At 31.6% G+C, this 57843-nt stretch overlaps 5 protein-coding genes and 1 pseudogene across 6 annotated transcripts in view; 5 read left to right on the forward strand and 1 right to left on the reverse strand.

Annotated features, from left to right (window-relative positions):
- LOC113848984 (eukaryotic translation initiation factor 4G-like) overlaps nt 1-1594 on the forward strand; it is a 10341-nt gene extending 8747 nt beyond the window's left edge. For both annotated transcript variants that reach the window (XM_027478469.1, XM_027478470.1), the window contains 2 exons: nt 473-667; nt 763-1594. In XM_027478469.1, coding sequence (XP_027334270.1) covers nt 473-667; nt 763-1093 — 526 coding nt within the window. In that variant the 3' untranslated portion in view covers nt 1094-1594. The remainder of the gene's footprint in view (nt 1-472; nt 668-762) is intronic.
- A 15769-nt stretch (nt 1595-17363) lies between these two features.
- LOC113850791 (uncharacterized mitochondrial protein AtMg00810-like) lies at nt 17364-17861 on the reverse strand. Its single transcript, XM_027481333.1, has one exon. The coding sequence runs from the start codon at nt 17859-17861 to the stop codon at nt 17364-17366; it is 498 nt and encodes a 165-aa protein (XP_027337134.1).
- Nucleotides 17862-27857: 9996 nt separating this feature from the next.
- LOC113850828 (probable esterase PIR7A) lies at nt 27858-29894 on the forward strand. The gene is made up of 3 exons (XM_027481358.1): nt 27858-28280; nt 29015-29143; nt 29533-29894. The coding sequence occupies exons 1-3, from the start codon at nt 27858-27860 to the stop codon at nt 29872-29874; spliced, it is 894 nt and encodes a 297-aa protein (XP_027337159.1). The 3' UTR covers nt 29875-29894.
- Nucleotides 29895-36370: 6476 nt separating this feature from the next.
- On the forward strand, nt 36371-37843 carry LOC113850792 (salicylic acid-binding protein 2-like). The gene is made up of 3 exons (XM_027481334.1): nt 36371-36796; nt 37316-37447; nt 37556-37843. Exons 1-3 carry the CDS (start codon nt 36371-36373, stop codon nt 37841-37843), a joined length of 846 nt encoding a protein of 281 aa, XP_027337135.1.
- A 2309-nt stretch (nt 37844-40152) lies between these two features.
- On the forward strand, nt 40153-46601 carry LOC113851553 (annotated as a pseudogene).
- Nucleotides 46602-51626: 5025 nt separating this feature from the next.
- On the forward strand, nt 51627-53310 carry LOC113851507 (salicylic acid-binding protein 2-like). The gene is made up of 3 exons (XM_027482009.1): nt 51627-52052; nt 52736-52867; nt 53023-53310. Exons 1-3 carry the CDS (start codon nt 51627-51629, stop codon nt 53308-53310), a joined length of 846 nt encoding a protein of 281 aa, XP_027337810.1.
- The last annotated feature ends 4533 nt before the right edge of the window (nt 53311-57843 follow it).

The following is a 57843-nucleotide window of genomic DNA, read 5'->3' on the forward strand; positions in this document are numbered from 1 at the left end:
GTATTATTAAAATAAAATAAACAGAAGTCTCACAGTAGTCATAATTTTATCATAATTGGTTAAGGTAGTGGAATGACTCTTTTCTACCCTCCATGTTCAAAGTGAACATGGCCTAGTGAATGGCGTGGGAGTTTTCCCCATCTTTTTTTATTATTCATTGGAGGATTGAACTGTCTTAACTGGTTTGAGTTACTGAATTGTCCTCCTCTGTTTTTGTTGGTTTTAGAAAGGTGATTATGCACAAAACATATGCTGCTGCAATAGAGTGATTTTAGTTTTCTTGTGGATTTGTCATGATCTAGTTTTAAATGTTATGCTTATAGTGCTGGGTTGATGGTGGCCAAATTAAATTCTCAATGTATGCTCGTATGCAGGCGGATGTGTACTAATTTATTTTTGTTAGTGTTATGCAGTTGAATTTTTTTTCCCACTTATCATTTAATCATCTGACTGATGTTTATGCATATTTCAGTGCTAGAGATGAGAATGAACTTGCTTTATGTGTCAAAGATTTGAACTCTCCAAGCTTCCATCCTTCTATGGTTTCTCTCTGGGTCACAGACTCATTTGAGAGAAAGGATGCGGAAAGAGATCTTTTGGCCAAACTGCTTGTCAACCTTGTGAGGTCTCAGGATGGCACCTTGAGTCAAGCTCAGCTCATCAAAGGGTGAGATTTACTTAACAATGTAGTGAGTAGCAGAGAGAATTCATTTATTGTGAAGACACTTACCATGTTATTTATTCCACTTTTATGCTGGCTAGGTTTGAATCTGTTCTCAGTACACTGGAGGATGCAGTTAATGATGCCCCCAGAGCAGCAGAGTTTCTTGGCCGTGTTTTTGCAAAAGTTATTACCGAGAGTTTAGTAACTTTGAATGAGATTGGTCGATTAATACATGATGGTGGAGAGGAGCCAGGTAGTCTCTTAGAAGTTGGACTTGCAGCTGAGGTTCTTGGAAGCACTTTGGAGGTAATACAATATGAGAAAGGAGACACTGTTCTAAATGAGATTCGTTCAAGCTCTAACTTGCGTTTGGAGACTTTCCGGCCACCTAATCCAATCACATCAAGGAAGTTGGAAAAATTTATTTAGATGGTAGTGATGCTCATTGTATGCTTTTTGTGTAGAGGGGAAAAATTTATTTGGCTAATGCTTTTTTGAGGGTACTCTATTTGCTGAGAATGATTTTCTCCGTGAGATGGGTAGGTAGAATTTTATACATGGGATTTTGTCTTAATATTATTTTTCCGACATCTTCACTGCAATTGTAAAAGGTTCAATTGAGCATCACAAATTTTAGGCTGAGTTGTTATGTCTGCTTGATGACCTTCACATATTTCTTTGTAGATATAAAAGGTTCAATGAGCGTCAAGAATATTCGTATCTCGTTCTTATTTGTCTTAATGTCGGACAAATGAAAGCCTAAAATTTTACTTGGTTAATAACACTATAAGATGATTGAATTTCATCTTTTGAATGTGATGTTAATATTTGCATATAAGTTTTAGACTATAGTTATATTAGACGTATGTTAATTAGTCTTTTATTTGTCTTATTATTTGTATATTTGATTTATAAAAGAATGACTTTCATTACAATTTGATTGATAAAATTTAATATTTAGAGTTATTAAATGGAGTTGAAGAAGATTACTGCAAATTATATTAAATGGAGTTGGATAAGATTACTGTAAATTATAGTCTTTTTCTAATTTAAAATTAAAAGTTAAGTTGGAATAACTTACCCAAGTCGCATATGAAAAGCATAGAAATTTTCTTTGCTTGGAAGCTCTTTCACGTGGGATTCAACATTGATATGCAACAATAAATATGATATTTTTAAAATAAAAGTTCACTTTTGTACAGTTGTTGAGTTGCACAACATGGACTAAAGTAATCCCTATAATTAAAGAAAGGAAAGAAAATCAAAATAGGAGAGTGAAAAATAGATTATAGCTTTTATTAATTAATTACTAGATTATGCAAATAAGAGAAGAAGAAGATTTGGTGGCTTGGAGCACTAAAAAGGTTAAGACACACGAATCAAGGGGAAGAGAATGAGATGAAAGACATGGACATAAACTCCAATGTGGAGGAGCAGGGAAGATCGAATGATAAGGTGCGGCAACCAAGGACAGGTTTGTACAAGGAATCTCTTCTAAGCCATATAGGAGATGTTCAAGAAAACGATGAGGTATTAAAAGATATAGAGCACATGCCTAATCTTGAGCATAAGTGGTACGAGGTGGAGGAGGATGATGATGAGCTACCTAATGATTTTGATCCTTGCCCTATGATACCGATCACTAAGGAGGAATACAAGGAACGGTGCAAACCATGGCGGTCAGTCCTTATTGTCAAGGTGTTAGGCAAAAGGGTTAGCTTGCACATGAAGGAAAGCTCTATTGGAATCATCGATATGAGTTAAGACTATTTTCTTGTACATTTCTCTTGTGAAGAAGACTATAATCATGTTCTATTTGAAGGTCCTTGGATGATGGCAGATCATTATCTCGTAGTGCAAAGATGTAGACCATTTTTTCTGGCAGGGGACAAGGCAATCAGTAAATTGGCTGTTTCGATACGAATCCCAAATTTACCTATGGAACTCTACAGTCATAGGTTCCTCTGAAGGGTAGGTCCAAAGTTGGAAAAATGTTTAAGGTTGATCGGTTGACATCAATTCACTCTCGTGGAAGGTTTGGTAGAATTTGTATAGAAATTGACCTTACCAAAAGACTAGTGCCTAAGATTAAAGTCATGGGCCATGAGCTGCACCTAGAGTATGAAGGCCTACATCAGATATGCTTCAATTATAGATGTTATGGGCATCGGATAGACATATGTATAGATGGTCATATAACTAAAGAGAGCACTCAGTGGATGGTACATACTATTGCCATGAAAGAGAAGATTGATACTGACCCACGTACAGAGACGATGATCGTGAATAGGGCTAATGTCAGCGTATCCCCATCAGAATCCCATACTCTGTATTTAGGGGAGCATACTGCGCAAACTCATAATGTAACAGCCCCAGTTTTTGGTCCGCAGATGCTTGTTAAAGGCCGATTAGGCGATATCAAGATAAAAACAAGATATCTAAAAATAGGAAAAATCAATTAGGTGAGATCTTTGGGCAAGAAATTCGCGTGGGAAATTACGTATGAAAATAGAACAAGGATCTCGATTTGCTATTCTCGAGAAAGACAAGATTGATAATGATTGCGTTTATGATGCAATGAATCCTAGGTATATGGAATAATCAATTCTGGAAGCAACCTATTATGAAGTACCAAGGATAAAAAAAAATATGAATCCCAAAAGTGGCAAAAACACACAGACATCCAAACATAGGGGAAGCCCACAAAATAGCCCATCTAGTGCAACAAACCAAATAACAATTAGGGAAAAGGCCACTAAGCCCCTGCAAAAAAATAACATTGCTCCTGAAGCCTATAAAGATAAAATTCAGCATCCAAAAGAGAAATGTGATCTAGACCAGGAATTTATTCTCCAGAGCATGAATCATATAGTTCACAAGCAATGGAATCAATTCCAAGCAAGCAAGCAAAAAGAGGACGTTCCCCACGTTGCAGTGCATGATAGAACTTTCTGTTTTATGCTACTTGGCTAACTCACCCAGAATTTTCTAAGGTTGTAGCGGAGCATTGGAATCACGAGATGGATTGGAATACCAATGTTCTTAATTTTCAACTTTTGCTCAAAAGGTGGAATAAGAAAATCTTTGGTACCATCTTTCACAAGAAGAAAATTATTCTTAGAAGACTAAACAGGATTGCCCAAAAGTTAACTAAAGATCATAATCAATATCTTGAAAATCTTCAACAGGAGCTGTGGAAAGAATATGAGGACATTCTGTTTCAAGAAGAAGTTCTATGGTCTCAAAAATCACGTTGTAAATGGTTGCAATTTGGTGATAGGAATATGCGGTATTTTCATGGAACAACCATTGTTAGGCACAAGAGAAATAGAGTCGAGGCCCTCCAAAACCAGAACAGGGAATGGATAACAGACCCAAATATTTTGGAAAGCATGACCATATCATTTTTCCAAGATTTATACACTGATGACACTAACTATGAATCATACATTCTACAAAACAACTTTTCTGTTTTGGATAATGAGGACATTATAAGCCTCCAATATTTAATCTATAATCAAGAAATCAAGAAAGCTATCTTTGACATAGGCAGTTTCAAGGCACCGGGATGGTTTCCAAGCCATTTTTTACTAGAGCCAATGGGACTGGGTAGGAGAAGATCTATGTAGGTCAGTTAAAGACATATATAACCATTCAGATAAGATCTCTAGTATTAATGAGATCCTAATCACTCTTATTCTGAAAGTAGAGCAAGTTGTTAGCTTAAAAGAATACAGGCCCATAAGTCTTTGTAATGTATCTTATAAAGTGATCACCAAAGTCCTTGCATCTAGACTAAAGACTTGCACGGGGAAATTAGTTGCACCTACACAATGTAGTTTTGCTCATAGTCGCCATAGTTCAGATAACATAATTATTGTTCAAGAGGTTATCCACTTCATGTAGCTGAAGAAAGGGAAGAACGGGAAGAAAGGATGGATGGCCATCAAGATTGATCTTAAAAAAGCCTATGACAGAATCAAATGGAGTTTTGTTTGTGACACTTTGGTAGATATTGGGTTTTCAGATGAATTCGTGAGGCTTGTACGACATTGTATATCATCCTCAACTATAACAATTCTCTGGAATGGTGAAGCTCTAGACCCTTTTACTCCATCATGTGGGATTCGACAAGGTGATCCATTATCACCATACATTTTTGTGTTGTGCATTGAAAGACTCTCCCACCTCATTAATGCTGTAGTGGATCATAATTTTTGGAAACCTGTCCAACTAGCTAGAGATAGTCCAAAATTGTCTCACTTGAGTTTTCCAGATGACCTCATGCTTTTTGCGGAGGCTGATATGAGCCAGGTAGCTGTGATAAAGCAATGCCTTGATTCCTTTTGCAAAAGCTCGAAGGCAAAAAGTGAGCAATGAGAAGACTCGCATCTTCTTCTCTCAAAATGTTAATCACATGATAAGAGAAGATATTAGTAGAGAGTTTAATTTTTCAAGAACAGATAATCTAGAGAAATATCTGGTTGTCTTGCTATTGTATAATAAGACCACTAGATCCACTTATAAGGGAATCCTGGAGAAAGTAGTGTCACGGCTAAACTCTTGGAAAACTTCCTCCCTCTCATTTGCAGGTTGGTTGACCCTTGTTAACTTAATTATTTCAGCTTTGCCTAGCTATACCATGCAAACAACCATGCTTCCTCAGGCCAATTGTGAAGAACTTGATAAATATTGCAGGGGCTTCTTATGGGGAGACATCCAAGAGAAGAGAAATGTCCACTTGGTTGGTTGGAACTCAGTTTGTAAACCAAAAGTTGTGGGAGGTTTAGGTTAGCGACACTCTAAACATATGAATTCTGCATTTATGATAAAAGTTGGTTGGGGTCTAATACAGAACAAAGATGAGCTCTGGACTAAGGTAGTAGCATATTGCCTATTGTAAATAGAAAACAAAAAGAGTCCAACTTATAGCGTAGTGTGTGCTCAACCTAGAAGGTTGTGATTGACAACCTTGTATGCAGAATTGGCAATGGAAATAACATCAAATTCTGGTGCCATAATTGGGTATCAAATGTTGGGCCTTTGGAGAATGTAGCTTTGCATCTAATTTTGCATAGTGACAAGGAGGCTAATCTAAATGAGATCTTGTTAGTCTAAAGAGCATGGGACCTGCAAAAGTTACAGTTAAGTCTCCTCCAACATATTTGTGAGGTGATTATGGGGATAGCTCTACCATCTCCTTGGAATGGTCCAGATAAATGGTCATTTTTCTATCAAATTTGCTTACTTAGCCATTGTGGGGCAACAAGAGCAACAAGTAATTTTGTTTAAAAGCATATGAAATTGGCAGGGTCCTCAAAGAGTCAGAACTTTTCTTTGGTTAGTAGCGAAGAATGCCCTTCTCACTAATCAAAATAGGCTCAACGACATATGACAATAAATGCTTCTTACACTCAATGCTTTGAACAAGTTGAATCAATAATGCACGTAATACGGGACTATGAGAAGGCATTGGAAGTTTGGAAGAGCCTCATGCCTACAATTGCTTTGCAAACTTTTCTGTCTATGGATAGATTGCAGTGTATTAGTCATAATCTTATTCATGGTTGGGGGCAATATACAGCTCAGGAATGGGCGATTATTTTTGAAAGTACTATCTTGCTACTATGGCAGCATAGAAACAAATTTATATTTGAGGGAAAAATGGTTATCAAGCAAGGCATTGTTAGACAAGTTTGGGCTAAAGTTGCTAAGAATTTAAAATTTTTTTAGATCAATCGTTCACTGGATCCAAAGAGAGATATCTCCCAACCTTACGTCAATTAGTGCCCCCCCTCCTCATGGTTGGATGAAGTTGAATTCAGACGATTCAGTTATTACTCAGAATGAAAATGTTGTTTGTGGTGGTGTTTTGCGGGACAGTGAGAGAAAGTTTATTTCTGCTTATGCAGTGAACTTGGGGAACTATAGTATCATGCAAGCTGAGCTCTGAGAAATTTTACATAGTCTTTAATTAGCATGGTAGCTTGGTGTACAACAAGAACTTGTGGAATTTGATTCTATGTTAGCTATTAGATTTATCAAGTACGGATGGCCTGCTCTTCACCCCGCTTCATCATTGATAGCAGAAATAAGAAGATCTCTTTTTTTATTTACCAATAGCAGCTGTACTCACATCTGGAGAGAAGCAAACTTTGTGGTGAATCAACTCTCCAAATATGGGTACTACTTGCCTATGGGAGTTCATCATTTTGATACGCCTCCTCCTTGAATTTCTATTTCTCATTTTTCTGATTGCAACAGAACCTTGTTTGTGAGGGAGAGATAGTTTGTTTGTTTTGGGTTTTTGGACCCCTTCTATCCACCAAAAAAATAAAATTAAAAGGTTCACGGGCTCATCCAACAAGGAAAAGATTAACCCCCCAAAATTTAGAAGATGAAAAAGAGGGAGTCCCTTTGTGTTGGTTCATGGAGCAAGCAATGGTGCATAGTATTGGTATGAGGTGACAACTCTTGAAATCAAATGGTCATAATGTTACAACTCTGGACATATTTATTTTGATATATCATGTCATTCATTGATGTTAATATCATCACATTTCAAGCATTTCTTATGTAATTAATAGAATTGGGGGTATTCATAAATATTTTAGCCTTTTTATTTCACTTAACATGTAATTTTGAGCCTATAATAATTTTTTAATTGTTGTAGTCAAGTCATTTGTTAATATTCCTCTTCCTAGATGTCAAATTTTCATTTTTATCTTAAAATTTCAATGAAGTAAAATAATTCAAATTATTTTAAACTTTCCTCTGCTTAAAACTACTGATAAAAAGTTCATACTTCATTTACTCTCAATTTCTTCTTGAAACCTTAACTTTGAATGTTAATAAAATCTTTCATGTAATAAATTTTTTTAATAATTTTCTTTTATCTTAAATTTATAATAACCCCAAAATATTTGAATAGAAAATGAGAATTTAAGTACTTTTATAGCAAAATTGATGGAAAAACTTGATAGTAATGATTAAGAATTGAGAGATTAAATTTAAATAAAGCATTATTTAAGGACAAAAATCACATATTAGAGGGAAAAAATGCAATTAGCCCTAAACTGTATCTCTTCTTATATCGAGTGATTTCAAATAGAAACGACATTTTGTTCTTTGCTAGTCTAAAATATTTACCATTTTTACTTTCTGCTGCTACTCTAATTGTATTTGGGATGTTGAACAATTTGTTTGAAGCGACTTTCATGAGTTTTATATCATCTATCATTTTATTATCTGTCATGCATAAAAATAAAAATTATATTCAAACGAAATTGATAATTTGATGAAAAGAACAAACAAAAATTACAATTGGAAATATAATTGTACTAGATAAGACACTACTCGATCATTACAATAGAAAGAGGAATCTGAATACCTCTTCGGCCTAACTTAAGGACGAACATCCCTCAAATCATGCTAAAATAAATCAATAAGATGATTAAAGACTAAAATAGATAATCATTAAAGAAAAAGACTAATTACCTAAATAATCATAAGGTTAAAGATAGGTGTTGAGTCATGAAGCTCATTAGCCCAATACCTTGCCTATAAAGGGAAAGTAAGAGGTATAGGTAAAGAGTTAACTTTTGAATATTAAATAGCATTTATTACCTTATACTGGATACTGACTTCATCATCGAAGTGCCTTTGCAGGTACCCTCCCCCACGTCATAACACAGAGGAATCTGAAATATTCTACAAGGACGTCACATCAAAGGATAAGAGAAGAGACTGCAGAAGACTAGTGTATCCCCAACAGGAACATTTTGGCGCCTACCGTGGGGCTTTATTAGCCTTAATTTCAAAAAGATATGGTGCTAATTAGGAGTCAACAGGAAGGCCCCAGTCAGCCATAGGAAATGTAGCGTCAACATAAGGAACATGTGCAGAATCTGCCCATACAGGAAGTTCTCCTTAAGACGGGAAGGGAAGAGAATCTCTCAATAGTTGTAAGGCAATTGAAGGCAGAAACGATGAAGATACAACATCTCAGGAAAAGGGATGCCCTCGAGTTGTCGGTCCTGCGAAGAGAGAATGCAACTTGAGAAGCGAAATTAAGACTTACATCCCATCTCAAGTTACACCTCTCATTCAGGAGCATAAAAAGTCATCAGCCCTCCAGGAGAGACCAAAAACAGTTCAACAAATAAGGATCAGCCCCTCGGTCGAACGAGACAGAATCTCAGGATGTAGTCCTTTTTCCCCAACCAATTCTAGAAGCAAAGTTGCCAGATAACTGGAAGGGTATAACCCTAAAAAAATACGATGGAACTTCTGATCTGGAAGAACACATTGATATATTTATTGCCTAAGTTGGCCTTTACACTGACGATGATGCCTTGCTATGTTGGATATTCCTAACATCGCTTCAGGGGCCAGCCCTCAACTGGTTTAGCAAACTGCCGCCTATGTCCATTGACTTGTTTGACACACTGGTACAACGCTTCAATCTATAGTTCACTACCAATCGGCCTCATCAGTTAATCTCATTAGCTTTAGTCAACATCCATTAAGAGAAGAAGAAAACGCTTAGGGCATTTATGGAATGCTTTGAAAGAATAGCTCTGTCCATCTGGAACCTAAAGTCGGTAGTTGCAATGCATCATCTCACAACAGCCCTCAAACCGGGCCCATTTGTTAACAGTATCTGTAAAAAACCTCCAGCTAACTTAGACGAAGTGCGCAGCCGAGCAATCAAGTACATGCAGATGAAGGAGCTGGCTGAGTTTTGTAACCAAGCTAGAATGGAACAAGTATTTAGTAGAAAGAAACTTGAGGGAGAAGACCACCCAAAGCATAGGCAGGGAAATAAAAACCAAAAGATCGGAGCTGAACGACTCCTGAGGGGGCCAAGGTATGCAAATTATATAACGCTAAATACTAATCAGTCTAGATTATTGGAACAGGCCTTAGCAATGGAGATATTGACTATCCCCAAGCATGTGAACACCTCCTCTTAGGCAGACAAAACCAAAACATGTCAATATTACCAGAATCGAGGACATGCCACTGAAGAGTGCACAACCCTTAAGGACCGTATTAAAGATTTGATTAAAGCAGGACACCTTCAAAACTTTATAACACGACGCGTATAAAAAAGGAAAGGTCAATGGACCAAGCAACCAAGGTGGCATCATGACAGAAGAGAAGAATGACACCGTAGTTGGTTAAGAGACTCTGCCTAACAAGAACACCTTAATAAGCGAGACAACCAATCTCGTCGCATTATCAGTACCATAGCAAGAGGAGGTTCTACCAATTCAGCTCGAAAAAGGCACATACGACATGTCCGATCAATGAACAATGTATCTCTGGGAAGTGGAGTCTGAATACGACCTATAACATTCACAGATCGGGATTTCCAAGGTGTAGACCCGGTACAGGATGACCCTATCATAAGTGTTGATATCCACAACTGCACTATCAGAAAAACTCTAATCGACCAGGGGAGCTCGGCCGACATTCTTTACTAGAATACTTTTAAGCAGATGGGCATACCCAAAGAAGAGTTAAGAGAATATAATGAGCCGCTTGTTGGGTTCTCGGGAGAAAGAGTAGAAACCCGTGGATGTATTGGCCTATACACTCTTTTTGGTTCTGAACGAGACGGAAAACACATCAAGATAACATATTTGGTGGTTTATGTGAGTACCTCATGTAATATATTGCTGGGACGTCATTCCCTGAACAAGTTGAAAGCCATAGTCTCCACCCCTCACCTTGCCATGAAGTTCCCCTCAGACAGAGGTAGGATCATTACTATCCATGTAGATCAAAAGATTGCCAGGAAATGTTATTTTACAAACGTTGCTCAAATATGAAGTTTTTCAATTTTTTGCAATAAGTGCATGACTGTTGTGGAATTTTTAAAAATACTAGCTCTTGGTCATTTTGACTCAAAGGATTCTAATAAACTCCTCTCTGAACTAGGAGCACAATGAACCAAGAAACTGCAAATTCTAACATCGGAAAGTCCAAGAAAAAGAACCTGCAGACTACCTCACTCACCAAGGTAAGGGGGAGGAGATATTTTAATTAAATAGTACGAAAGAAAATAAATCAAAGAGGGTTATCCCTTAACCTTGAGGTCTAGAACACATGTATTAGGAGACATGTGGTGTTTGAATTACAAGTTGACATTTTTGAATATTTACTTGAGACTTTTGATGTTCTAAAATATAATTATGAGTATATTTTGATTTTGACGAATCTTGATCTTTGGTTAAGAATTATTTTACACTTGATGTTTGAGTAAATATTATTATGTGAAAATTGTGAATTATTTTAAATGAGATATTTACTCAAGGCGTGTTGAAAACCAAAGATCAATTAAATGGAATGCTTTATTGAAATGTCTAATATGAGTAATATGCCTGGTGTATTTGAACAAGTTATTTTATGTGGTGCACTTTGAAAACATATGGTTTGGCGCATGTGTTGATTGTGTAAAGCACTAAAAGTATGCATATAGGCATATGCAGGTTGAGTAGGCACCATTTGTGAACTTGAGCCCTTTGAGGGTGGGAAATTTGTGATGATATGCTAAGAGTAAATTGATATGTAAGTATATATGCTCTAAGCAGGCCCAGTTCTGAGGGTAGTTTAGAGGTACGATCGCCTAGGGCTTAAGCTTAAAAGAGCGCTCAAAGTAAAAATTGTGTCCTACTTTCACTTGAAAAAAATTTCAGCTCTTGCAGTTTGCAGTTGGAAATATAGAAAAACAAAAAAGACCTTTTAATTCACCACATTTCACTTACTATAAACGTAGTCGACTCCTTGACCTCTGTAGACTTAAAACTTCATTTAATTCCAAAATTTTACTATTCTTAGCATTAAAACTCATGGAGAATTTTAGTTTTCTCCAAAAAATTAAACAATTATTGAGTTTGTCAAATCCGTAGATTGTTATCTAAATGTTTTAATTACTTATAGAATTTTTTTACGGTCCCAGTGACTATATCATTAACTAAAAGAAGTTTTTTAAAGTTAAAGTTAATCAAAACCTACCTAAGGTCATCAATGTCACAAGAATTATTGAATGGTCTTGCAATTTTATCAATCGATAAAGAATTTTTATAAAACATTAATGTTAACGTTATTATTAATGATTTTGCATATTAGAATGCTTATAGAACCTATTTTTTATGTGTGCTTTTATAGTTAATTATAACATAAGAGTTGTTTGAATGAAATAATTTTTTTTATAATTTTATTAGAAAAACTTATAGCCACTTAAAAAAACCGTATTATTTTAATAAAATTATTAATATATGCTTTTATTTTGTTTATTACATTTTATAATTTTTTTAAAGGACCCTAATTTCCTATTTTGCCTAGGGTCCAAAAAGTTCAAGAACAGCCATGGCTCTAACGAGTTTGGCCATAGTTTCAGCTTCGACCCTGAGTTCAATAATTGAATCTAATAACTAAAAGTAAACCTTTGTGAAAACTTTATTTTCTTTCTTTTTTAAAATGAATGAGTAGTGTAACTCTAGTCGGGTAATGGTTGGAACTCAAGGAAATAGATGAAGCTAGTGAGCTTGGAACACTTAGAGAAAGTGCATTGAGGCACGAATATAAGTACTTGCCAATTCTCTACATATATATGATTCTGAATAGTTGATGAAATCATGTGAAATCTTAAATTTGGCCAGCATCTGTGTGCGTGATTAAGGGAGTGAAACTCCAAAAGTGTGTATGACTATTCAGAAGGAAAATGTATACGAAATCCTACTCCCCTATGAAGGAAGTCACGAGGTTATTTTATAACTACTGTTGGTGAAAGATAGGGAGGACCTCGATGTCTAGGAGGATTTAATATAGTTGGGTGACTTACTAATAGCCTTATGAGTGTCCTAGGCCCCAGAACTCTGGTCGGGAGTCTCCACGTGATGCTCCTTTACCTTGACCTTCTTTTGAGGCTTATCTTGTTGGTCGAGCTAGATCAGTCGGTGTAGGTTCGAGTCTCCACCATACATGCGAAATGTAGGCTAACTAGTGAAACTCCCAACAACTTTTGAACAATAGGATTGTTGTGGATCCAGAGTCGCATAAACATGAAAATGAGATATTTCCAAATCAAGAGTTATCATTTACATTAATCATGCATGATGTAATTAGACTTATATTTTGTTAGATTGTACAAGTTACAACTATATTAATGTGATGTATCCTCTCATTTACTTTGTTTTATTCTTTTTTGAAGGTTATTTACTTAGAAATATATCTCACTCCTTCTTTTCTTTGTTGAAATATGTTGTGGTGTTAGACATTTTCTTTTAGTTGTCACAGATCTTGAGGATGGCCTTTCTCCGTCTTATTCTCCACATTGAGCTCAATTTGAGGAGGATCCTTCGGATACCAAGGAGATAGTAGAAGAGGACCCTTGCAAGGAGTCTTGATTAATGTTTAGTTATTTTTTTTGTTGTCTATTGCTAGAAAAGGACTTCACTTGTTGTATGGTGGAGAATTTGATACTTTATATTTTATTTTGGTAGCTTGGGTATAATGTACTTTGTTTTGGTACTCTGATGGTCGCAAATTGTGTTTTAAGATTCTTAGATAATTTGCGGTTACTTTAGATAATTATGAGATTATTTATATGACTAAGTTTATGTTATCAGTTATCTTCTGATTTTTATTTGGATGAAATTAAATAGGTAGGAAATATGTTCTTCAATGCATACAGGTAATGAATGTGAACTCTGTGGGTTCGTCATATTATTAGTAATTAGCTTATGAGCAGGTGAAAAAGATTAGAGTCTACTTGTATAGTTATGTCAATATATGGTATGGCTATATTATTCAAGTGGTACTTACTAATATTATGATTTTCTAAAGGTTCTAACTATAGGTAAATGAAGAAAACAAAATCTCATGAGTAATTATTAGTAATAAGAGTATGACATGAATTTTTATAAATTGTTGTCTATCAGGTGCATGAAGAATCAAGATCCAAGCCGTGACTGTGTGTCACTTTAAAATATATTAAAAGCAAGTTCTCAATACTCAAGAATGATAGTGGTATCCATAAACCAGGTTGAATAATCCTATGCATTCATGTTTAAAAAAAATCTCATTTGGTCCAAGACTCTTAATAGCAATCTGTATACATTACATGTCAAGTTATCTAAATGTAGTAGGATTGTCGAGTCTCGGTCACGGTTGTCACCGTTACATTTTGAGATAATGGTTCATTTTCATTCAATATTTTTGTTGATTTTTTGGTTCATTTTTTATAGGGCTTGATGCAAGTTTTTGAAGAATTTTACTTTTCTGTTGAGTATAGATTTTGTTTAAGGCACTTATACAACAAGTTGAAGAAGAAGTTTGGAGGAGGACTGTAACTAAGAGATCTTATGATGGGTGCTGCTAAAGCAACATATGAACAGCTTTGGAGGGATTACGTGTAGCAGATCAGAGATTTGAATGAGGTTGCTTAATGATTTACCTTTACAGGCAAAAATGGTGCCAACAAGACCACATATGGGACCAACCACAAGATCTAGTGCAAGAGCACAGGGAACATCTACTACTGCAGAGATGAATCTAGTCCTTGTTGCAAATCTGAATGAAGGGCCAACTCTACCATCTTTATCAATTCCACCAAGTCAACCAACTAGATTTGAATAAAGACTGTGTTTTTTTTTTGAACCATTTTGGTAGAGGAATAGTACTTTATGTTATATCGTATTGAGAGTAATGTAACTTTATTTTAAATAATGTGCAACAACTTACTTTAATTTAGTATTCATGTGAATGAGAATCCTTTTATGGACCACTTTATGTACCTTTTGATTACATTAAACAATGTGCAGCATGCATATCTTTTGGGACCATTGTTCTATATGTTGATGTCTTATTTTCACACATTTTCTAATTTGTTACTTATTACAAAAATAGGATAGTTATTTACCAAATTGGGAAATTTAAGGTAGTAATATGAAAAAATTAAATTATGGAGGTAGTTAAGCAGAAATGGTTTATATTTATACGTATTGTTATGCAATACTCAATTTATGAAGGTAGTTAATAAGTAATCACAACAGTACATTGATTGTGAATTGTTGTCAAATCATGATCAGTTTTTACAGTGAATATAACTAAATTCAATAGGTTGAACAGAATAAAAAAACACAATGAGCAGAGTCATGAGCATAAATCTTATGTCATTGAATTCATTCAACCATATTCAAAACAACTTTTACTCTATTGAATTACAAACTGTCAACATTTAAAACTTTTCTACCAACAACATTCACTGCTGCTACAATGCTCACAATGGTAAAGAAAAACTAAAGCACAATCACTAAATATCCTAAAATTTTCACCCTACTCTTCTCAACAACAATCTTTTTGTTTTTATGGGATAATTTAAGCTTCATTAATTTAAGTTGTTAATGGAGATCATGACATTCTTGCTGAATTTGCACCATCTCTTCTTTGGTTTTTGCCATTTTCTCCTCTGTTGCTTTTTCAACCTCCGTTAAATTACCAATTTTTACCTTCAACTCTTGAATTGTATGGATTTCTTTCGACATAATAGACTCATTGTCCCCCATATACAGGATCTTTAACCCAACAAAAATAATTGCAAGAATTAGGTTCTTACAAACCAAATACAAACAAATTTGTAAATAGAATCACAAATCCAGAACAAATACAACCAGTTGAACTTACATTCCAACCAAAGCATCTCTAAAGCCTTCTTACATTTGTAAGTTACAGCTTGTGAAGAAGATGAGCACGATAAATAATCCACACTACTTATTTCGTCAAGACAAAGAATTGAAACAAAACCTGAGATGAATAACGACAACACACGATAAAGAACCCTAACCTTCTTTTTCCTTTTATGCTTCTTCTTCCTTCTAAGTTTGTCTTCGGCATCTTCGTTCTGTGCTTCTTCTTTAATTAGGGTTTTAGATTTGGCCCTTTTCCCCTCACATCACCCAAAACGTAACGTTTAGGTTAAAATTTAAAAATGTTGATGTGAAATCCTGACATAGTGGTTTAATGGTTGAGATAGATGAGAGAAATCGATGGTAACATGACAAACTGTTAGCCACATCACCATTTAACTGATAGAGGTTAACGTCATGTATAAAATTGGAAAAAGAAATTAGTTAGGCATTAAAATGAAAAAAAAATTGAGGTAGTTTTTTGAAATAAGCCCTATTTGGAGGTAATTAAAAGGTATTTAAACCTTAAGTCATCTAATTAAAAGGTATTTATCAATGGACAATCAAAATTTTACGATAACATGCAATAGGATTTTTATCATGATCGATCACCACGCAAGCAAGTCAAGGCATATTTCATTAAGCAAATGATTCAAAAATATAGACAGATTAAGGGGAATATCGTGCATGTAATTAGTCAAATTTATTATGGTGTGCAGGAAGTAAAAGAAAACACACACAGACATTATTTCACATGCAAACAGTCAAAGGAACTAGGACTCCCCTCTTACCTTAGCTTAGTTGCAAGAGAGAAGAAAGAGAAGGGTAAAGGTTCTCTTTTCTTAGGGTAGAATTTTGGGTGAGCAGCCTTGTAGTTATTATCGTGGAGAATTGGAAGTGAAGAACTTGAAAGAGCAAGGTTGTGAAGCGAGTGCAATTTGAAGAATAGTGTTCACATTTTTCATCTTCTCAATCTTTCTCTCAAATGGTGTTTCTCTTGAGGGAAAAATGAGGTAAAGATGATTTAATTCTCTTTTATATTTGGGCTTGTATGCAAGGGAGGTTAATAGCCACCTAATTTGTCATTAACTTGCTCATACTCTCTCTTTTCACTATAAGATTTCTACGTGACTTCTCACCTTCCTCCATTAAGTTCTAAAGTCTTCCACATCTTACTAAGGTCACTTAAGTTGCGCAAGGATTATTATAATTATTAGGACGTCTCTCGAGTATTTATTGCATGGAAAATTTTAAGAAAGACTAAAAAGTAGAACACAAAGATTCAGACGTGGTTTATGTGAAAGGGCGTGTGAACTCTGAAAGGTTAGCATGAGTGATGTATTTATTGGAATATTTATGCGCAAATGGCTAACCATGATGACTTTAGTAAGCCATTATAACTATACCCAAATACACACACAGCGAGAAAATGAGAGGAAGAACACTGAATATCTCAATTCTCAAATCAATTCAAAACTCTCGTACAGAAGGATGCCTTTTATAGGCTTTAACATGCAATATTAAAATATTTTAGTAAACCATCTTGTGAAGAAACGTAATAGTTAGTTTTTGCATATTGATAACCACTGCCTCATCTTATCCCTTTGACTTCATGCCATACTCTAACTCCTACCAAAGTAATTTGGTGCCTGCAATGCCTTCTAGCAAACCAATAAAATTTGTTGCCTTTTCATAAAAAAATATTTGGTTCAAACTTGATTTAACAAAGCTTCTGACAGTGCTCCCTTAAATCAAGCTTTTATTATATTAAGCATTTTCTTCAATTTGTAAAATAATTCAACCTTCAATGGCTTAGTGAAAATATCTGCAATTTGATCTTCAGTGTGACAATAATTAATCTCCACTTCCTTCTCAGCTACTAGCTCTCGAATCTTGTGAAATCTAATATCAATGTACTTGGAGCGCCCATGAAAGACTAGATTTTTGCAAAGTGCAATTGTGGACTTGTTGTCACAAAATATCTCTATGGGAGTATCTTGCTTCTAGTGCATTACTTCAAGAATTCTTCTTAACCATATAGCCTGAGTGGCATAACTAGCTTCTGATATATATTCTGCTTCTGCTATTGAAAATGCAACGATTGGTTGTTTCTTTGAGGACCACGATATTGCACCTGAACCCAAATGAAACGTGTACCCTGATGTGCTTTTTCTTGTTTCTATATCTCCTGTCCAATCATTATCTGTATAGTCAACAAGCTTCACATTAACATTATTGGCATAAAAATTTCCATCAGTCAGAGTACCTTTGATATATCTGAAAATTCTTTTTGCTCCCTGTACATGACATGCACGTGGCTCTTCCATCAATCTACTGAGCAATCCTACTCCAAAGACAATATCTGGTGTAGTAGCAGTCAAATATCTGAGGCTTCCAATCAAGCTCTTATAGTAGGTTGGTTCAATTCTCTTGCCTTCAGCTTCTATTGTCAGCTTCAATTTTTCTTCAACTGGTGTGGAAACTGGTTTTGAATTCTCCATCTTGAACTTCTTCAGGATATCATCGGCATATTTCCTTTAAGAAATGAAAATTCCTCCTTCTTGCTAAATGACCTCAATGCCTAGAAAATAAGACATTAGGCCTAAATCTGTCATTTCAAAATGTCTTGTCATAGCCTCCCTGAATTCTGCCATCATCTTGAAATTATTGCTAGTAAAAATTAAATCATCAACATACAAGCATACAATAAGGATATCTCCAAGTTCAACATTTTTTATATACAAAGTATGCTTATACGGGCATCTTTGGAAACCATTCTGCACAAAGTAAAAATCAATCTTTTTATACCACGCCTTGGGTGCCTGCTTCAAGCCATACAATGTTTTTTCAATCTGTAGACATTATCTTCTTTTCCTTCAACTTCATATCTTGCAAGGTGCTCAACATATACTTCTTCTTCCAAAGTGCCATTCAGAAAAGTAGACTTAACATCCATTTGATGAGTTTTCCAATTAGTTTGAGCTGATAGAGAGATAAGCATACAAATTGTATCTAATCTTGCTACAGGAACAAATACCTCAAAATAATCAACACCTGGCTTTTGTTTGTACCTTTCTACTACTAACCTTGCTTTGAAGCGGTCAATTTCTCCACTAGGTTTGTACTTATTTTTGTATACCCACTTTACTCCAATTGGCCTTTTGTCTGTTGGTATGTCTGTCAGCTCCCATATTTGATTCTTCTCAATAGCATGGATTTCTTCATCCATTGCTTTTCTCCAATGTTGATTATTTGAAGCTTCTTCAAATGTTACAGGCTCACAATATGTAAATAAGGCAAAATTGATAATTTCTTCATGAGATGGGTCATTATCATTACCCACAGTGTAATCCTTCAATCTGACTGGTAGTCTCCGATGCCTTTGTGGCTGTTTGATGGTTCTAGCTCATCAAGTGTTGGACCTACATGTCTGTTCTCCTCTTCATAATTTTTTGGAATTATTGCAGTCTCCTTTTGGGCTTTGAAAGACCAATCCCATATTCCTTCTTCATCAAATGTCACATCTCTGCTGATAATTATCTTTTTTGTCATTGGATTGCAAAGCGTGTATGCCTTTGAGTTGGTGCTGTAACCAATAAAGATGTACTTCTCTCCTTTTTCATCGAGCTTCTTTCTGAGTTGATCTGGTACATGAGCATATGCTATATACCCAAAAACTCTAAGATGCCAGATTGAGGGCTTCCTTCCACTCCAAGCTTCTTCTGGTGTTTTATCACAAACACTCTTTGTTGGACACCAATTCAAAATATACAGAGCAGTAGAAACTGCTTCTGCCCAAAATTCTCTAGGCAGTTGTTTTGCTCTCAACATGCATCTTACCATGTCCATGATTGTTCTGTTCTTCCTTTCTGCTACTCAATTTTGTTGGGGAGTGTATCTGGTTGTCAATTGATGCTGAATTCTGTGTTGATCAAAGAGATCAGCACAGGCGAGATATTCTTAGCCTCTATTTGTCCTTAATGCTTTAATTCTATAGTCACTTTGTTTCTTCACAAATGCCTTAAATGACTTAAAAGCATCACAAGCTTTTGATTTTTTGTTCAAAAAATACACCCAAGCTTTTCTGCTAAAGTCATCAATAAAAGTAATAAAATATCTGCTACTGTCATGAGTTGGTATCTCAACCATGCATAAATCTGAATGGACAATTTCCAATAGCTTTCTTGCTCTCTAGGACTTTCCAGTTGGAAAGGATTCTCTGTGTTTCTTTCCAATTTCACAAGTCTCACATATTCTTTTCTAGATAAAAAATTTAATCCAAAAAAGTGATAATGTTCAAAGTGCATGTGCCATAACTAATCATCATTTTGTATATTGGAACTCAGGCAAGGAATTTTATTATGTTGAACCTTCAAAGGGAATAGGCGATTTGGAGTCATTTTTACCTTGGCAATGAATCTTTCATTTTATCAATCAACGTACAGTAGCCATCACGAATCTGCATGTTGTAGCCTTTCTCTAATAATTGTCCCATGCTCAATAAATTGTGATGAAAACTAGGGGCATAGAAGACATTAAAGATGAAATTTTGAGAACTATCCTTCAAATCTGATAGCAATTTGGCCTTTCCCCAAAATAGGAATATTTGAATTATTTTTTAATTTTATGGTAGATTTTACCATTTCATTTAGTGAGGAAAATAACTCTTTTTTCCCACACATGTGGTTACTGCAGCCTGTATCTAAGTACCAGATATTTCTATTGCCTACAAAATTATTTGCTGCTAGAAGTAAAGTTTGGGGATTATCAGAACTCTCACCAGCATATTGATATTGATTTTCTGCCATATTTGCTTGTTGTTTGTATCTACAATCTACAGCTTTGTATCCAAACTTTCACAGTGGTAGTAGTTAAAGTTTGTCCTCTTTTGGTGGTTTAAGCCTCCTCTTCCACGATTGGCAGATCTGAAATTGTGTTCACCTCTCCCTTTATTAGATGTCCTGAAATTGTTCTCTCCATTGTTGATTAAAATTATAACGACCTTTTCTTCTGAAGTTACCACGACTTCTATCTTCACTTTGGCTGGATTCTGTTACGTTGGTAAAATTCACCTGATTCTTCAAAGCTTCTTCATTTACCTTTTCTATTTTCTCCAAGATTCTGCTTACATGGCTTTCAATACTACCTTGCAACTTTACAACTGTCATGGTGTCAGTGTCGTGGGACTCAATTATTGTAGTCACCACATGATCGAACTTTATTGGCATGGTGCGTAGAATTTTCTCCACCACCTTGCTCTTAGGGATGTCTTCTCTATACACCCTCATCTTATTGACAAGATCTATTACCCATGAAAAATATTGTTCCATAGTTTCTGAACTGGACATCTCATATCTTTCATATTCTCAACGCATGGATTGCAGTTTGGATTTCTGAGCTTTCTCTACTCCTTTGTATGATAACTCCAAAATGTCCCACACTTCTTTGGCTGTTTTGACATTTGCTATTTTGCTAAAAATTGAATAATCTACACCTTGGTGAATTTTTTATAGTGCCAACTGGTCCTTTCTTTGAGTAGCATCCTTAGCTCCTTGTTGTAAGCCTAGTTCAATAAAGCTCCAAATATTGTGAGCTTTCAAATGGGTGGACATCAACAATGCCCAATAATTATAATCTAGTTTCCCATCTAATTTGGGACTGGACCAAACAATATTGTAGTTTGTGCCCATCTTTCTCTTTCAAATAGATTTTAAAAATTTTGATAAAGTGGGGACTCTTTTGTTCCTTACACACTCAAACCTTTTGACAGAAACTCTCTCACAAACTCACAAAATCAATGCTGGATCTAACCAGCTCTGATACCAATTTGATATCAGTAAGCCATTATAAGTATACCCAAATACACGCACATCAAGAAAATGAGAGGAAGAACACTGAATATCTCAATTCTCAAATCAATTCAAAACTGTCGTACAGAAGGATGTCTTTTATAGGCTTTAACATGCAATATTAAAATATTTTAGTAACCCATCTTGTGAAGAAATGTAATAGTTAGTTTCTGCAGATTGATAACCACTGCCTCATCTTATCCCTTTGACTTCGTGCCATACTCAGACACCTACCAAAGTAATTCGGTGCCTGCAATGCCTCCTAGCAAACCCATAAAATTTGATTGCCTTTTCATAAAGAAATATTTAGTCCAAACTTTATTTAATAAAGCTTCTGACACAGTTTTCGGAGAGCAAGTCACGCTCCCCACCTTTAAGGGATTTCTACGTAATTAGAATAACCACAGATGGTGGTCTAGTAAGGTAATAAATGGAGCATGCAAGGAAAATAATTTTTTTTTTGAAAGAACGTGCATAAGAACACAAAGAGCTCACGTCAGAAAAGCCATGCAAAACTTAAAGGGGCAAATTGTGGGGCATTGTTTTCGTAAAAGCATCCAAAGGATACCAATCATGCGTAATTAAAATAGATAGGGTAGAGCAGATCTTTGTCCTTTAGAATTCCCACACAATTTTAATACAGGGACAAGGGAGAAACTCACAGGAACATGACAACATAAGAAGGGGAAAAACCTCACATATAATTATAAGAGAATTGTTATTAAGAGGAAAAATGGGGTCCAGTGCTTGCATACATATTACAGCCCATATGTTAGGGCCTGATGTTAAGTTGTCCCTATGTAACATGCAACAACTAACTCAAACAAGAACAATAGGAATAATTATAAATCAATATACTCAAATAGAATTAATAATAAGGAAGTAATCAAGAAAAAAAAAGAAAATAATGGCAATTGCTTAAGATAATAAAAATGAAAATAATAAAATATAAAAGAGGAAAGAAGAAAAAAAGGGGAAAAGAAAAAAAGAAAAAGAAAATTCTCCTCAAAATATACTAATAGGCATTGATTAAGGTTTAGGAATTAGTCTAAATTTTTTAGGATGTTACACCATGCTTCCTTACCACATCTATAAGGAAATTGCTAAAATCAATCATCTTACTCTCTCTGATACTAAATTTAGTTTCTTGGGTCTTGTCTAACAATGATATTTTTTAAATCAAAATAGCCTATCAGTTAATTTCTTAAGCACATCATCCTCCCCCTATCCTAATGTCTTTAAGCCTATTTAGAAATGGGATGGCCCTCCTGAAGTGCCTTTTTTCCTTCAAAAAATTTTCCATAATAGATTATTTATCAAAGAAAAAGAGCTAAAAGGGATTGATTGATATAGCTTTTGTCCTAGGTGTGGTGTTGGTGATGAATCTATAATGCATGTTTTGCATAATTGTTTCTAGGCTAAAAAGGTTTGGGATCATTTTTTTTTTTATCAGTGGACCTGGTTCATTTTTGCTAGCCTGTCAACTTGGCTTTATGGAAACTTGTCTAACTCTTGCTTTAGCAAGTTTACTAATTGACAAAGACTGTTTGGATTTATTATTTGGTACCTATAGAAGAATAGGAATGCTTTTGTTTTAAATAATTATTCTGTTCAAGCCTTTATTTTAATTCAAAAAATTATCTGTGATGTTGACTATTTTGAGTTTATTGTAGGAATTGACAGTTCTCACTCCCTAAGATTGATATGGACCAACCTAGGACCATATGGGTTCCTTCTCCAAGGGGTCAACTGTTGTTACAATTCTAAACACTAGCAAGTACACTAGGAATTGTAGCAAGTAATGAGTAAATTTAAGATCAAAGTATCGTCTCTACAAGGAATTAGGAGTTTAATTACCAATTCATAGAGCAAAAACTAGTTGAGTCATACAAATTTGGAAATGATGTAACATATGAAGGCAATGAACCAGAACAATACAAAGAATTAAATTTGCAGTAAAAACAGAATATGAAAGTTGTGATGAAATGAGATAAGAATGAAGAATAGTTAGAAATTTACTTCACAAGAATGTCAATATTGATTCAACTATACTTCTGAATATTCAAGCAATTGGTTAATTGACAATCAGTTTCACATATAACTAGTCAAAGATTAATCCCTTAACTCATTGACCCTAACAATCCACTAATTCTCCCTAATCCCTTAGGTGGAGTTCAATTTCATGTTGCATTGAGAGTTAGAACCGTAGGATTGCAGAATTAAGTGTACTTATCCCTAAGAAACCCTAATTCTGGTTGTTAATTTATATCAGAGAATCAAATCCAATTCCCATTGGCAAATGTTTCTCTTTGATTAACCAAATGAATTTCCATTCAAAGATTACGTAAAGTGCAGAATTGACAACTCAATTAATCGAAAAACTCAAATTTCAGAAGCAAGAATCAAATCAATACATCAATTCGAGTTCCATAAACTCCTAACTACAAAGAATTACACAGACATTGTGACAGAGAAATCTAACAGAAAAAACAGAAAATGAACAAAAGACCTCAAGTTCTGAGCTTAAGACATGTATTTATAGAAATCCTGATTCTGTGCGTTGTCACTCTTGTTGGTAAGAGTGGCCATGCAGAAGCTCATGTGGTTTCTGGAAGACTGGAATATTTACTTTCGTTGATAAGAGTAGCAACGCAGGAGGTCGAGGAGTGTGCGTGATTACTTTCAAGAGCAAGAGTGACCACGCATAACTTGCCTTGATACACTCCTCTCTGGAACATCCACTTTAGCTGGCAAGAGTGGTAACGCAGAGCTTATTGAAATTCTTCCTTCTCTGGAATGCGCACTTTCGTTGGCGAGAGTGGTAACGCACAACTCTACTGATATTGAACTTCTTTGGAATGTTCACTTTCAGTGATAATAGCGATTACGCCCATACTCAACTTTTCATTTAAGCTATGAATCACTCACTTTCGCTGACAAGAGTAACCACGCCCAGCATAAACTTTATAAGTCATGTTCTTTGAGTCCAGACTTGCTACTTTTTTGCTATTTCTCCATTGATCTATCAGCTTCATGGATTTTGCTTAGAATTTTCTACAAAAACACACTTCAATTATTAATTTCTACACAGAAAATTCATAAATGCCAAACTAACTATGTATTTAAAGAATTTCTTCAATCATTCTGTTTTTATGATTTTTTTTTTTTGCTTTTTCCAACACATTTTCCTTATCAAATGGATTAAAACTATAATAAAATACTAGTAAAAATATGGATTTATCATCAACTAAATTTGAATATTGATGGGACTATGTGTGGCAATCTGAAAGTGGATACCTGTGAAGACATCATCAGAGATTGGAAAGGTAATTTTGTGTCTAGTTTTTACTGCTCTCCCCAGAAGCTGGCTGTGGGGCATCTATCATGGAATTCAGCTTTTCTTGTAGTTCCCTAATCAGTCCACTTATTGGGTTGAATTTGATTCCTATGAGGCTATTACTTGTATTCAATATTTTTAAAATAATTCACATTCTTTTTATCACGTAATTTGTAAGATTAAAGTCAATACTAAACTTGTAAGTCTGTTAGATTAAGCCACATATTCAAGAAACCAAATCAATGTGCTTATATGATCTCTAAAACTAGCCTAGAATTTCTTTCTCCCTTAATTAGTTTAGATCAGGCTCCTTATGACTTGCTTCCTTCCTCAGTTTTGGACCTATGTCTTAGATTCTTCTCTTAGCTTGATTTGTTTGTTGGGCTTTTAGCTCCCATTATTAGTAAAAATAAAAATAAAGATAACATAAGCACAAATTACTTTTAAACCAAATAATTATAAAAAAATTAAAACTTATCACTAGTTTTAAGAATTTTTTTTTATCTCTCTTTCTTATTAAATTATGATTTTTTATTAATAATTCAATAAAAACACACAATTTAATAAAAAAAATATTTTTTTTTCTATAATATAAAAAGCTCCTTTTAAAATCTCCTATATATATATATATATATATATATATATATATATATATATTATAATAATTTTTACATAATTTTTTCATTATCTTTAACTATCCAGTCAAAATTAAATTATAAAGCAAAACTAATGAGTCTCAACCAGTGTCTATAATATATAGCCTGTAGTATGTGGATGACAAATCATGATATAATTTGTGAGAATTCTAACCTTTCTTCTCTGCTATACTATATTATAAAAAATCAAGAATATCTTTGAAAATTACAAAGATATTATTGAAGAAATAAACATGACTCTGATAATTTTTAGAATGTATTGACTCTAAGGTTTTCGCAATGCACAGTAAACAAATATATCTCTACAATAAACTATATTTCGTATGCCTTCATGTTTCTAACACATGCTTATTTTATGAGTTTAATTTATGAAATATGTTTTAAAAATATTTTATACAATTAATAAACATAAAAGCTAGTACTTTTTTAAGATATAATAATTTATTATTGACTGCTAATAAAAAAAAATTACATTATCAATATACTTCAATTAAATTCTTATTTTATTTGTAAATGAATGTTTTATATTTTTTGTAAAAGATTTATGAGAGACTATTAAATATTTTAAATTTAATGTATTTTACGTTATTCAATAATTTATTTATTTCAATGTATTTTTGTATTTATTCAATAATTTTTTAAATTGAATTAATTCCATCACGGCCTCATTATATTTTATTTACATTTTATCATTTCCTCTTAAATTTTCTCTTACATTTTATCTATTCTAACCGACAGAACGAGTGGGAGCACACCTGCTATCCTTCGCGCTTTAAAATTTAAGAGCACACCTACTACCCTTCGTGCTTTAAAATTTAATATTTTAACATAATAAAAATGTTATTTTATTATTTTAAAAGTTAGTTTAGGAGTGTATTTTGAGGATGGTTATATTTTAAAATAATAAAAATATTATACACAATATTATATGGAGTGTTAATTTTTTATACTTTTGTTTCATTTATCAGAGACAAAATGTATAAAAATTACAAAATTAAAATACTAAAATATTCTTAATTATATCTTGTCTCACAAAATACAATATAAAACCCTAAGTTATACCTAAATATTTTTAATTTACATACTTCTTATAACCAAAGAATCCTCTATCCCTGTTCATCTGTCACACAATCTTGGTTCTGCTTTTTTTTTTGTTCTCCTCTAATAATACGATTGATTAAGAAGTTATCATATATTAATTTTTTTAATCATATTCTGATAATAAGAGAAATGAAATGTGCTGAACAAAAAATATAAAATAAAAAATAAAAAATTTACAAAATTATAGAAATTTAAAATATATTTAAATCTTTAATTTATTGTAAAGTCAGTGTTTCTTTGGAAAGACTTATTTAGATTCCAAACCTCATTTTAGTAAGACTCCTTGATTTGAGGGTTTTGAATTTTGACATTTAGTTTCCAAGTATTCTAAATATTTCGTGTGACATTTAGTATGAAATGTTGGGTGGAAATCAAGTTATTAACGTTGTTTTACAGAATAACTTTTAATAAATATTAAATTTTATTAATCTAATCATGAAATTAAAACATCTTATTGAACAGATTAAGTCTAAAAAATTCGTTTAAATCAAAAAATATTTAATACTGCATCGATCAATTTTATTTTAATGTATAATATATTTTTAAAATATAAATAAATTTAAAATTATATATTTACAAATGTTTAATTCATCTAATATTTAATATGTATGATTAATATATTAATGTCGTATTATTCAACTTAGAGCTATTAAAATGAGTTGTAAATCATGAATTAACCTATTTGAAAATCAGCTTTTGATAAATTGATTATAAAAAAAGTCTTACAAGGCACTCAAGTTTTTTTTCGTTTTTTTTCTTTATTTAACTCACCTAACCCACCAAACTATACGATCTAAATTAAGTTGACTTTATTTTGAATTACTATTTTATCATTAATATTATTTATTTGATTTTACTATTGTTATTTCTTTTAATAATCTTAAAATACTAAGACATTTATGCTATTAAATTTAGATACCTACCATTTTTAATAACTTTTTATAAAATATAAAATTAATTAATTTAATTATTAAATTTTATATTAAATTTATGATTATGTATATCAAATTTTGCACAATTTAAATATTCAAAAACATATTATCTAAAATTTGATATTTATTTATATTTTTAAAAAATATAATACTCATAAAATAAAGTAATTCGATAAAGTATATATTATTTTTATTTTATATAAAGTTTATAAAATTATTTTATTCGATAACAACTTTCAAAACATAATTAAAGTGGTCAACCGAAAAAGTGAGTCTTTTTTTAAAAATTTTATTATATTGATTAATAGTTTTTATTAAAACTGCAACTATTTTTTATCGGAGAGAATTTTGTTCAAGTTAGATAAGATTGTTTACTTTAAAAAATAATATTATATTAAAAGTTTTAAGGTTTTTATTATTCTAAAAACATTCTTTATGTAATTTATTTCTTTTACTCATTCACATATTTTACTCATATTCCTTTTTTAATTAATATTAATTCTATTTATATCTCGTGGGTACAAATAAAGCTAGCTCAAGTCTCGATGTATGTACGTATATAAAGGATTTTGATCATCTACAAGTCTACAAGGCATACAATTGAAACGCCAAATTTGAGAAGATGTGTAAGAGAGAAACGCACGTTGTGCTAATAGTGTTATTTTTTCTCTCTTTCTCTGCTTGTGTTAATGGGAAGCACTTTGTGCTGGTTCATGGAGCTGGGCATGGTGCATGGTGTTGGTATAAAGTGGCAACTATGCTGAAAAGCGGTGGTCACAATGTTACAACGTTGGATCTAGTTGCTTCTGGCATCAATCCAAAGCAAGTGCAAGACATTGATTCAATTTCACAGTACTATGAACCTTTGATGACATTCATGGGTTCTATTCCTCCCAAAGAGAAAGTGATTTTGGTGGGTCATAGTCTTGGTGGCATATCCATTTCTGTGGCAATGGAGAGGTTTCATGAGAAAATATCCCTTGCAATCTTTGTCACTGCCTTTGTTACAAGTCAAAACCTCACTTACCCTGCTATTCTTCGAGAGGTATTTTGCTTTCTTCTCCCTCATTCTCACGTATATTTCACTTATTTCTTGATTATGACATTTAACTACTGTGCTTAAATATATGCACATTTACAACTCATTATAGTGTTTAAAGATTCTCATCACACATATTTGACTTTTTTTAACATATGATTAAAATAATAACCACTAGCTATGATAAAATATATGCACGTTTTACAACTCACTATAAAGTTAAGGGATGGTTAAGCACTCGTGAAAGTGATAAATAAATAAAGTTATAATTTTCAAATTTTGAGGAGAACATATAAATTTTGAGGCTTTTAAGTTCTGCTTTAGTAATTTACATCTTTATCTATTAGTTTAAATTTATTAATTATTTTAACTTTTAATTTTATCAAACATTTTTTATTCAATCATTTAATTTTCTGATTAATTTTACCAAACACGCCTATATACTGGATCGAGATTTTTTTTATTTTTTGGCGCGAATATGATCATCATGTTTTGCTATTTTTTTATTTTTGCTTAAACAAAAAATAATTCATTTAAACAAAAATAAAAAAATATAAAACATGAGGATCACGAGAGAGGACCCTGATTCCTATATACTCCACCGTTAAAGTATATATTTAAATTTTTTTTTTAAATATTTAGACTTTTTATCATACTCCCTTTGTTTGCACGATACATATCATTGCTGTGTCATATCCATGAACCCAATCAACACTTAACTCATATGAGGGTTCTTACAGGCGAAAAGACTGGGTATCTTTACGGGCGCAAAACTTCTTCCTTTGGATGCTCCCAACAAAACCGTAACTGTGGCAGTGTCTGACCCCGAAATGTTGAGATCTAGGTTGTATCAATTATCACCACCTCAGGTAAAACTATTCAGTTGAATTAATCTATGCCATGGTTGATAAGAAAAACAACCAAAACCAAAACATAAACTATGCTTTTATAGCTACCAAGAGTTAAGTGATTTTACTTTTTGGTGGAAAAATTAAGTGAATTGAAATTGGGTTTGAAAAACTAGTTTTTTAATTTGCCTTTAAAGACATAAAAAATCGCAGAATTTAATACATTAATAATATAAAATATATTATCTTTAGTTTCGCTAAACGATAAACAATAATGCAATCAAATCACAGTCATTTAAGAACTTTCTTTTGTAATGATTGTCAAATTCGATGCAAAAGTTAGGGATACGCATTGTAACAAGTGGGTCACATATTAAATAATTCAACCCTTCTAATATATTCATATGCAGGATTTGACACTAGCATTATCACTAGTGAGACCCTCACCTTTCTTTAATGATAATGATGAACTATTGCTGAAAGAAACCACTGTTACAAAGAACAAGAATGGAAGGGTATCCAAGGTCTTCATCATCAGCACAGGAGATAATTTGATAACAAAAGATTTTCAATTATGGATGATTGAGAGAACTGGTCCATTTGCCGAGGTGAAAGAAATCAAAGGTTCAGATCACATGGTCATGTTCTCCAAACCAGAAAAACTTACCTCTCAGCTTCTTGATTTTGCAAATAAAAATGAACAGTGTCCATATGTTTCACATAAGTTTAATTTAGATTTTGTTCAGGAATAAATGAAAAAAAAACACAAAGAAAGGGGTATTTAATCTTCAATATTACTGTGTTCACACTATATATCTTGTTCGGTGATTTCATGTGATACTAGTGATTTTACACTTGTGACAAATATATTTCTAACGCATTATTTGATACATATGATGTTTGTTTATATGGAACTGTAACGTTTGTACAATATGTGCTCATTTTATGCATGTATATAAATTACAACAATTATACAATGTAAAATATAGGCAACAGGTATGTCTAAATTAATTATTTAGGGAAGCAACAAAAGAATATATAGGTAGAAAATAAAGTAAACAACTACTAATTAGATGACAGTGAGATGATATTTTTATTTAGAAGTTGTGTTGAATTTTAAATATAAACTTTTCAGTTAAAATAAACAAATATTGTCTGTAATTTTCATGTAATTTTCTGTAACATACATTGTTTTGATTTTGATTACAAGGCTCTAAACATTAACTTTTTAATTGATAGACTGGTCCGTTTCATGTACATTACTAAATTTAAAACATTTTAAATAAAAAATTATATTAACATTCTTACATTTAATAAATTTTTTAAATAAAAATATTTTTATCATTATAAAAAAGTATTTTATTTTATTAAATAGGAATAAATTAAAAAATAAATTTTAAACTTTTAAAAATAAATTATGAAAAATACAAAAAAATATAGGCAATTGTAAACCTGATATACGATTCACATATATAAACCAAGATGCAGAAGATCTGGCTGCATATCAGTGTGGCAAATAACAAGCTCCTCAAAAAGCTCTGGGTCTACTACGGTTTTGGTCATCACCTTTGCAATTCAAATGCCATTCCAAAATATTCAACTAGAAAAAAATGATTTAGCAATCGATAAATTTAGTATCTAAAAGTCAAAATTCTGTAACTAAATAAATTAGCGATCGAAACATCACCCAACTCATATTTAGTTCTTATAATTTCATATTGCCTTAATCTTAATACATATTTTAATGATGTTAGTTTTGACCATACTCGTCGAAAAGCTAATAGAGCTACACATCACCTACGTAAGTCCTCTTTAACCCAGCCAAACACAGTGTTTAGCTTGAAGAAACTCTAGACTTACTTTACGGCTCTTTTGACATAAATAAACGAATTTAAAATATATATTATGTATATGTCTTTTTTTTTATATCCGTTTATATTTATGTCTTGATTTTATTATATTAGAAGTCAATATTAATCAAATTTTTTTCAAATTTTTACATAGAACTTAAATAGAAGTGAATTTGAATCGACTTTTTATCATTTTTTAAAATTTGTGTTCATTTATACTTATTCTAAAATCGATTGTAATAGTTAGACTTCTGATGATTTTTTTAATGCTTTATATATATAAGTTGATTTTAATCGACTTTAATATAGTTGCTCTCACAACTTATGTTAATTTTAATAGAATTTTATTTAAAACAGAAATTAGTTTCAATAATTTTAATTTAAAGTAGAAGTTTATTAAAGTAAATCTTAGTACAGATTAACTTGCTTGTTCATTATAGATAGACAAAGATAACTCTCGACTTTGCACGATTATGTTCAAAAAAATTTGAGATTAAGTGTGAAAATCCTAGTGAAATGACAGAGAGTTATGTTCATGTGTTTATATGTTATAATGGTGATGTTGTAAACACAATGGAGGAGAGACATTTTGTAGTAACAATCAAGCTTAGTTAGTTGTCTGTCCACTAATTACTCTACTACAATTAGAAAGTCCATTATTAGAGAAGTGTAAGGGAAACAACATACAAGTTTTAAAAATATTCTATAGGATGCTTGTTGATATTGGGCCAAATGATATCCGATATAAAAGGTGACAAATTTAGAAAGATTAGCACATTGATTTCATATTTAGTTATTTTAACTCGTTTGCTGAAGTTTGTAGAATATAGCTATTTGTCGAACTATAAGGCAATCATTTTAGCTCTAGCGGTTCAGCTCTAAATCCTTCACTTTCTCTATCAAACCTAGCCCTATTAATCAAAGTATCCCACTATGAAGTGCACAATTCACGTGGTGAGATAGATTCTCCAAGTTTCAAACGCTTTGTTAGACAAATTGAAAAGTCATTATCACTGAATTCATAGGAAATGACACAAGGTACTTGGTTAGAGATTATGATTTTATTGTGGCACAATAGGATGATGGAAATGATGAAGAGAAGGATCTTGATGGTGAAGAAAGTGAACGAATGTTTGATGTACATAGCATCATCACCATGTGCCTCATCTGGGTATTAGAATATGCTAGCACATGTACCAGCATGTAAACAATGCCTAAAAGAGCATCTATCTGGTACTTTAGCAGGGTGTGTGATGTTTGGTGCTGAGGGCATGGGGCTACACCATCAGGCAAATCATGCTAGCACGTGTACTTAATAAAGGGGCAATCATCATCAGCTAACCAATACTGAACTTGTCGCTCCCTACGTGCCTTCCATGCAACATGACATGTCACACTACAATATATCTAGATCACCCATTCCATCCTTGATGTGCAACCAATCAATGCTTATCGAGATGATTGGTATGCGTTATTCTCCACCAAATTGTTAAACCACGCAATTAATAGGGTGCCACTCAATCACATCAAACTATATAAAGCAGTCACATATGTCTATACATTGAACGTTCCTCAACTCATAATTGTTGTAGGGTGTCTGCCTAAACTAAACCAATTAATAAGAAATATTAGACTAATAAATAAAATAATTCAATACAAGAGTTAGTAGCATACACTTTATTTTGACTTACCTTAGTAATGCTAATTGAACTAATGATCCTCATGTATCTCAATAGTCTATCCGTGACTGATCTCGTTGATGACCTAAAACTTTTCTACCTAAAATGAAAATAATTGGTTTTCATCTTTGCAAATTTAACATTTAAAAATAAAAAAAAATTCACTAATGTATGTACCTCAATGCTCGTGGAAATGTAGGTTGATAACGATTTCTAGGGGCCAATTGATATATTATGTACCATGTTCAAGACTATATAAGAAGTATGATTTGCCTGCAATCTTAATGACATTGTATTTCATTGCATGACAAAGCTCACGATAAAGAGATCTTAAAACAATTGACCCCCAATTATAGTTTGAAGTCCTAATAAAATTAGTTAAAAGAGGTAACCACTTCATATGAACCCTAAATCCCGATTTATCTGAAAATAATACTCTACCGAATAGAATCATTATGTATGCTCTGGTGCAGTGGATAATAGTCTGTTCATCAGCATTGTGGGGTACTACTCCAAATGTATCTGTTAACCACTATAGATTTATGAAGAATCTTTTTATGTTTCTCTCATCCGGAACTGCTCCAAGTAAATCTCCACACAATGCTCATATATCTCGATCATAAAATTTCTCACATGCTCCAATGTAGCCACTCAGAAGGAGCTCATTTACACGCAAGCCTAGCTGGAACATAACATTCTCCAAAGTAATCATACATTCTTCATAGGAAAGATGAAATATGTGTAACTTAGGCCTCCAACATTCCACAAGTGCACTTATGAGCGCCTATCAAAATCAAATACTAGGATCATATTTGCAACATGCCAAAAACCAATCTGCCTAAGAAATGGTTCCATTCTCAGATCTAAAGCTACCATTATATTACAGTGCTTACTTTTTAAAATTTGAGAACCTTGTACAATAAGAAAATATTATAGACAATTTTGCAAATTAAACATAAAATAAATAAAAATTGCACAAAATTTTTTATTAATATTTTCTTCATATATAATATGAAATTTAAATAAAGACATTACAACAAAAATAAACTTAAATTAACTATGTCACAAAGTAAATTTAGCAAAAAAATAAATTTTAATTTATTATAATTTATAAATTACTACAATACAAAATTAAATTATCATAATAATTAAAATATGTGGCAAATAATTAATTAAATTTACAAATATAATAATGAATGTTTACACATCTTTCAAAACATACAATTGCAGAATTAATGACACATTAAATAAATAAATAAATAAAATCTAATTATAAAAATTTTAAAAATTAAAATTACCTGCATTGAGAGCTTACTTGTAATATGATAAAAAAAAAATTAAGCCGATATAAATTATTATTTATTTTCATAGTAAGTATATGAACCACCTTTTTTCTTAACTCAAATTGTTTGTAGTCTCTTCTCCTCTCCTCTCCCACTTTCTCCTTTCTTCCTTCATGCAGGATATTTAAATGATTGCAAAAGTCTATTAAACTGTCTCTACTATAGTACTAAAGTCGATTATAATTGACTTCCTTATTTATTGTACTAAGTTAATTATAATCAACTTCTTTAGGAGCAATAAAAGGAAACTAAAGTCGACTTCAACAATAGTGGAATTGAAGCACAACTAGGCATAAGGAAGTCGATTCTAATCGTTTTCCTTTGATAAAAAGTCATTTTTAGTTGACTTAATTGCAGCAAAGACAAGACATTCATGTAAATTAAAACTATTGGAGCACATGCGTAGTATTTCAAATTTTTTATTTTATTTATGTCAAAAGCCTATAAAGTTAGTATTTTTTAATTTCAAATGGTAGTTTACTATATTAGATTATAGTAAAAATAACCTTTTATATTGTCAGGACATTCCAATTAATTTTTTAATTTTATATTTATTTTTAAAAAATTGATTTCAAAGTAAATATAAAATAAATTTAAGAATGATTTTTAAAATGTAATTTAATTTATTACATTATTATAATTATATAGTTTACTTTAAGATTCTCCCTCACGATTAGAACTGTCAAAAAAATCCATTTGATCTAACCCTAACTCATGTGAATCGAGGCCAAAAAGCTATGTGGACCAGGGTTAGGATCAGTGCTTTATGAGAAAAAAAAATTATCTATTCTTAGAGAATTTAGATTTTAAGAAATTTGATATGTATTTCAATAATTATTAAAGCATTTATTAAAAATATTTATTTCATATGATATTTTTATTATAAACTTGTAGACTAATAAAATTGCTTAAAACAAGATAAAAAAAATGAAATTGCTATAATATTAAATATTTATAATGATTATTGTTATTGAATAATATTAATAAAAATATAATTATTTATTATTAAATTAGTTTACATATTTTTCTAATTTTTATCTGTATTATTGATAATTATTAAATAATTATAACAATTTTTATATAATTTTATAAATAATTTTTAAAATATTATTTGAACATTAACTATAAATATTTTTATATTATAAAATTTTATTTTTTTCTTGATTTATTTTTATAAAATTCTTAAAGTATTATAGATTTTAATTTTTTTTTGTGAATGTCATATTTTGTTTGTTTAGAGACATCTTATATTTAATAAGTAAAGTCATAGTAAACATATAAAATTGATAATAAAAAATAATATTTACATAATTTGTTAAATCAACGAAATATAAATTATTATATTAAGAAAAAGTAAATAAATATCGTCATTATGAAAATTATAAAAATAAAATACTTTATATCATAAAATTTATGGAAGTAGAAAAATAACATATAAGCATATTAAAAATTAATAAATATTTACAAATTTAACTTTTGCTTCATTTTAATTTAATATAATTTATGTTTAAATTAAAATAACTTATATTTCTAAACTTTTATCTTAATAAATATTATAAATAAATAATATAATAATTATTAATTACTTTTAGAAATAAGTAGGCTAACTTATTCTGATCCTAATCCTAGGCCTAGCTCACCATTTCTTTTAGATTGGAATTTAGAGACAAAACTAATCCACTAACTATAAAATTTTAAAAAAATAGGGCTACTTAGGGGGTTAAGCTGCAAATGCATTAAGAGTGCTGTGCATGTAGATTTAATTTCAACTTTTTCCTTTATATAATTTACTCCAACATCTACCTTGATTTCTTTGCAGATTGATTTACCTAAGTTTCATAACATTTTATAATATTTTACCAAAACTTATTTTCTGGGTCAGTATTATAACGTGTTTGGCACTTCATACAAGCTGTTATTGTTTAATTTCAACGTTAGTGACAGTACGTATATGAACTGTCTCAGATATTATTATACATACAGATCGGTAGATTACTAATCATCATAACTAAAAATTAAAAATAAAAATAAAAATTAACCTATCCTTTTCGATGTACAATATTCAAATAAATCAAAGTATACCTTCCAAAGTCCTAAGAATAGTTTTTGCGTAAACAAACAGACATGCACTATGTGATAAATCTTAATAGCATAGACTCTGTAAGGATATTGCAGTTGACAATAAATCAATTCCTAGAATACCAAATAGCATTTTACATGTGGCTTCTTATGAAAACAAATCAATGATATGAATATAAAATAAGCCCATAGAATAATTACATGGAAAAATTAATGCATATAAAGGAACATATTGCTCCAATTCTTATATGAATAACCCTTAAGTAAGCAAATATAGAAAGGCCAAAATTTGGAAGGATGTTGAAAAGGGAGAGCCATTTTGGTAAAATTCTTTTCTTCTTTTTCCTTTCTATCTTCAATTGTGTTAATGGTGCCCACTTTGTGCTCATTCATGGTGGCAGCCACGGTGCATGGTGCTGGTATAAGGTGGCAACTATGCTAAAATCTGCAGGTCATAATGTTACAGCCCATGACTTGGGTGCTTCAGGTATCAACCCAAAACAAGTGCAAGAGATTCATTCAATTTCAGAATACTATGAACCTTTGATGACATTTATGGGATCTCTTCCCCCAAAAGAGAAGGTGATTCTTGTGGGTCATAGTCTTGGTGGGATTCCAATGTCTGTTGCTATGGAGAAGTTCCCTGAGAAAATTACAGTAGCAGTTTTTGTTACTGCATTTGTCATTAGTGAAAACCTCACATACCCTGCTCTACTTCAAGAGGTACTTCCCTTTCTCTCTCAATCTCTTTTCTTTTTTGTCTGTGAAAAACGTGTTTGAAGGGAATGAGTATATTTTCATGCAATAGTTGAAGAAGGACATCAATGTCTATAATTTTACGTGGACTAAATTGAACTACTATGTTACAATTTATCACTTTGAAGTTTTCTTTCTTAAAGTCAGTTGAAATCCAAATCAACCTGATCTAACCGTTAACAAGTTAGTTCAAATTGAATAGTCGAGTCTATGTTAAATATATATATATATATATATATATATATATATATATATATATATATATATATATATCTTTACAAACACATCGTAATTCAAACTCTAATAGTAAATCATTCATAAAAAAATATCATTTAAAAATATAACAAGATTTAAAACACAAATGTTACCTATATATATTATTATGCATTAATTACAAAAGAGGGACATGGATTATCGTTTTGTTTAGTTAACGCTGTATCAAATCGAAACACACAACACACGTTAATATTTAGTACTGTGTAACAGCTAGCTAAAACGGCAGGTTCCTCAATGGATACCCAATTTTTCTTCTTTGATGGGCCTAAGAAACCTGCAACTGCTAGATTGGTTGGACCCAAATTCATGGCATCGAAGATGTATCAATTATCGCCACCTGAGGTAAATATTTTCAAATGAACTCAATCTGATCTTTGCTACCCATTTTTTTATTTTTGCTATCAAGTGATTTCCACATTAATGAAACTAACTCCTAATTAAAATATATAGGATTTGACCCTTGCATTGTCCTTGGTGAGACCTGTACCTATTTATAATGATGTTGAACTGTTGTCGAAAGAAACAAAGGTTACCAACAAAAGAAATGGTAGGGTTCCTAAAGTTTATATCATCAGCAAAAGAGACAATTTGTTGACAGAAGACATACAAATGTGGATGATTGAGAGAACTGGTCCATTTGCTGAGCTGAAAGTGATAAAAGATTCTGATCACATGGTCGTGTTTTCCCAGCCCAAGAAACTTAGCTCTCATCTTCTAAATATTGCACACAAATATTAATTTCTTATGGTTATGTGAAACTAAATAAATGAGAAAGGTTTTTTATTTGAGAGTGAAAAAAAGAAATTTAATTGTTAAATTTTATTATGAAAGGCATGATTAAAATATAAAATTTATGTGCCAATTTTTAAAGGTTGTGCAACTTTTGAAATTGAACACATAATTTTAATTAATTTTTAATTATGACTATTTATATATAATTATATAAGACAATTTTACCTTGTTTTTTTTTTCTATTCTCAGATAAAATAACTTTCTCAGGGATACATGCATCCCATTAGTTACTGTCAGATTTCAATCTTGTTTTTTTTTTTTTTTCTTTTTTTGTGATTTCCTTTTTGGACATGTTCCTAGCTATCATGTTTAAAAAAGAAAAAAAGAAGAAGTAAAAGATCAGCCAAAATGATGACATTTTAATTGTGATTGTAATTTCCATTTAGAATGTGTTTGAAATGTAAGCTTTTTAGTTAATTAAAATTTTATTTTATTTGCTAAAAAATTGTTTAATAAAACAAAATTTATTGGTAAAGTAGTGAAATATATGATTTATTACCTGAAAGTAATTTTTTTAATTTTTTTTAGTAAAAATATTTTTTAAAAAAAGTATGAAGAACAAAATATAATATTTGTATTATCTTATTTTATTTAATAAAATATTTACAAACAAGAGTAAATTAAAAATGTCATCCCAATTTTAAATATAATAAATATTATGTCAATTTTGATTTTTTTTTTTTGTGTTATACACTTTAACATTAATGGTCTTGATTTATTTTTAAATTTAAAGATATTGAGTGAAAAGACAATAAAAAACTAATACTCTAATAAAAATATTGAACTACATTAGAAAAATATACTATTATTTAAATGTTTGTATTTTTTATATAATATTATTAACAATACTTATAAAAGTTGGTATTGATGAGAGAAGTTTTTTAAAATTTTAATTACTCAAATCTTATCTTAGATTAACAATATTACAAAAAATATATATTAAATGATTAGCTATACTCTTAAGAGTGAAATATTATAATTACTTGTTATAAAATTTTGATAAATAATTTTGTAACAAAAAGTTTAAATAATAGTGTGAAAATAATCATCAACATTATATCAAGTCCATTTAATCAATAATTTTGTCTATAGTCATAGCCTTAGGTGTCAAATGTATAGCCACATACCATTGAACACATGGATGAATTAGTAAGAAATTGTTCTAATTTAAGAAGACAAAACTGACATAGTATTAAATATACAACTACAACTGAGGTTACTTTTGATTCTATACCATTTCTTAATTTATACTTAACTTGCCCAATTGTCACGAACAGCTGGTAATAAAGTGTACAATTATTAAAATACATGTTTTAGGTCTTCTTTACCAGCTGTTTTTTAACTTCAACGTTAGTGACAGTACTATATGAACTGTCTCACAAATTTTTATAAAAAAATTCTAGCCATTTCTTTTTGGTGTACAATATATAAATAAATCAAAGCATACCTTCTAAAGTCTTATGCATCATTTTTGCATAAACAAATAGACATGCACTCAATGTGATAAATTTTAAAAGCATATACTTTGTAAGGATATTATATTTTGAGCTTCATTATATTTGCAAGTCTATAATCAATTTATTTAGTCGAAGGTAAATTCTAAAAGCATAGACTTTGTAAGGATATTATTATACTTTGAGTTTCTTTATATTTGCATGTCTAGTTAGTCAAAGGTATTTTGTTTGAATCTCACTGTGTCAAATTCTCTTGGCTTAGTGATAGTCACCAACAGCAAATAGGGACTACTTAATAACAACTTGTGGTCTTTGACTTTTGAAAAGTATGGACTTTAAAACTTTCTATAGAGTTGGAACGAAGAAGGAATAAGGAAAGTGTTTAGAAAATAAAAGAGAAGAAGAGGAAGGATAATTAATTAAAAAAATTGTTTAAATTAGACAAACTTAAAATACAGAGTTAAGAGAGTTTTAAAGTGTTTATAAAACATTTTTTTCTTATTAAAAACTCTTAAATAAAAATTGTCATTGTATAAGTCTTTATCTACCTTTTATTTATTTCAAAAATTGCTCTCAAACAAAATTTAAGAATATTGTAATTAACAACAAATTAATTCCTAGAATAGCACATTTCATTTTACAATTGACTTCTTAAAATAAATTAATGATAAGAATGTAAAAAGCCCATAAAATGATTACACGGAAAAATAACCTGTGTAGAACTGTTTATAAAGGAACAGATTGGTCCAATTCTAACAGGAACAATCATTAAGCAAATATAGAAGGCCAAAATTTAGAAAGATGTTAAAAAGGGAGGTGCATTTTGTGCAAATTCTTTTCCTATTTTTCCTTTCAATATTCAATGGCGTTAATGGTGCGCACTTTGTGCTCATTCATTGTGCCAGCCATGGTGCATGGTGCTGGTGTAAGGTGGCAACTATGTTAAAATCTGCAGGTCATAATGTTACAGCCCATGACTTGAGTGCTTCACGTATCAACCCAAAACAAGTGCAAGAGATAAAGCGGAAAAAAAAGAGATAATAGAAAAAGATGACTGAATAATACTTCAATTAATTTTCTCATAATAATTACAAGAACAAGCCTCTTATTTATACTAAGAGAGAAGGCACAGCTAGAAAATAAAGAAACAGAAAACAAACTAATTAAATAGAACAAAATTAACTAAACAGACTTAATAGAATGCAACCAACAAAACAGATTAGCTAGTTGTCACCTATTAGTAACATATTGTTAGTTTTATTCTCCAATACCCCCAACTAGAGAGTATAACACTCCTAGCTTGGAAAGAAGAAAAGAAAAGGGAGGGTCAAGTGGCTTGGAGAAGAGATCTACACGTTGCTCTCTGCTACTAATAGGTAAAAGGTGAAAGTTTAGCCTGAAGTTTCTCCTTGACCAAGTGGCAATCAATGTCTAGGTATTTGGTTCTTTCATGAAAAACAACATTAGCAACAATGTGTTTGGCTAAGGCACTATCACAATAGAGAAATGTTGGTTGAATGTAGGAAACTCCAAGATCATCCAATAGGTAAGTCAGCCATTGCAACTCACAAACAATAGTTCCTAAGGCACGATATTCAACCTCTAAAGAAGATCTGGAAATGGTAGGTTGCTTCTTGGATTTTCATGAAACTAAAGAATTGCCAAGATAGATACAATAACCTGTGATTGATTTTCGAGAGTCTAGATAAGTGCCCCAATCTGAGTCAGTAAAGCCTTTCGGTCATAATGTGGAATTGCTGGGATAAAAGATTCCTTGTCCTGGGGAACCTTTCAAATATCTAAGGACTTGAATGCAAGCCTTGTAATGCAATTCAGTTGGACTGCTCATGAACTGGCTATGCTGTTAAACAGCAAAGCTGATGTCTGGTCTGGTATTGGTAAGATAGAGTAATCTCCCAACATGTTTTCTGTATCCAGTAGCATCTGAGTAATTAAGGGAACTGTCATCATGAGCAAGTCTAGTAGTCTTGATCATCAGTGTAGGGACAGGTTTAGCTGCAAGCAAACCAAAGTCAAAAATTAGATCTAAAGTGTATTTTCTTTGAGATATAGTAAGAACTAAATGTGATCTTGCCACTTCAAGACCAAGGAAGTATTTAAGATTGTCAAAGTCCTTGATTTTAAAGGTGTTGTCAAGATCTTGTTTTATAGAAGCAATTTCTGTTGCATCATCTCCTTCCAATATAAGATCATCAACATAAACTAAAATGATGGTTAGCTTAGAATTGACTTTCTTAATAAAAAGAGAATGATCATAACCAGATTGTCTATATCCAAGGTTTAAGAGAAAAATAGAGAGTTTGGCAAACCATTGTCTACTAACTTGTTTCAAGCCATAGATAGATTTGTGTAGTTTATAAACCAATGTAGGATCTAAAACAGAAAATTCTTGAGGAGTTTCCATATAAACTTCTTCAGTTAAATCACCATATAAAAATGCATTGTTGATGTCAAGTTGGTGAAGAAACCAATTCTTAGTAGAAGCAAGAGCAAGTAAAAGTCTAACAGTAGTCAATTTAACTACAGGGGCAAAAGTGTCAAAGTAATCTAAACCTTCAGTTTAGTTGTATCCTTTGGCCACTAATCTAACCTTATATCTTTGTAGAGTCCCATCTGAATTATATTTGATTTTATAAATCCATTTGGATCCAATAATAGACTTTTCTATGGGTAAATGGGTTACAGACCAAGTTTTATTTATCTTGAGTGCATCAAGTTCATCTTGCATTGCCTTAATCCAATGAGAAAATTTAGCAGCTTGTTGATAGGTTTTAGGCTCAAATTTTGTAGTAATAGATAAAGTGAATTTTAAAAAATTAGGATTTAGAGAATGATAAAATAAAACATAAGACAATGGGTACCTTATATTCTTAGAATCACGAGTTCCCATATTTTGTAAAAGATGACAATGATAAATAGTCAGGTAAGTGGGTGCTTGTCTATGCCTAGTGGATCTTCAAAGGTCAGCATTTGGAGGAGCAGAAGAACTAAGCTCACCTTGAGTGTTTTGTGGTTCAACAGAGAGGAGCTGAGTATCCATGCTGTTAGAAACTTCACCTTCCATAGGATAATTGTTGGATAGATTAACATCACTTAAAAGGAAATCAAAAGTCTCACTTACGTAAGGATCAATCTAGTTATTAATAGGAGAAACCTTGTGAAAAGGAAATATATTTTCATAAAAGATCACATTCCTAGAAATAAGAATTTCTTTAGTGGATAAATCAAGGGCAATGTAACCTTTTGTACCAAACTTAATTCCTAGCTCTAGAATCTAATTTGTTTCTATATTGAGTAAGCATAGAAACAAAACACAAACTGCCCAAGACTTTTAGACCAAGGTAAGTAGGGAGTTTTTCATTAAGAATTTCAAAGGGAGATTTACCTTTCAGTATAGAGTAGGCAATTTATTTATGAGATGTATAGCATAAAGAACAACATATAACCAGTAAACATTAGGCAAATTAGAATGAAACAATAAAGACCTGGCCACATTTAGGACGTGCCTATGTTTCCTTTCAACCACAGCATTTTGCTGTGGTGTTTCCACACAAGATGTTTTATGTATAATCCCTTGACTATTATAAAATTCTAACATACAAAATTCAATGTTATTATCAGATCTTATAATTTTAACTTTCTTATTATACTGAGTAGATATCAAAAAAATAAAATTATGCATAAGTGTTTTGGTTTCAAATTTAGTTTTCATAAGGAAAACTCAAGTATTTCTACTAAAATCATCCACTATAGTTAGAAAATATCTATAACCATGGATGGAACTAAGAGAAAAAGGACCACAAATGTCCAAAATGTATCAAATTAAAACAGGAAGTAGATGATTCAACACTATTAAGAAACGGTAACTTGCATTGTTTTGCCAAATGGCAATAGTCACATACATGTTTGTGATCATGCTTAACATATGGAAATTGTCCTTTTATTTGGTGTAAAATAGAATCTGATGGGTGACCTAATCTATAGTGCCACAAATCAAAGGTGAAATTATTCACATTGTTGTCAATAGGAGCTCTAGTAGAATTAACTATTTTAATCCTTGAAAATTTGTGCCTTTGAAGAATATACAGATTGCATTAAAGATCAGCAGGACCAATCATCAGTTGGTTGTTATGATCCTAGATACAACAAGATAAATTCAAAAACAACTTTCCAATGAAGAGATTTAACAATTTTACTAACAGATACAATGTTGAAATTAAATTCATGGATGTATAGAACATCTTGTAAAGAAAGTTTATTAGAAAAGGTGACTGTTCCTAAAATTTGTGTTTGAGTAATAAATCCATTTGGTAATTTAATTCTTATAAGTTCAATGGTGTTATAAAAATCATAACAAGAAAGGGAGTTGGTTACATGATCAGTGGCACCAGTGTCCAATATCTAAACATCATTAGACAACTTTTGGACCTTTTAAGTAGATGAGATATTACCTGGATGTTGTTGGAGATTGACTATGGCATGTACTTCTCCATTGGCATTTGATCTTTTGAGCATCTCCATGAGTTGGTTATATTGCTCAGTTGTAATGGTACTGCTTACCTCAGGCTGTTCCTTTTCAACATTCTTATGAATACTGCTCTCAACAGTGTTAGATGTGATAGAGGAATTTGAGATATAGGAGTTTATAGTGGATGTTTGTCCTTTATTTTTGAACATGAAATTTGGAGGAAATCTATGTTTGAAATAGCAAGTCTCTACTGTGTGCTTTTCTTTGTCACAAAAGGTGCAGATTCTGAGGTTAGTTGCTAGAATTTCTTTGATTATATCTTCCTCTACCTCTCCCAAATGAGGATTCACTTCTACCTCCAAAGGATGGCTTGTTGTCTGATATACTGGCCACCAAATTGGTCTCTTGAAACAAGGTTCCTGAGACTTGCCTTTCTTGTTGCAAAACAAGAGAGAAAACTTAATTTGTTAATGTCAGGTAAAAGGTCCATCATCAATACTTGGGATCTGACAGTGTTGTAAGAATCATTGAGACCCTTAAGAAAACAGATGACATATTTTGTATCCTTGTAATTTCTCACAGTTTTCACTAGATCATAGGTGCACTTTGTAATGTAGGAACAAGCTAGAATAGGTCTGAGAATTTCTAACTCTTCCTATAGAATCTTTAAGTTCGTGTGATAGGGTGGAGATGGTTCTTTCTCCTTGTTTGATAGAGTGAATTTCTTGCAAGAGATCGGACATTCTGAAATAGTCTCCTTTTAAGAATTTATCCCTTAAATCCTTCCATAAATCTTCTGCATTGTCAATATACACAATGCTTTGCACAATCTGCAAAGAAACAGATCGAGTTATCCAAGAAATAACCATAGTGTTGCACCTTATCCAAGCATTATGCAAGAAGTCATCGCCTGGTGGTTCCTTGATTGTTCCATCTACAAATTTGTATTTGTTCTAGATTGAAGCCCTCTCTTCATTGACCTACCCTAAGCATGGTAATTTGGACCATCAAGGACAGGAGAAACAGTAAGGGTGTTGGTATTTTCACCCGGATATAGATAATAGGGGCTGCTGGGATTTTGTGACTCATCTCCTTTCTTGGTGTTGTCTTGTTTTTTAGAACCTTCTTTTTCAGCCATGTTGGATCAAAGTATGGCACAGCAAAGCTCTCCTTGTGAGTGCTCTGATACCATAAAGCGGAAAAAAAGAGATAATGGAAGAAGATGACTGAATAATACTTCAATTAATTTTCTCATAATGATTACAAAGACAAGCCTCCTATATATACTAAGAGAGGAGGCACAACTGGAAAATAAAGAAACAGAAAACAAACTAATTAAATAGAACAAAATCAACTAAATAGACTTAACAGAATGTAGCCAACAAAATAGATTAGCTAGTTGTCACCTATTAGTAACATATTGTTAGTTTTATTCTCCAATAAGAGATTCATTTAATTTCAGAATACTATGAACCTTTGATGACATTTATGGGATCTCTTCCATCGAAGGAGAAAGTGATTCTTATGGGTCATAGTGTTGGTGGGATACCAATGTCTATTGCTATAGAAAGGTTCCCTAAGAAAATTTCAGTAGTAGTTTTTGTTACTGCATCTGTAATTAGTGAAAACCTCACATACCCTGCTTTACTTCAGGAGGTACTTCTCTTTCTCTCTCAATCTCAATTTCTTTTTATAGTTGAAGCGAATTGAGTGTATTTTCAAGTAATAATTTTAGAGTGCAAACAGCTCGGTATTGCTTAAGTAATATCTCGAGTTCAAGTTCGAGTTTTTGTATATGCAAAAAATCTTTACTAGTAGACTAACCCATCACATTCAGATGTGCATCTAATTAACCTGAATAAGATCTAGATTCAGCCGAATGAGAACTTGCATTTTACTTCATCATTTTTAAGTTTTCTTCCCATTTAAAGTAGAGATTCTTTCAATTAGGGGTAATTATTAGGATGATTACAAGGGAAAGTTCATTAAAATAACTTGCTTTTCTCTTTTAGAATTTCTTTCTCTAAATTTGAGTTGTATCAAACGTTAGCTGAATGTATTATTATGCATTAAATACAAAAGAGGGATAAATTTTAGGATGTATGATTTATCATTTTGTTCTTCTTCCTTTTTCTTTGTAGTTTAAAGTTATCATTTTATTTAAGTAATACCATATCATATTACAAATTAATTTTTACTATTTTTTTATTTTTATTTTGATCAACAATTTTTATTGTGTTCCAGCAAGCTAAAAGGGTGGGCTCCTTAATGGACACACAATTTTTCTTCTTTGATGGGCCCAAAAAGCCTCTAACTGCCAGATTGGCTGGACTCAAATTTTTGCATCCACGATATACCAAATATCGCCACCTGAAGTAATTAGTTTCAAATTAATTCAATCTAATCTTTTGTACCCATTTGTGTTTTTTTGGTAACAAGTGATTTACAAAACCCATAATTAAAATGTGTAGGATTTGACCCTTGCACTGTCCCTGGTGTGAGACCTGCACCTATTTTTAATGATGTTGAACTATTATTGAAAGAAACAAAGGTTACCAACAACAAAAATGGAAGGGTACCCAAAGTTTATATCATCAGCAAAAGAGACAATTTGTGGAGAGAGGACGTACAAATGTGGATGATTGAGAGAACTGGTTCATATTCTGAGCTGAAAGTGAATAAAGATTCTGATCATATGGTCATGTTCTCAAAGCCTAAGAAGCTTAGCTCTCACCTTCTAAATATTCCACACAAATATTAATTCATTATGGTTAATAAGTAACCTTGTTTTTATGATATAATTATGATTCAAATATAAAAGTTATGTGATATTTTTGAAAAGATTTGTAACTTTTGGAATTGATTATATACCTTTAATATTTAATCTTGACTATATACAATAAAAATACAAAAATAACTTTCTCAGGGAATACATCGCTCACTAGTTACTGTAATTTTTCAATCTTTTTTTTTTTCGTATAATTTCTTTTTGGCATCTTTCTGTCAATTCTAAACATAATATAAAAGACAATTCTAAACATAATAATATAAAAGACAGTAGCAATATCACCAGTGAGACCCTCACCTTTCTTTAATGATAATGATGAACTATTGCTGAAAGAATTAAACCACTGTTACAAAGAACAGGAATGGAAGGGTATCCAAGGTCTTCATCATCAGCACAGGAGATAGTTTGATAACAAAGGATTTTCAATTATGGATGATTGAGAGAACTGGTCCATTTGCTGAGGTGAAAGAAACTAAAGGTTCAGATCACATGGTCATGTTCTCCAAGCCAGAAAAGCATACCTATCAGCTTCTTGATTTTGCAAATAAATATTAATGTCCATATGTTTCACATAAGTTTAATTTAGATTTTGTTCAGGAATAAATGAAAAAAAAACACAAAGAAAGGGGTATTTAATCTTCAATATTAGTGTGTTCACACTATATATCTTGTTCGGTGATTTAATGTGATACTAGTGATTTTACACTTGTGACATATATTTCTAACGCATTATTTGATACATATGATGTTTATTTATCTGGAACTGTAACGTTTGTACAATATGTGCTCATTGTATGCATTTTTCGTATCATACATGTCCAATAACTAAATTTTAAATGTTCTATCACTGCAAAAAAATAATTTTAATTTTTATAAATTTTAGTAATAATAAAAATAATCATTAAAAATTTTATTTGATAAAAAATTATTTATCATTGTATCTACTGTCAATAAAAATGTTATTAATCATTATAAAAAATATAATAAAATTGAATTTATTGTTATTAAAAATTTTAATTTATAATAACAAATATTAATGACAATTTAAATGGCTATTAAAATTAATTTTTAAATTAATTTTTTTATTTATTTACTAGCTTTTATTATTGTAGGTAAAAATTTGGATTCAAAAAACAGAGTGTCTACTTATTTGTTATTATAGTATAAAGTGATAACCATCAAAAAGATTTTATAACAACTAATAAGAAAGGATAATGTGAGGTTCATCTCAAAGACACAATCAATACTTATGTCATAAGACAAATTTAAATTCAAAAAAATACTCTTAAAAGAGACCTAAAGTTATTGAATAACGCACATCTTCCAATAAAGTAAATCTGAATTATACACTGTTACTTTTCTAAGCTGTAACATCTTCAATTTTGTATAAAAGTAACTAAATAAATTTTTATAATAAAATAAAAAATAAAATAATTGTTTTATTTCATGCATTTAAAAATTGAATAAAAACAAAACTTACATTCCTTTTATAAAAATTTTATAAGATTTTACAGTATTTAAACTTCCAAAGAAATACTTTCAAGACTTTAAAATAATAAATAAAATATAAATTTACGTCTTACAAATTATTTAGTTCACATTATATACATATAAGTTTAGAATATTATTAAAAATATCTCTAAATTATTTGTCACAATAAAATTCGCCAAAGCATTATAAATTCTAAAATTTGATATTATAGAAATTTTTACATAACTTGGTCAATATGAAACGTAATTAGGATAAAATATTATAATTTCTCAAATTGTCTTAGTCCCTATAAAGTAGTCTTTCTTCCAATATCATGGGATTATGATCCTAGAACGGACCAACTCTCTTTATCTCTTCACTTTCATTACCTAATATATATTAGTATGGTTGAGCATTTCCCGCCCCACTAGATCTCTTTATTTGACATAAAATTTATATGGTACAAGAAATATTGGCTAACACATTTATAACACACATCAATTAATAATAACACTCAAAGCACACAAATCATTATTAGAGCAGAACACACATCCAACATATAATTATTATTTTTTTGAGTGTGAGGCCTTTGGTGTGCTTTCTCTCTATTTTCATTAATTTTTTTGCACAATCATGGAAAGACATCCACCACCCTCATTTCCTCTAGATTTCTCAATCACTCTCATCTTTCACACTCCAAGTGTATCTCTGTGACTATCTACACTTATTCCATTTCTCTTTCTCTGTGATTGGATTGTGAGTGCACCATTATTAAATTCTTGGTTTTAAGTAGAAAGTAATTTAAATGCATGCTAGATATACCGAAATAATGTTATTTAAGAATAAATAGTTATGTTACATTTAAGAAAAGAAAAATAACTAATGAATCAAATTATCTTTACACTTCTTACTGTATTATTTTCAATATAAATTGATTTGAACTTTTAAACGCTTGCATTATCATTGGTGAGACCTTATCCTCTCCTCTCTCTAGTGACAGTGAACACTCATTAAAAAAGATAAAAATAGAATAAACTCATGTAAGTTTTCAGTAGTTTTATTTTAAAAAATGAGATATTAATTTCAAATTCATAGTAATGACTTTTGGGATGAGATATTTAATATTTTGAATTAGTTTATTATAAATATATGTATTGTGTATTTGAACATTAATTTACTATTTAAAAGAAAACAGAAAAAAAAATCTAATTCATACTGTTTTATAATGGATTAGGTTATGTTAAATTTGAAATAAAATACAAAATATTTAGATGATAAAATAAAAAAAAATCTGAAAAAGAACAATTAGATGAATTTTCTCTAAAATTTTAGCTAATTTAATCTACAAACAATTTTTGTGTTGAATGTGGAAGAATATATAAAGTGGAAGCAAACATAATTGTTGTTCTCAATGATAGAGAAATTGTTGATCAAGAACGTGCATGTATTATGTCCCTAATCGTTTTAATGCTGAATCAATCGAGTCAAATTAAAGCATTTGAGTTCATTGTCAATAATCAACAATAGTGACATTTCAGAAATTTTTCTGATGAGTGTGCAAAGAAGACAGAGCAGATCAAGCATGAAATGTTAAGACTTGCGATTAAGGGCTTTAAAATACTAAGAATATTATATTGCAGCAAATGGTGAGTTTAAATAAAGTGATGATGTTTCATAATCTCGATCATGGCTGAGTTTAAATGATAGTTTTAAAGGCTTAGATTTTTTGAACCAGAAAACTGTTATGTTAGTAGCTAAAACATTATTTGTAGAAAATAATTTTATTTGAGCAGATAATACAGTGAATTTAGAAAATAAAATATTCTATCTTTCATTTTGTTTATAAGAAATAATTACCAATTTTTTGTTAACTCTAAATATAAGAAATAAGTATTTTTTTTAGATACATTAATGGTTAAGTTTAAATATTTTTTAATAAAATATAAATTTATGATGTATAATAATTTATTATTGATCTTGATGAATTAGAAACTTTAGGATTTAGGGTACAGTGATATTTAAAAACTTTTATGTAATTCAAAATTTATTTTAAATGTTTTTTTTTTTAATTTTGAGATATGAAATAATAATTTTATACAATTTTAAAATGAAAAGAGAAATATCTTTGAAACTAGTTACCAAAATTCTCTCGGGAATAAACGAGTGATAGTAACATGTTGTGGTGACGTTAGTAGAATTAGAAGGAAAAATGGAGATGTTTTGGGAATTTGAATAAGAAAAAACAATGATATAATTTAGCATGTTTGACTTGGCAAAGGATTATTTAGAAAGTTTTCATAAATTTGACATAACGTCAGTGATGAAATTTACTTTTGAAAGGAAAATGGAAAAAAAAAAAGACTTAGATTGTATAAACTTATAAAAAATTAATAAAACTTTTTTTATATAATTCAGAAACAACTTGTATTTTTTATTTAAATTTTGAGGAATTAAATTATTTTTAATTTATAAAAATATTTTTTATATTAATTTTTCTATAAAATTTTTTCTAAAAATTTATTTAAACTGTATCAAATACAATCATGGCAAGTCAAGAAAATAAAAACAAGATTGATGATGGCTTGGTTGAAGCTTATTTGTAGACATAATATGGTTTAAGTCATGAAAAGTAAAGGCAACCAAAAATTTTGAATTTTCTTAATTGGGATTACGATTGAAGAGAATTTGATATGGCGTGTCTAAATAGGAAAGGATTGTGTAGGGAAAGATGGTAACAAGAGCAATTAACAAAAATTGATCAAATTAAGTTTTAAAATTGTGTAAAATAATGTTGTTCTAACATTATATATATATATATATATATATATATATATATATATATATATATATATTTAGTAGCAAAATTTTATACTAACAAAAATTATTAAATAAATTAAAGTGTTCAGTATTTATAAAGTTAATGATTAATATATTCACTTAAAAATTTTAAAAACTATTTTAACTAATTCTTAGAGTCTCATCATCATCAATGAGACTAATTTGAAATCTCGAAAGAATGAATCAACGAAACTAGGATATACATTTACTACTAAGTCAAGACTTTGACTATATGTTGGATGTGATTTGAAATTGGAAGGTTTTCTGACTTGACCACACCACATCACACGCTACATATTAAATGCTTTTTTGTATTTATTTCAGATCTTTGTCCACCATTAACTTGTAATTAAATATTTATTATAATATATATTTTAAGAATATTTAATATTTTAAGTTCTTGAAATATAATATTTATTATATTTTAAATTTTTAAGAGCTAATTTTTAAATCTTTACTTTTTTTATATTCTTTCAAATATTTTTATAGTAAACTTTTTCCCCCTTATATATATAAGCTACTTATGTATTTTTTAATTATTTATTTATATATTAAATTAAAACATACCCCCACAATATTCAATACAATTCAGTGAGAAAAGTCAAAGGCCATACACAAAGCAAGAAAGGTTCTCATTCTATATATATAGCAAATAACCATGAAGAAGCCAACAACTATATAGTTTAGAAGATGTCTAAATTGGGAAAACATTCTATGCTTATTCTTGTCTTAATATTTGAATGTTTGTTTATTTGCGTTAATGGTGCGCACTTTGTGCTAGTTCATGGATCGGGTCATGGTGCATGGTGTTGGTATAAGGTTGCAACTATGTTAAAACATGGTGGTCATAATGTTACAACACTGGACATGGCTGCTTCTGGAATCAATCCAAAACAAGTGCAAGAGATTCGATCAATTTCAGAATATTATGAACCTTTGATGACATTCATGAACTCTGTTCCTCCAAAGGAGAAAGTGATTTTGGTGGGTCATAGCTTTGGTGGGATACCTGTGTCTGTTGCCATGGAAAAGTTTCCTCAGAAAATTTCAATTGCTGTTTTTGTTTCTGCTGGTGTTCTTAGTGAGAACCTGACTTCCGCTACTGTTAACCAAGAGGTACTTTGCTTTTTCTTCTTGCTAAGAGATTCTTATATTTTAACATCAATTTTTTAATAGTTTTTTATAACATCGTCTATTAATTGATTGTGAAATGATTATTACTCCAAGGGATGCCCAACACCCATGATGATCCCATAACATAAGTTGGCTTAAATTAAGTTAGATCACTCAAATATGGTGATTGGAATCCCATTGATTTTTTTTTGGGGCAAACTTTGTAATTTGTTGTTTCCTAGTTGTACTTTAATTTTGTTTTTTTACTTTTTATTTTATCTTAATTTTTTATTTAATTTTAAGTTAGTCCTGTTTGCTTTAACTCAAAAATTGAAGCATGATTTCTGTGATTTTTTTTTATATTTTTATTTTATAGTCCTGTAACAAATTTGTGACAGATATTTCATAATGAATTTATCTCACTTAATAACATTTTGAAAATAATATTTATGATTATACTCATAAACTTGAGAAAGCATCTAATACACTTTAAATTGATGAATTACTAATTTTTCATTATCTATTATATATATATATATATAATATAAAATTAAAAGTGATAATTATTTTATGTATAAAAAGCATAGAATATCTTTTAATCTTCAAGGATAAATTAACTTTTAAAAAGATAATATAAAACTCTTATTGTGGTACTTGATTTTTTTTGGTGATTTATTGTGATACAGACATTTAGAAGAGCGGGTTCGTTTATGGACACAAAGTTTTTGTTCTTTGATGGGCCAAAGAAACCTCCAACTGCATTCTTATTAGGACCCAAACATGCGGCATCTAAGTTATATCAATTATCACCATCTCAGGTAACATTTTCACTTTAGTTACATTTTATCACGATCATACTTTATTTCTTTTTCTTTTTATCAACTTGATACACATGTTATAACACATCACATTGTTTAAAACAAATGATGTGTACCTTAACTAAGCCATATTCCTCCCTTGATTAAATGTGCAGGATTTGACGCTTGCATTAACATTGGTGAGGCCACACCCTTTGTTTAATAATGTTGAATTATTGTTGAGAGAAACATTCGTGACAAAGCAGAGGAATGGGAGGGTACCAAAAGTTTTCATCATGAACAAAAGTGACAAACTCGTAAAAGAGGATATTCAACGATGGGTCATTGAGAGAACAGCTCCATATGCTGAGGTGATGGAGATTAAGGGTTCGGATCACATGGTCATGCTTTCCAAACCCAAAAAGCTTAGCTCTCATCTTCTAAATATTGCCTACAAATTTTGAACTTTAGTTGCTTTTCTTCTATCAATAGCTTTGAGACTTTGCTTTCTCTTTTTCTTTTTTTGTTGTAGGCTTAATAATTTAGGATAACCTCTTTTTTGTACTTACCCGTGGAATGTAGAATGAAGAGAGATAAAAAAAAAAAAAGATATTAAAGTTTCAAGAGTACTTGATCTAATATGGAAAGATTATAATAATAGAGATTAAAGATAATAAATTTTATTTTTCTTATGCTTATCAATGTGGCAAAATACTTTTTTTTCTCTATTACATATTGCTTTTTTTTTTTTTTTGTCAAACTATTATATATTGCTATTGAACCATTTGAATTTGTGTATACAAACCTATGCATACACATGGATTTATCTTTTCAAACACAAATGAAAGGTTTTTAAGAAATTTAACTCAATTTGATGATAAAATAAAAACACTCCAAAGTGATTGAAAAGAATTTGGAACTGCAATCATATTGGTACACAATTAATAAACCCATAAAAAATGAATCTTATTCAGTTATCAAAAGAATTCAATTTGTATTTATAAAATTTATAAAATATGATAAACTCTAATGTGTTAGATATTATGTGACAAACAAATTGACATATGTCAAAAAGTAAAATAATTAATTTTACAATTAAAAGAAAATTAACAATATACTAATGTCTTAATCTCGCCTGAAGTTAGAGAGTGAATATTGATCACTCCTAACTTGGGTAAGAGCTTTTGAAAGGGAGTAGAATTTTTGTTAGAAGACCACCCGCTAAGCAGAGGTGCGGATAGGAAATAGATGAAATAACTTTGCTTGTAATTTTTCTCTCACAATATGACAATCTAACTCAATATGCTTGGTGCGCTCATAGAAGGTAGGATTACTGGCAATATATCTAACAAACTAATTATCACAATAAAGTAATGTTGGTTGAGTGAAATTGACTTTAAGATCCTGTACTAAGTATGTGAGTCATTGCAACTCACACACAGTGAATGCCAAAAGTTTGTATCCTACTTCAGATGAGGACTTATGTAACGCCCCAAATTTATAATAGTATCTTGTTTATTAATATGATTATATGGATTGCTATTTGAATGTGCAATTAATGTATATAATGATGTGAATATATGTGTGATGAAATGGATGTGTATGTGTATACGTGTATAAATATGTGTATATGAGCATGAGTGTGAATGTTGATTCTGTACTGAGGATGTTTGGTTTGTAATTGAGTTAGACTAATTGGAAACATAGGTTACTATGTACTGCAGGGGCATTCTTGCTGTAGCGAGAGAGTTCTCGTTGTAGCGAGAAGGTCCTGGGTAAATGGTGTACCTCTGTTGCGCTTTTGCTGTAGCGAGAAGGGCCTTAGAGAGAGAGTGTTTTATATGGTGCAGTCTCGTTGTAGCGAAAGGGTTTCATTGTAGTGAAATTATGCAAAAATTAGGGTGCAATTCTCTTTGATATTTTCATTGTAGTGAGAAGGGGTCTCGCTGTAGCGAGAGTGTCGCAAATCCTACAGTATTTGAGGGGTTTAAGGTTTGAAAAATTCATTTTTCACTTCTCCTATCATCCGTTCTTCGATTCTCTTGATTTCCAATCCTATTTCATCAATTAAATTGCCTCCAAAGCCATTTGGGTGCAAGATTGAAGGTTGATATCACGTTTGGGGCGTTTGGAAGTAAGTTCTATGAACTAGGGTTTATGTTTTTTGTTCTTTCTCCAATCTCCTCGGTTACTCTTAGAGTTTTCCATGTGTTTAGGAAGAAAATTCATTTGGGGAGCACTTCTATTGTTGATTTGTGTTGGGGGTCTTCAATCCAAGGTAAGGGGGACCCTACCGTATCTCTTTGTAGTTAGGATTCGTTTGTATGGTTATGTATTGGAATGTGAATGATGGAAACGTAGGAAGATGTGTGTTTTAATGAAAATGATTTGATTGTAGTGAGATTGAGATAGAAAGATTGTATGGAATATAATGTGGTTGATGTTGAATAGTATATGTGATTAAATGAATTGATTGATATAGGATTGTAATGGAAATGTTATGTGTTTAAGTGTAATACGACCGAATATGTGTGGATTTGCCATTTATGGAAGATGAATAATATGAAATGGTTGAAAGTGTGTGGAAATGACATGCTGATTGTGATTGTGTTTGAAAACGTGGGAAACTATGAATGGTTACAGCGAAACATTGGAGGTGTGGAAGATGGGGTGGTAAGAATACCTTGAGGAATAGGGTGGTGGTGACACCATCAGCGAGCGTGGGTGCACCACAGGTCACACACTCTTCTCTTGACTCGGCTTCTGACAAACACCTTTGCCAAAGGGCCCGTGACAGCACACGTTGTATCCGTGAGATGGGGGCTAACCGGCAACCATCCATGATGTGAAACTGAGTAAGTTTCTCAGGTTGGAGGCATTATGAATCTGTGATCATAGTGCCACAATGAGCGTGGCTAACATATAGTGAGCACACGTAGATGTTGTGTGTGAATTGTTTGACAGTGCAGTAAGCGCACCTGTATGTGAATTGGAGTGGAATGTTGAAAAGTGTTACTTTGTGTTTGTTTAATGCATGTTTTGAATTATGTTAGTAAATAGGTGAAACGTACGAGGTGAGTCTCTATGCTTATGTGTGATAGTGTAGAGTACTCACCTTTACATCTATTTTTCAGGTGATCAAGATCGTCAGCACTTGACTCAATGAACAGGAGGGATGAAACTACTATAGGACTTAGGAAATTATTTTTTTTAAATTGTGATGTATCTGTAGCGTCTATTTGGATGCAAATTTGTAACCCTCCCTTGTTTTGAAATACTTTATTGAAACCATATATTGGGTACCGTTGAATGAGATTTTATTTTTCCTAATTATTGCGAAATTTATTTATTTAAAAAATTAAATTAAGGTGTTACAATTTTAGTATCAGAGTAGTTCATCCAAACTGGGCTGGGGTATTGGGGTTGAAGTGTCCAAGTTGTGTGTTGGTGTGTTTTGTTTGCCTAAATTATAAATGTTGTTATTGATTTGACGTGTGAGAATGTGGTTTGTTGAATTGTTTGCTAGACTGAGGTTAGAAATGGCCGGTAAAGGTAGAGGAGCTGGTATCACCAACGACCTTCTAAAGTGAATGACCTAAGTTCTAGAGGCCTTGGTACATAACTAAGGTGCAGAGCTAACTGAATATCGAGGGTTGTCCGCCTTTACTAGGCATAACTCTTTGAAGTTTGAGGGAAAATTTGATCTGAAAGGAGCCCAAAGGTGGGTTGCAGATGTGGAGAAGATCTTCCATGCGATGGGGTGTAGGAAAGAGCACAAGGTAAATTACACCACCTACATGTTATGTGGGGAGGCAGAAGATTGGTTGAGGTTTGTCAGCCAGACTTTGCCACAAAAGGGTGGCTATATTCAATGGGAGGTGTTTAAGGCAAACTTCCTGGAAAATTACTTTCCCCGAGACTTAAAGAAGTAGAAGGCTTAAGAATTTCTTGACTTGAAGCAAGGAAATATGATGGTGAGGTAGTATGTTCCGAAGTTTCAAGAGTTGATGAAGTACAGGCCTCACTATCAGCACTAAGATGGAGAGGAGGACCTGTGTGCTCAGTTTAAGCATGGGCTGAAGCTAGAGATCCGTGTTGTTGTCAGCGTGTTCCAGCTGACTGACTTGCCTAATCTAGTGAGTAAGTGTAAAATCTTTGAAGCCAACTTGAAAGGCAAAACTGTGGACACTAGAGGAGTGGTCCGATGAGACAAGACAGGAGACCCCTTAAGTTTTTTAAAGGGCCGTATTCGAGTTCCAATCTGTCTCAGTCCAGAGGGACTTCATCTCAAGAGAGGAGTAGTGATAGCAGTTCTGGCTCAGGCTCTTTCAAAGGGCTAATCAGATGCTTCAGGTGTAGAGGACCACACATGTTGAGGGACTACCCACAGACACAGACCAACTATGCCAACTGTAGAAAATTAAGACACATTGTTAATACGTGTTGGGCTGCTTCTAAGAAGAGTAGCAGTACGAGCACAAACCAACGGCCTGAGTCAAGAGGGAGCACGAGGCCGAAGTCGAGTATTCCAGGAAAAGTCTTTGCTATGAGTGGGGCAAAGGCTTCATAATCTGAGGAGCTGACCAAAGGTAAATGTGTTATTAAGGGAAAATTGTTAGATGTGTTGTTTGACTCAGGTGCCACGCACTCATTTGTTTATGTGGATTGTGTAAAATGTTTGGATTTGCACGTGACTGAATTGTCGTGCAATGTTTAGTGACTGCCCCTACAGGTAAACTGATTGTGACCTCTTGGGTATGTCTAGGGTGTTTCGTGATGGTGCACGGTAGGGACTTTGAGGTAGACTTGATCTGTTTGCCAATTGGACGTGATTTTGGGAATTGATTGGCTAGTTGCCAACCATGTTTTGCTGAATTGCAGAGAGAGGACTTTGATTTTTAGTGCGTCGATGTTTGAAATCACTAGACTTTTGAGTCGACATGCATGGGAGAACACGGTAAATGCTAAGGCCTTTATGGTCATGTTCTTAATAGAAG

Source organism: Abrus precatorius, unplaced genomic scaffold (assembly GCF_003935025.1).
Source record: "Abrus precatorius isolate BTA unplaced genomic scaffold, Abrus_2018 Scaffold9, whole genome shotgun sequence".
Taxonomy (NCBI): domain Eukaryota; kingdom Viridiplantae; phylum Streptophyta; class Magnoliopsida; order Fabales; family Fabaceae; genus Abrus; species Abrus precatorius.

What these genes read in the sequence shown, in the direction of transcription:
- LOC113850792 (XM_027481334.1), top strand. Translation starts at nt 36,371, where the DNA reads ATGTTGAAAAGGGAGAGCCATTTTGGTAAAATTCTTTTCTTCTTTTTC. An exon ending in ACCCTGCTCTACTTCAAGAG is followed by an intron (nt 36,797 to 37,315) that starts GTACTTCCCTTT and finishes ACTGTGTAACAG; the next exon opens with CTAGCTAAAACGGCAGGTTC. An exon ending in ATCAATTATCGCCACCTGAG is followed by an intron (nt 37,448 to 37,555) that starts GTAAATATTTTC and finishes TAAAATATATAG; the next exon opens with GATTTGACCCTTGCATTGTC.
- LOC113850828 (XM_027481358.1), top strand. Translation starts at nt 27,858, where the DNA reads ATGTGTAAGAGAGAAACGCACGTTGTGCTAATAGTGTTATTTTTTCTC. An exon ending in ACCCTGCTATTCTTCGAGAG is followed by an intron (nt 28,281 to 29,014) that starts GTATTTTGCTTT and finishes GGGTTCTTACAG; the next exon opens with GCGAAAAGACTGGGTATCTT. An exon ending in ATCAATTATCACCACCTCAG is followed by an intron (nt 29,144 to 29,532) that starts GTAAAACTATTC and finishes ATTCATATGCAG; the next exon opens with GATTTGACACTAGCATTATC.
- LOC113851507 (XM_027482009.1), top strand. Translation starts at nt 51,627, where the DNA reads ATGTCTAAATTGGGAAAACATTCTATGCTTATTCTTGTCTTAATATTT. An exon ending in CCGCTACTGTTAACCAAGAG is followed by an intron (nt 52,053 to 52,735) that starts GTACTTTGCTTT and finishes ATTGTGATACAG; the next exon opens with ACATTTAGAAGAGCGGGTTC. An exon ending in ATCAATTATCACCATCTCAG is followed by an intron (nt 52,868 to 53,022) that starts GTAACATTTTCA and finishes TTAAATGTGCAG; the next exon opens with GATTTGACGCTTGCATTAAC.
- LOC113850791 (XM_027481333.1), bottom strand. Translation starts at nt 17,861, where the DNA reads ATGGAGAATTCAAAACCAGTTTCCACACCAGTTGAAGAAAAATTGAAG.